Here is a 72,089-nt window from a genome sequence, read left to right on the forward strand (position 1 = left end):
CTGGACAAAGATAATTACCACCCAATGCCTCAGAGGCCAAAGTGTAACAAACTCTGATACTATTAGAGCACAGAGTAGCACAGAGGGTTGAAGGTTCAGGAGATGCCAGTTTTCTTCTCTCCCTTTTTCCACAGTGAGTGACAGACCTTCACAGACTTCAGCATGTGCACACTGAGGTGGGTTTGAGGCTTGTTAAAGCCATCATGGCTGAGCTCCAGTAATTCCTGCTTCCTCTTGGTGTTGAGGACAGTGAATTGATGGCTTCAGCTCCTTCAGCTTTCTTGGAATTGATTTCTCTAGTACTCTTGATCTGGTATTCTATGAATCCTAGGTCTGCTGGGCCTGCAGAGTGTGGCTTTCTGAGCTTTGCCCTCCGTTTGCTGGGCCATGTTATTAATATCCCCTTCTCTGGCCACAGCACTGACCCCAGCCTCTCTTCCTCTACCATGTCCTGATATTGGATTCTGACCAGAGATGGTATGTGAAGAGGATTAGAGCCTTTTTCTTCCATCCTCAACTGGTTTAAGGATGTGCTGAAGACACTGTACCTTTACTGGGCTTGATGGCTCCTGACGACTATGGAGCCTTTGCATTGGGTGGCTGTGGGAACCTGGAATTGGTTTAGTTCAGAGAAGGAGTTGATCATTTGGGGAAGTGAACTTCTGCCACCAGTGTAGTCATGTCTGCAAAGTCCATGCTGGAGGCCAACACATTGTGCATGTCCCAGGCTCATCCTGACCAAGACTGCTGCCTCCAATGTGGCATTATCAGAAGCAAGCTTCTGCCCTAGGCTCTCAGCATCAGTGAAGTGCAAGGGATGATTTTCCATCCTCTGTGGGCACTCCACACATGTGTTCCACATGAATTCAGATGGACGACACACAGACAAACACACATGCAAAATAAATTAAAGTATTAAATGGATGAAATCAAAGATGGAAACAACTTGAGATAAACATAGTATTGAAATGAAACTCTTCTCAGGAAGATGGTCAGCCTTGTATATTTTCTCTTTAAGGTGGGTGCTTGATAGTGTATACATGGAATCCTGTATTTCATTTCATGAAATTTCAGAAGGAGATCTGTCCCAGACCAGTAACGATTAAAGGACAGGGGTAAATGGTTTTAAATGGGAGGAAGTGTGGTGAGAACAGGAGTGTGTTTACTATAACAGTATACACTATAGGAAACATACCAAGTTCAAAGAATTTATTTTATTTGAAAATAAAAGTCAAAGAGAATAATTACTTTTGCCTTAAATAAACATTACCAGTAATTTATAGTATATGATATATTTATGTAACACATATTTCTAGTTTGGCAACATGAATAGTAGCAAAGGTATGAAGAAACCATCAAAGCCTTCTATATATACTTACTCATGGATGATATAACTGACTTTAGTTTCTTCAGTCACTTTTAGTGTCTTCAAACATTTACAAGTATAGAAACTATGTCTGACATTTATATATATATATAAATTCTTGCATCTACCAATTAATCTCCTTAACTCCATATGTACCTACTTATCTAACATTCACCCAGATCTTTAAATCCAATGTATAAATGTATATCTGTGTCTAGATCTCCTTTTATCTATGTTGAATAGTACTGTGTTCCAAAGTCTAGGCCACAACTTACATGAAATAGCCAAAATAGTAGAAGTTTCCGTATCCTTCTGACTCTGAAGGAAAGGCTGTGGTTTTCCCAGAGAGCATTCTCTCTCTCCTGTTGAGCCTGCCTCTTCATGGCCTCCCTCTCTGGTCTCTGCTCTTCTGGGATGGGCTGTGTCATGACTGGCCCTGGAATGTCAACTTTCCTCCATGGAATTGGTTGGTGGGTGAAGTCTTGCAGCAGATATTGGATTTGAGGTTTGGGAGGTGATGGGGCCTTGTTCTTGTCAGCATAGGCAAGCTCCCTCTGTAGTGAAGTGTGAGATGATGCCCTGTAGGATTCTGGCCTACAGAGAGCTGGCTGAGGCCCAGGTCAAGGCTGGATGGGTTTGTTATGTTACCTCGTGTGGCACTGGTCACAATAGGCAGAACTGTCTTGTCAGAGGCCATCAAAGAAGTGCTGGCAGGAGCTGGTTTAGATGGCTTGAGTGTGGTAGGCTGAGCCGAGTGGGAATGAGGCCTCACAGGGTATACTGCAGGGGGCCTGCATGAAGCCAGGGAGAGAGGCTTTCTAGAAATCAGTCTGGCTTGAGGCTTGTCCGGGGCTGGGAAAGGCAGAGGTACTAACTTGACCTTCCCAGGTGGGGGCAGCTCATAGTGGGATGGAGAGAGCTACTTGCAAACACTGCTCTCTGGTCTTTGAGCATTGCCCAACGTTTTAACAGGGCCTCGGCCATCACATGGCACATCCTGTAGTGATGTGGTGCCTGGCTCTGTTCTGGGATCTTTGTTGCACTTGAAATTTAGCAGAGCCTGGGTAGATGAGTTGCCATTTTTTTCTCACTCTTCTTTTCCAGTGTGTGAAGGACCTGCATGGAGCATGTGCTTTCCGAGGTGAGTTCGAGGCTTTTTAAAGCTGTCCTATATTTTCTTCCTCTTGGTCTTGGGAATGGTGGGCTTCTCTTATGTCTTGACTCTGTTACTTGATGGCTTCAGCTGCTGTATTTTGCTGAAATTGTTTTCCCTAGTCCTCTTAGTCCCGTCTTGCCCCTGCACCCTAGTTACCCTGGGCTGGCTGGGTGTGGCTTCCTGAGCTTTGCCTTCCAAATGTTTGTTGTTCATGTTGTCAATAACCCCTTCACTAGCTGCAGCATTGGCCCCAGCCTCTCTACCCTCCACCAGGTCCTGGTGCTGGATTTGGGCCTGAAGAGCTCCATGAAGCAGATAAGATAATTTCTTTCTTGCTCCCCTATTCAGAGAGTCCTATGATCCTGGAGCATTCCTGAACCTGATCCCTCCTGATGACTGTGGAGTCTTTGGAATGAATTGCTGTGGGATTTTCCCAGTAGTCTAGGTCAGTGAGGGAGTTTAAGAGTTGAGGAAGGTGAATATCTGACAGCACTGTAGTCATGTCTTCCAAGTCAATGCTTGAGACCATGACACTCTACAAAGACCCAGGCTCTCCTAGACCAAGGCTATTTCTTCCCAAGATGGCATTATCAGAAGCTGGGTAATGTCTTAGTCTCCCATCATCAATGTAGTTCAGGGGCTGCTGCATGTCAGGGTGTGCTAAAGGGAGGAGGGATGAGCCTTGGTTTTCTGTACTGCCCTCATAGGCATTCAGCAGCTTTGATTGCTCAGCAGTCATCTCTTCCACATTGCTATTCTCTGTTTGTTCCAGGCTTGGAGCTGGAGGCAAAGAAGGAATTCTGAAGGACTGTGAATGAGGGCAGTTAATGACCTGTCCCCATCAACAGGTGGTATCTTCATCTGGGTATCCTGGGTGCAGACACTGCAGCAGTCAGGACTCTGTAGCAGACAGAGTGTCAGGCCTGAAGGTGTCAATCTTCAGGCTGTCTCCATTTCCACCACTGGAAAAGAGTCAAGGAAGGAGTCAGTGCCTGGTAAGTGAGATGATCCCCTTCTTTCAGTGCACCTCAGCACTCAGGTTCCTTCAGTAGTGGGCCAGGCATTCCTATGAGCTATGCTTGAGTAACAATGGTACCACCTCGGTTTACAGACACTTACTAACTACTCAGTTGTTCCTGGTGAACATTCCCTGTCCTGTTTTTGGAGGAGTGTTAATCTGAGTATTTCATTGTTGTAATAGATCACAGCCCCCAAAATTCATAGCTATATTAGCCACATATGGTTTTAATTTACCTCTCTGTCCTTCTGGACATATACATTCAAGCGATCTTGTGCTTTGTTTCACTTGAGATAATGTTCCAATCTCTAACAGCTGAGTATATACCTCCTGAAGCAGCCAATTTGGATGCCAAAATTCTGGTGCAATTATTGTCACACGTGTCTACCAAACCATCCAAAAATGTCATTTATTCGTATTTTTAATATTGGTCTTTGTTCACTTATAAAATTTTGCCAAAAAATTTGCTTCATGGTTTCTCCTGAATTTTCTATTCTCTGCCTCAACTCTTCTATCACCCCAAGCAGCCTGGTTTATTCCAGTAGGCATCTGGTTATTTAATTGCTCTGAGAAGGGGTTTCTTCTATGATGGGAGGAAAGGTCAGAAGTGAATTTTCTGTGGGGGCCTGCATGAGGCCCCTCTGGGAGTTTCCCGAGGACTGAGGCAAAGGATTAGCTTGTCTGTCCCTTGTTGATCTGCATTCATTGGTCCAATGTTTACCCTTACCACACATTCTGCATAATCCTGAAGGGAGGAGTATTCTGTTGCCATTGTTCCTTGAATAAACCTTCTTTCAAGGAATGCCTTGTTTACATTCCCTTTTCAAATGACCTTCTTTTCCACACCCAAAACATATGACATGTTTCCTCAAAACTTTTGTAATTGCTTCTCCTATCCACATATGATCATGGTCATGAGACTCAACATGGCCACACGTTGGGTGCCAAATGTAGACAAATTTCTAAACAGTTTTATTAAATAAGAAACACAGTGCCAAATACAGGGGTAAAATCCATAGAGATCAGAGTGATAGCCACCAACTAACCTTAGCTCACCACGTCGCCATAGCTTCCCAAGAGATCCTTTTCCTGTGTAACCTCTACCTTTATTGCCTTGTTGTTTTGCCTTTTCATTGGCTCTTAACCCAGCCACCTCACTTCCTCATCATTGCCTCTAATACAGACCTCCAGGTCTCTATGGTTGGTAGTGGGATTAAAGGCATGTGCCACCAAGCTTGGCTGTGTCCTTGAACGCATAGAGACTGTCTGCTTGTGATCAGATTAAGGTCATGTGCCACCACTGCCTGACTTCTGTTTATGGCTGTCTATGACCTCTGATCTCCAGGCAAACTTCATTTATTAACATACAAATAAAATATCACATTTCAGCACAAATACAATATCACCACACAGCTCCCCTCCTGTCAGTGCTTCCCATGGGATCCCACTGGAGAACTCCTGGATAGGAGAGTGCCAATGTAGGCTTCTGTCCCTGGTCAGTCAATGCAGTCACCATGGTCATGCCAGCTGGTAGGTAGGGGCATGCACTGTCCATGAGCTGCGGGCAACAAGTGCTGGAGTCTGATGGCAGGAGCCATGCTGAACTCAGAGCTGGGGTGGAGACCCTGGAGAAGTTGCACACACTTCCTGCTAAGGGCGTGGCATTCCTCAGCACAGGCACAGAGGGCTGCAGAGCACATTCTGTCCCAAAGAAAGGTGCACTTTGGAAATTTTCTGTAGGAAGCAAGAGGACAATGGGAAGATGGCAGCTTTGTAGTTTCCTGTGGGGAGCCATGTAAGGAAATGGGACCAAATAAAGAAACTCACTCTAACCTGGAAATCAGAGTTAGTGAGAAACACACCCTGGCTCTGGGACACATGCCAGTGAAAGTAACACTTTAGCCCTCAACACAGAACCTAAGAAACATACCCTGACCCTGATACCAGAGCAAAAGAAACACACTTTGTCCCTCAATTCAAATCCAGTGAAAGAATATGCCCTGGCCCTAAAATTAGATCCAAAATGCTAAAAAGAATTAATGAGAATTCCCACAACCCTCTGAGACTCCAACTGTTTCCTGAGACAGAGCCTGCCAGAACCCAATTGGACTAAAAGGTTAGTCTTTATCCTCATACCTGAACACCCCAGCCTCTAGGTTTTGGGCCCTGGGGGCACAAACCTACACCCCCACACCACCACCCATTGCAGTCCTAGTCACAGTTCAGTGGGCAGATAGACCTCCTGCAGGGAGGTCAGACTACCACCATCCCCCATCAGGCCCTGTAACCCACAAGCCCCACCTCACTCAAATCCCACTCACCCTCCGAGACTGCAAGTGTTCCCTGAGACAGAACCTGCCGGTGCCAGATTGGGCTAAGAGCTACTCCCTGACATAGAGCCCACAAGCACCAATTGGACTAAGAGCTGCTCCTTGAGACAAAGAGTCCACTGGCCCCAATTAGACCAAGAGCTCCCACTGTACCAAGAGAGGCTCCCTCAGACACAGACACCACTTTCTCCAAGTGGAGAAAAAGATGGGTAGATGCCAGTGCAAAAATTCAGTCAACAACATAAAAAACAATATGGCACCGTCAGAACCTACTTCAGCACATCTGTACACAGAAAAAAGAGAAGGAATTGACCTTAAAATGACCTTAAGAAGATGATAGAGATCTTTAAAGAGAAAATGAAAAATTCCCTTAAAGAATTCGAGGAAAAGTCAAACAAAAAATGGGAAGAAATCATAAATCCCTTGAAAGCCAAGAGAAAGCAATTCAACAAGTGAGGGAAGCAGTTCAAGATATGAAAACTGAAATCGAGACAATAGAGAACACACAAACTGAGAGAATGGTGGAAGTGGAAAATATGAGTAAATGAACAGGAACTACAGATGCAAGCATAACCAACAGAATGCAAGAGATGGAAGAGCAGATCTCTGGCGTTGAAGATAGTGGAAATAGAATAATCAGTCAAAAAACACTAAAGCCAACAAAGTCGTCACCCAAAATGTCCAGGAAATTTGGGACACCATGAAAAGACCAAACCTACGAATAATAGGGATAGAAGAAGGAGAAGAACACCAACTCAAAGGCACAGAAATTATATTCAACAAAATCATAGAAGAAAACTTTCCCAACTTAAAGAAGGAAATGCCTATAAAGATTACAGAACACCAAATAGACTGGATCCAAAAAAATGTCCCCTCACCACATAATAATCAAACCACTGAACATACAGAATAAAGAAAAATATTAAAGGCTGCAAAGGAAAAAGGCCAAATAACATATAGAAGCAGACCTATAAGAATAACACCTGACATCTCAATGGAGACCCTAAAAGCCAGAAGGTCCTGGACACACATTATGCAGAAACTAGAAAGCACTAGAAGGAAAAATCCAACCTAAGGAAGTTAGATACACCCATGAAAACACAGGCAATAGATAGTTCCACACCAACAAATATTAAAGAAGGGAAATATACAACACTACCTCCAAAAATAACAGGAATTAGCAATAACTCATCATTAATATCCATTAATATCAATGGTCTCAATTCACCTATAAAAAGACACAGGCTAACAGAATGGATACAAAAACAAGATCCATCCATTTGCTGCCTACAAGAAACACACCTCAACTTCAATGACAAACACTACCTCAGAATAAAAGGCTGGGAAGACTTTCCAATCAAATGGATTTAAGAAGCAAGCTGGTGTAGCTATCCTAATATCTAATAAAATAGACTTCAAACTAAAATCAATCGAAAGAGATGGGGAAGGACATTTCATATTTATCACAGGGAAAATCCAACAAGATGAAATCTCAATTCTGAATATTTATGCCCCAAATAAAAGGGCACCTACATTTGTAAAAGAAACATTACTAAAGCTTAAATCACACATCAAACCCCATACACTAGTAGTGGGAGACTTCAACACCCCACTGTCACCAATGGACAGGTCTGCCAGACAGAAACTTAACAGAGAAATAAGGGAACTAACAGACATTATGGCTCAAATGGACTTAATAGATATCTATAGAATATTCCACCCTAACTTCTTCTCAGTACCCCATGGAACCTTCTCCAAAATCAAGCACATTCTTGGTCACAAAGCAAATCTCAACAGATACAAAAACATGAAATAACCTCCTGTATCTTAATTGACCACCATGGCCTAAAGTTAGATTTCAACAACAACAAAAATTACAAAAAGCCTACAATCTCATGGAAACTGAATAATGCCCAATTGAATCACCAATGGGTCAAGGAAGAAATAAAGAAAGAAATTAAAGACTTCCCAAGATTCAAAGAAAGTGAATGTACAACATACCCAAACTTATGGGACACTATGAAATCAGTACTAAGAGGAAAATTCATAGCACTAAATGCCCACATAAAGAAGTTGGAGAAATCTCACACTAGTGAGTAGTTAATAGTACATCCAAAGCTCTAGAACAAAAAGAAGCAAACTCACCCAGGAGAAACAGATGCCAGGAAATAATCAAATTGAGGGCTGAAATCAATAAAATAGAAACAAACAGAACAATACAAAGAATAAATGAAACAAAGAGTTGGTTCTTTGAGAAAATCAACAAGATAGATAAACCCTTATTCAAATTAATGAAAAACCAGAGAGAGAGCATCAGACATGAAAAGAGAGATATAACAACAGACAACAAGGAAATCCAGAGAATCATCAGGTCATGCTTCAAAAACCTGTACTCCACAAAATTGGAAAATCTGAAAGAAATGGATGATTTTCTGGATAGGTACCACATACCAAAGTTAGTCAAGACCAGATAAACTATTTAAATAGACCAATAACCCCTAAGGAAATAGAAATGATCATTAAAAGTCTCCCAACCAAAAAAAGCCCAGACCAGATGGTTTTAGCTCAGAATTCTACCAAATTTTCAAAGAAGATCTAATACCAATACTCTTCAAATTTTTCCACACAATACAGATAGAAGGAACATTACCAAACTCTTTTTATGAGGCTACAGTTACCCTCACACCCAAACCACACAAAGATGCAACAAAGAAAGAGAATTACAGAACAGTCTCTCTCATTAACATTGATGCAAAAATACTCAATAAAATACTGACTAACCGAATCCAGGAACACATAAAAAAATTATCCACCATGACCAAGTAGGCTTCATCCCAGGGAATGCAGGATGGTTCAACATATGAAAATCTGTCAATGTAATACACCACATTAAAAAAAAAAACTGAAATAAAAAAATACATGATCATCTCATTAGATGCTGAAAAAGACTGACATAATCCAACACCCCTCATGATAAAGGTTCTAGAGAGATCAGGAATACAAGGAACATGCCTAAACATAATAAAGGCAATTTACAGGAAGACAATAGCCAACATCAAATTAAATGGAGAGAAACACAAAGCAATTCCACTAAAATCAGGAACAAGACAAGGCTACCAATCTCTCCATAATTATTCAACATAGTACTTGAAGTTCTAGCTAGAGCAATTAGACAACAAAAGGAGATCAAGGGGATACAAGTTGGAAAGAAAGAAGTCAAACTTTCACTATTTGCAGATAGTATGATAGTATACATAAGTGACCCCAAAAATTCTACCAGGGAACTCCTACAGCTGATAAACTTCTTCAGTAATGTGGCAGGATACAAGATTAACTCAGTAAAATCAGTAGCCCTCCTATATACAAATGATAAATGGGCTGAGAAAGCAATCAGAGAAACATCACTCTTTAAAATAATAGCCACAAATGATATAAAATACCTTGGGGTAACTCTGACTAAGCAAGTGAAAGACCTGTATGATAAGCACTTTCAGTCTCTGAAAAAGAAATTGAAGAAGATATCAGAAAATGGAAAGATCTCCCATGCTCATGGATAGGTAGAATTAACATAGTAAAAATGGCAATCTTACCAAAAGCAATCTATAGATTCAATTCAATCCCCATCAAAATCCCAAAACAATTCTTCACAGACTTGGAAAGAAAAATACTTAACTTTATATGGAAAACCAAAAAACCTAGGATAGCTAAAAGAATCTTGTAAAATAAAGCAACCTCTGGAGGCATCATGATCCCTGACCTCAAGCTCTATAGAGCTACAATAAAAAAAAACAGCTTGGTACTGGCATAAAACAAACACATGGAGCAATGGAATCAAATTGAAGACCCTGACATTAATCCATATACCTATGAACATACGAACAAAGAAGCAAAAAAAGTAGTACTATGGAAAAAAGAAAACATCTTCAACAAATGGTGCTGGCATAACTGGATATCAATGTGTAGAAGGCTGTAAATAGATCCATATCTGTCACCATGTACAAAACTTAAGTCCAGGTGGATCAAAGACCTCAACATAAATCTGGTTACACTGAACTTGATAGAAGAGAAAGTAGGAAGTAGTCTTGAATGCATCAGCACAGGAGATGACTTCCTAAATATAACACCAGTAGCACAGACTCTGAGAGCAACAATAAATAAATGGGACCTCTTCAAACTGAGAAGCTTTTGTAGAGCAAAGGACATGGTCAATAAGACAAAATGACAGCCTACAGAATGGGAAAAGATCTTCACCAACCCCACATCTGACAAAGGGCTGATCTCCAAAATATATAAAGAACTCAAAAAGCTAGACATCAAAATACTGAACAATCCAATTAAAAAATGGGCTACAGAGCTTAACAGATAATTCTCAACAGAAGAATCTCAAATGGCTGAAAGGCATTTAAAGAATTGCTCAACATCCTTAGTAATCAGGGAAGTGCAAATCAAAACAACTCTGAGATACCATTTCACACCTGTCAGAATGGCTAAGATAAAAAACACTGAAGACAGCTTATGTTGGAGAGAATGTGGAGCAAGGGGAATACTCCTCCACTGTTGGTGGGAATGCAAACTGGTACAGCCGCTCTGGAAATCAGTATGGTGGTTTCTCAGAAATTTGGGAATAAGTCTTCCTCAAGGCCCAGTTATACTACTCTTGGGCATATACCCAAGGAATGCCCAATCTTACCACAAGGACACATGCCCAACTATGTTCATATCAGTATTATTTGTAATAGCAAGAACCTGGAAACAACCTAGATGCCCCTCAACTGAAGAATGGATAAAGAAAATATGGCACGTATACACAATGGAGTACTATTCAGAAGTTAAAAAAAATGATATCTTGAAATTCGCAGGCAAATGGATGGATCTGGAAAATATCATCTTGAGTGAGGTAACCCAGACTCAGAAGGACAAACATAGTATGTACTCACTCATTAGTGGATACTAGATGTGAGGGAAGGGATGGCCAGACTCCAACCCATAGCTCCAGAGAGGCTAGCTAACAGGGAAAGACTCTAGCAGGGACACATGGATGGCCCAGTGAAGGAGAAGTGGATGAGATCTACATGAGCAGACTGGGAGTGGGGGTGGTGGCAGAGGACGAGGAGTGCAGCACGGGAACATAGGGAAATGGGAGGGTCGAGCTGGAACAGGGACAGAGTGGGAGGGCAGGGAGAGAGAGATCATGACAGATGAGGACATCATAGGAATAGGAAGAGGTAGGGTGCCAGGGAGGCTTTCAGGAATCCACTAGGATGACCCCACCTTGGAATGCTGGCAGTGGTCTAGAGGGTGCCTGGACTGGTCTACTCTGGTGACAAGTCTAGTGAATACCCTAACTGTCATCACAGAGCCTTTGTCCAGTGACTGATGAAGGCAGATGCAGAGATCAACAGCCAGGCACCAGATTGAGCTCTGGGAATCCAATCAATGAGAGAGAGAGAGGAGGGATTCTGCAGGTGAGGGACATCGAGATCATGATGAGAGGACATGCAGAGATGACTGGCCACACTAGTGGAAGCCCATGAACTGTGGACTAGTGGCTGTGGTGCCCCCATGGGACTGGACTAGGCCCTCTGGATATGGAAGACGGTTGTTTGGCTCGAACTGTTTGGGGGGCACCCAGGCAGGGGGATCGGGATCTGTCCAGGTACATGGGGAGGCTTTTGGGAGCCTGGTGACTGGTGTGATGCCTTGCACAACCTTGGTGCAGTGGGGAGGGGCTTGGACCTGCCTAGGCTCAGTGTGCCGGGCTCTGCTGACTCCCCGTGGGCAACCTTGATTTGGGGGGTGTGGCGATATGGGGTGGCTTGGGAGGGAGGGCTGGAGGGTGGGAGGAGGGAGGAGCTGGGAATCTGAGAGTGGTATGTAGAATGAGTAGAAAATTTCATAATAAAGAAAAATGAAAAAAACAAGTAATGAACAAAACACAGTTTGGCCCTGAAACCAGAGCCAGCTCTGCCAGTGAAAGAAATATGCCCTGGCCCTGAAATGAAAGCCAACTCTGTTCCTGACCAATGAAACCAACTAATCCTTGAGCAGGAAAACAAATCCATCTTTGAACAGAAAATATCTTTGGAAAAATTCTTCCCCTAAAAAGCTCTTCTGCCTGTTTAGTTGTGAGTTGTTCTTTCCCACCTTGGCAGAGGCAGCCATTCTCCTGGAAAAACCTCATTCCAAAATAAATCACTTTCTTAAAAGAGTCTTGGGTAAAGATCTTCATTAGCCTGCACAGAACAGAAGAACCTTGCCAAGACATTCCTTAGGGGGACTGAGCCAAAAAAATCCTTGCTGAGACATTCCCTTAGGTGGGTTGAGCAACACTGAGCAGAAAAAAGTAACAATTTTTCATGGGAGCCAGAGGAGATTGCTACATTTCTACAGGGGTTTCCCCTTTAGCAGAGTGAAGCAGAAGAAGCAACATCTTGGGCCAGAGAGAAGAAGCAGAGCTCTTAAGTGAAGGCAGAGCAAGGCTCATCTGTGAAGGCTCTCACTGGGAGAGGAGCAGGATTGCTATATCCTGCAGGGAGACCATGTCCCATCCCACCCCCATCTTCAGTTATCTCCTGACTTACTGACAAGTCATGATACCTCTCCCACCAGAGCTGTCCTATAGCAGCTCTAGGTATAGCTTGGCTTCCTGACAAATCAGGATACCTTTCCCTCCAGAGCTGAGCTGTCCTATTGTGGCTCCAGCCTTCAGAGCTTTCCTATTACAGATTCACCCTCCAGAACTGTCCTATTGCAGCTCCAGGTATAGCCTGATTTCTGGACAAGTCAGGGTACTTTCCCCTCCAGAGCTGTAACACTCACAAGCAGTCTTATCTACAATTTATAGTGTCTGGGAGAGTCTAAAGCCTATGTTCCCTCACATATTCCAAACAATATGGTTCAGAATGATTCTTGGTATGGGATAGGATGGCTCTCATTGGATGAACTGCCTGTTATTCCTGTGTGGGCATGCACTTCCTAGTTGATCCATGTTGATGCTTGCTCTGACCTAGACAACACCCTTCTTTGCCCTACATTGTCTTGTTCTTGTACCTGCTGTGGCACTGCCTCACACATGTGTCCCAGAACAGAAGTGTTTAAAGTAGGAGAACCTTAGACAGCTTCTCATGCCTGTGCTTTGTTCTGTTCTGTGCATATCTTACTCTACTTATCCCTACTCAAGGAAGATATAGATTCTATCTAGATCAGTCTGGCCTTGAAATCACACAGGTAGGCCTGACTCTGCATCCAGAGTGCTGGATCATAGGTACTTGCCATGTCCACCAAGCTTATCTCTACTCTGAGCTTTCTTTTTTATTTTAATTTCATTTTACATACCAACCACAGTTAACCTCCATACCCTCTTCCTGCTACTTACTCCCCCACTCCCATCCACACTTCAGAGAGGTTAAACAACCTTGGTGCAGTGAGGAGGGGCTTGGACCTGCCTAGGCTCAGTGTGCTGGGCTCTGCTGACTTCAGAGAGGTTAAATAAAGCCTCCCTTGGGGAGTCAGCAAAATCTAGCATATCAAGTTGAGGCTTCCCTGTGTTTTGTGTGACATCTTGGGATTACTAATGTAGTACAGGGTTCATCTCTGAATAAGATTGTTTCTTAATTTAATAACTGGTTAAATTGATTCTTAAGTGAATACTTCCTCAGTAACTGTTAATTTCTTGTTACTGTTTAGTTGGAAATTATTGGGAGAATTTCCCTACACATTGGTGTGTCACTTCTTGTCCAGAGAACTACTCACTATGGAGTACCCAGCCTCAGCTGATAAGATCCAACACAACCAGTGCTCATAAGATGTAGGAAATGCTGTGGAAGATGGGCTGGACAGATTTTAAGAGCCAGGGATCAGAAGAGGATATGGTTTCCTATATTTGACAGGGAACCTTTACCTAGACTGATCTCAACAGTGTGGTGTCTAAAAATGGCTTGGGATATGATGTCTTGTACCTTTTTATTTAAAATCTGTGGTTCTCTGAAACATTAAGTTTCAAACTACCTCCAGAGTCATCGCTTCCACTTGTCTTCTTTTATTTCCATATTTTCTAACCGCTGCTAAGAAAAAAATCTAAATATAACAATCAACTGGAGATATCAACATCAATAGAATCCCCATTAAACAAAGATTTAAAAGCATAGTTAAAAATAAGGGAGAAGTGATCAAAAGAAGTGTGTTAAAGTTTCTTTCCTTACCTGCCATGGTTGGAGAGAGAGTATCAGCAATCCACAGTACAATGGAGCAAGAGAATTGGTTATTCTTGTCTGATCAGCTGACCTGAGTGGCAAGTGTGTCCGGTATCAGACAGCACTTACTGGTGACTGGGCACAGGTGACCTGTGATGATCCAAATTTGTTTACAGGCATCACCATGGAAATCCCAAGAAGTACCAGGTGGTGGTGGGGTTGGAGGGGAAATGATGTCATAAATGGGGTTGGAGGGGAAATGATGTCATAAATGGGGCAGCAGCCAATGGGAAGGTTGGATTCTGAGCTAAAAGTTGGAATTGGTTGGAGAGGATGCCAGGAGACCAACAGTAGTCATGGAAGCTGAGGTGTGGACTAGTGAATGGAGGCAATACTGGTATGAAAGTACCCCTTCCCATGAGGTCTGTCCAGGGTATTGGCATTGCTACTTATAATAAACTGTATCTAGTGATCCTATGAGGTGTCATCTTCCAGCTGAAAGTGTCCTATCAGCATTCACTGTATATAGAGTCAGTACCTTGGACAGGAAGGAGAGGAACACCTAGGTGGAGGAAACTTGGATGAGAAACCATTTCAGTTGGTCTTTTTTTATGAGCTGTCTGCATCTGTCCATGATCCAAGGAAGAGATCAAAGGGCTCCTTTGTGACTGTTTTGAAAGACAGGGCTGAGTGTCATGCGTTCACCTGGATGATGAACTCCAAGAATCTTTTCTTTTGGTGTCTTCTCCTAGAGTCCTTCCTTAGTCTGTGTTTCCCCAGGCAGGACTCATATCTCCCTTCCCTGCTTTTCATCCCTTTTTGGTAGGGTTTGATTCTTGGGCCAGCATGGCTCTGTATCCTTAAAGTGGTGGGCAGTATCATGATGAACTTGCAGAAGCAGTGGTCTTCTGTTCATCGCGAAGATGCTTGTAATTGGATGCTGCTGGTAGAAGCAAGCACTTGAGGGGCTGATGGTGAGCCTTGCTGCACATGTTACCTCTTTCAAACTTGTTGCTATTTGCTGCCCAGACTTGTCTACCTCTGGATGTTTTCTCTCCTTCTTGTCTTTTGTGTTCCTGAGATAGGCAAGTCTCTGTAGCCCGTTTTTCAGAAGCTCACGATGTATCTCACGCTGGCCTCAGACACATGGGCATTCTTTTTATCGTGCCTCCCTTCTTATAGTAATGAGGTTGTTTTGAGGTATTTCCCCTTAGTTGCTAGACCTCTCTGGGTGGGGTCAGCTTATAGCTTTTCCTGGATCCAGGTGATGCCTGCCAGTTAACTCAGGCCTACTTCTTAGCTGGTTTTTATTAAGCTTGTCATGGCAACTGTCCCATAGCCCCCGCTTCACAAGTACCCATGACAGGACTCAATCATGAGTCCTATCTGTCCTGGGGCTCAAGTGTATTGGCAACTAAGAACTATTAGCTAACAGATTTTTCTAGGGCAGTGACATTTTCATCTATTACCATTCTTAATTCCCTGTAGTTCTAATCTTTGCATACAACCAGATTATAATCCTGAATGATTTATATAGAAATAATAATTTCTTAAGGCCATATAATACCTCTTTGTTTCTGCATAAAAAAAGTCTGTGGCTAACTGGGAATTGACTGGTCCCTTTCAGGTTGTCTTCTTTGGTGATGGTCTTGAAGACATGCCTTGTCTCCTGCAGAAGGATTCCTGTGACCCCCCCACAATAAGAGGGTCACTTGGATTTTATGACTGTAAAGGAGAAAAAAAATGAGGGTAAGGCCTGGGTAGTTCCGGCAGTCACAGCCTGGCCTTAGGGACTGGTAGCCTGGTCCTTCACAGCTGAGGAAGAGAGTCTCCAGAGGATAGTGCCTTTGTAGCCTGGCAATGATCAAGCCAGCAAGAGCCAAGGCACGCCAACTCCTTGCCCTGGGCTTTGCAATCTCCGGGCTGTTCTTAAGTGTCCTGTGGGCTTTAGCCAGGGTTCTGGAGCCAACAGGTCATACACAGAACCAACAAAGCCCAGTCTTGTTGCCTTGGTGGAGCAATTGCCATTGGTAGGACACCCATCATTCATTTTTGGGCCTCTTGAACTGTTCCTGGAATGTAGTTCTTTTATAGAGCTGCCCAGCACTAAGGGGTGAGCCCCCTCACAGACAGGCCCCTGCCCACTTCCATGTAGTAAACATTTGGAGCAAACTATGTGCCTAGTGTGCTAAGTGGGTGCTGAAGTAGGACACTGAATGATATGACCTCTATCCTGCTCCTGTGGAGCTGAAGTTCTCATGAAGGACAGTGCATAACAACACCTGGGCAATTCTTTTTCTTGATACTGATAATGGCTGTAAGGAAAATAGTAACAGAATAATTTGAGTGGAGGGGAAAACTTTAGGAGTGGTAGACTCTCAGGAAGTGACATCAGAAAGGTGACCTAAGTTACAGCAAGAATCAATACACAAACCTGCAGAGTACCCTTATTAAGAGAAGGACCTAAGCAAAGGCACCTGATGTGCAAGTCACACAGAGGCCAGCCACGGACACTGAAAATTTTTACTCTGACTGGATGGGAAGCTGCTAAAGAAGAGGCAAATGGCAGTTGGTAGTCTGATGTCTGATAACAGCCTTCATTTTGGGAATTTAATGTGGTGTGTATGTGGAAAAAAAAGCAGTATGTGAGCTGGGGGAGGGGGAGGGAAAGCTTCTATACCAACTTGAGGGAGCTGGAGGTAAGTTAGATTCAAAAACAAGGTGTTAATTGACTTGAGGTGGAGGATTAGGAAAGAGGTGATGTGTGTGATTCTAGGATTCTAGGCTGCAGAAATTGTATACAGAGAGGTGTCATTTTCGGAGATGAGGAATTCAGGTCAGAGAGAGCTGATCTAAATGGAGACCAAGGGTTCTGTGTTAGATAGGGAGTTTGAGGTACCTCCTGGATGTCCAGGTATCTGTTGGGTGCAATGAGGTAAATGAGTCTGACAATGACAGGAAAGATCTGCACTGGTGATGGCACCCTGGAAACCATGATGAGAGAGAATCTGCCCCCAAGAGTCTCAGATAGAGGCTAGGTTCCAACAGTGTGAGCCAATGACATGCAGAGAGCACTTAGTGTGTTTAACAAGGTTTCAGGATGGCTCAGGTCACAACCATCTTAGATCTTCACTGTTTGTAACTTCACTGTTTGTACCTCAGGGACACCAAGTGACAGATGACAAGCAGAATACTGCCACTGAGTAACAGTCCCCAGATGAACATGTGCTCTCATAGAAATCACCTGAGATAATAGCACCATGAAGATTTGCCTTTACGTGCTTGGCCTGAATCATCTGCAGCTGCCTAGGTGGTGAAAAGAGCCCTCAAAGACGTGTTGGTAACAAAGCAAACAGGATCACAAACACCCACAGCCAGATGGTTTCTCAGGCTGCATCTCTAGTGCTCTCAAGACTTGAGGGTCTAATCCCATGGCAGGCTTCAGAAATAAAACTCATGTGTCTGGCTTGAGCTCACTGCATAGATCACAGATGTACTGCTTCCAGAGTTCATGCAGAGGGAGGAAGAGACTGTATCTGTCATAAGTCAGGAACAGGTACAAAGTCAGAAACATGAGCTTGGGATTTCCAGTGTTCAGGAAGACAGCTGGGCTCAGGGCTGAGAATGAGCATGAGGGAGTACTTGAGACTTCATGTAAGCCCTAGGATCCCCAATGACAATGTGGCCAAAGCTGAGTGCATTCCCCTCCTTGAACCTCAATTTCTTCCCTGGCAGAACCTTCTCAAGGCTAAATTTCTGCTTTTGAGAAGGGAAGAGGGAGCCCTTTGCTTTGATTCTCTTCATGCTGGCCAGTTGTAGATGTGATGGTGGAACCCCTGGCTCAGACTAGGAATAGGATCTTAAGGTGGAGATATAACATCAGCCGTAACAATCCAGGTGCTGTTCACTCAATGTCCTTTGCCCAAGAGAAACTGTGGTATATTGGATGTGTGTTCATGGGGGGTCAAAGAAAGAAGGCACAGAGCACTCTAAGAATGATTTTAGACTTTATCACCTTCAGAGGGCGTCCGTCTCTATGGACTGAAACACTGTAGATAAGCAAAGGACCCTTTTATTGTTATGCAATTCACAACTTTAGCAAGTCAATTCCATATACCTCTTATCTAAGCCCCTCAATGAGACAATGCCAAATGCAAATTCTCAGTAAAGGAATACCACAGTTTTCTGGGTTGTCCCTAAACCAAGTTTTCATAGGCTTTGAACTCCTAGCGAACACTCAGATAAGACTTCAAACAGGAGATAATGGAGACAGGAGGTAGCAATCACAAAAGGCAGATCAAAGCTAGGTGCTAACACTCAGGAATCAAACCAGCTGCAGTTCTGCAGAAATTCTCCCAACATATGCCCCTTTTTACATGCAACAATTAATTATTTTGGAGGTTATGTAGCTTCACAGCAAATACAGCCTTTTCTCTATCTTTCTGTTTTACAATCTTATATAAGTAAATCAAAACACATCTTAAAGCCAATAAGGTTACTGTTGCTAGCAAAAGAGTAACACTTGCTCAAACAAGAAATCTATTAAAGTGATGTACAGGGTTGAATGAGGTTATAGTATCTGCAAGGCTTTCCATAACATCCATTCTTGTCATATCAGGTAACTTTAAAAAAATTCTTACTTTCTTGCTGTAAATCATAAATCATTTGAGAAGAGTTAGGGTGACCCATCAAATGCATCTTAATCTTTTCCCAACCACACTTGCTTTCATTAAACTTTAAAGGAGTAATACAATAACATTCCAATCACATTTTAACTTTATTTGCTCCTTTGATAGTTCTAACTGATCTCTCAACAATATACCAGCTTGTCTCAAATCAGCTAATTCATTACCTATCTCATTATCTATTTTATTTTGTTCAGTCCAAAGTTCTGTAGAATGCTTATGCCAGTTTCTAACAAACCCAGTAGTTGGAATTTCTTTATGAAGCACCACTCTGGCTGTTGCACCAGTAGCAGTCAATGCAATAATTTTCATAATAACTGCAAAAATCAATCCAACCATTGGATGTATTCTTCTTAATATTCTTTCAGCTAGCTTCTGTACCAGGTTGATCAAATGTGTGTGCCTTGACATGACATCGACAACTTCACTGGTATCCAGATTGTTGCCCTTGCTCTAAGAATATATAAACTTTGAAATAGTAAGTTTAAAGACATACTAGAATTAACACAGGTATGAAGGGTACAGCATTCACAAGTGATGCAATAATTATTACGGCACAATTGTACAGGCCCATTTAGTAGCTAGTAAGATAATGGTACACAAGCCATAAAAGGATGGCTTTCAATCAGTCTAAAAGACAAAGCATACTTACCATCCTTAATGTGTAACTTTTCTTCCCATACTTTAAGAGGATGGGAGGTGACCAGGCCTGTACGCCCACCCTGCACCAATTGGGAACAGGTGAGGCCCCAGTCTCCAGACTGCTCAGCCCAGTTCACTAGCCCCCTAGGCCCTGAAGGCACATTCAGTGCCACTCCTCGCACCAGTGCAGCTCCAGAGACTGGGCATCAGCCTCCTCCTACCCCCACCTCTGGCCAACCATCCTGTTAGGCACCAGTGACCACCTGACCCATATGCCTTATCCTGGACCAATTGAGAAGAAGAGCAACCACAGGACCCAGAGTGTCCACCTGCACCAATTGGAAGAAGAGTGATCTGGAGCTCCACCTGTTTATATTAAAGGAAGAAATGGGTAGACTGCAGTGTAAGAACACATTAAACAACATAGAGAGCATTGCAGTCCCATCAAAACCTAGTAATCCTACAACAGCCAAACCTGAACATCCCAAAGCAGATGTTCCAGAAGAAAATGACCTTAAAAACAACTTTATAAAGATGATAGAGGACATAAAAGAGGAAATGAAAAATTCCCTTAAAGAAATGGAGGAAAAGACAAACAAAAAGTTGGAGGAAATCAATAAATCTCTTAAAATCAATAGACCCAAGAAATAACAACCAAACAAGTGAAGGAAACAGTTCAAGACTTGAAAACTGAAATAGAGGCAATAAAGAAACTCAAACTTAGGGAATTCAGAAAAAGGAAAATCTGAATAAATGAACAGAAACTACAGAGGCAAGCATTACCAACAGAATAAAAGTAATGGAAGAGAGAATATCAGATTGAGGATACTATAGAGGAAATAGATTCATCGGTCAAAGAAAATGTTGAAATCCAGCAAATTTTTAACACAAAACAACCAGGAAATCTAGGACACCATGAAAAGACCAAATTTAAAAATAATAGGGATAGAAGAAGGAGAAGAATTCCAGCTCAAAGGTACAGAAAATATATTCAACAAAATTATAGAAAAAAAGCTTTCCCAACCTAAAGACAGACATGCCTATGAAGGTACAAGAAGCATATAGAACACCTAATAAACTGGACCACAAAAAAGTCCTCTCATCACATAATAGTCAAAACACTATACATACAGAATAAAAAAAGAATATTAAGAGCAACAAAGGAAAAAGGTCAAATAACATATAAAGGCAGACTTATCAGAATTATACCTGAGATCTCAATGGAAACTCTGGAAGCCAGAAGGTCCTGGACAGATGTTATGCAGATACTAAGAGAGCACAGATTTCAGCCCAGACTATTATACCCAGCAAAGCTTTCAATCACTGTAGATGGAGAAAACAAGATATTCCATGATAAAACCAGATTTAAACATTACATATCCACAAATCCAGCCCCACAGAAAGTACTAGAAGGAAAACTCCAACCCAGGGCAGTTACTGCAACTAACAAAACACTGGCAATAGATAAAGTTACATCAGCAAATCCCAAAGAAGGGAAACACACACACTACCACCACCAAAACAAACAACAAACAAAAAAACAGGAATTAACAGTCACTGGTCATTAATATCCCTTAATATCAATGGATTCAATTCACCTGTAAAAAGACAAAGGCTGACAGAATGGATACAAAAACAGGATCCATCTTCCTGCTGCATACAAGAAACATACCTCAACCTCAAAGACAGACACTACCTCAGAGTAAAAGAAGGCTAGGAAAAAATATCCAATCAAATGGACCTAAGGAACAAGTGGGTGTAGTTATCCTAATATCTAACACAACAGACTTCAAACGAAAATCAAACAAAACAGATGAAAAAGGGCATTTCATATTCATCACAGGAAAAATCCATTAAGATGAAGTCTCAATTTTGAACATTTATGCCCCTATTACAAGGGCACCTACATTTGTAAAAGAAACATTACTAAAGTGCAGCTGGAGTTATCTCCAGTCCCACCTGGACCCGGAGCCACTCAGACCCAAATAAACACACATAGACTTATATTACTTATAAACTGTGTATGGCCATGGCAGGTTTCTTGCTATCTAGTTCTTATATCTTATTAACCCATTTCTATTAATCTATACCTTGCCACATGGCTCATGACTTACCAGTATCTTTACATGTTGCTTCTTCTGCTAGCGGCTAGCAGTGTCTCCTGACTCAGCCTTCCACTTCTCACAACTCTCGTTGTCTGTTTATCCTGCCTATACTTCCTGCCTGGCTACTGGTCAATCAGCATTTTATTTATCAACCAATCAGAGCAACACATCCATAGCCTACAGAGCATCCCACAGCACTAAAGCTCAAATCACACATCAAACACCACACCCTAATAGTGGGAGACTTCAACACCCTACTCTCACCACTGGACAGGTCGGCCATACAGAAATTTAATAGAGAAATAAAAAAACTAATAGATGTTATGACACAAATGAACATAATGGACATCTATAGAACATTTCACCCAAACACAAAAGAATATACATTCTTTTAAGCACTCCATGGAACCTTCTCCAAAATTGACAACATACTTGGTAACAAAACAAATTTCAACAGATACAAAAACATTGGAGAAACCCCCTGTATCTTATCAGACCACCACGGCTTAAAGTTAGAAATCAACAACAATACAAAATGCAGAAAGCTACAAACTCATGGAAACTGAACAATGCTCAACTGAATCACCAATGGGTCAAGGAAGAAAGAAAGAAAGAAATTAAAGACTTCCATAAATTCAATGAAAATGAATGCACAACACACCCAAACTTATGGGACACTATGAAAGCAGTGCTAAGAGGAAAATTCGTAACACTAAATGCCCACATAAAGAAGCTGGAGAAATCTCACACTAGTGACTTAACAGCACACCTGAAAGCTCTAGAACAAAAAGAAACAAACTCACCCAGGAGGAGTAGATGACAAGAAATAATCAAACTGAGGGCTGAAATCAATACAATAGAAACAAAGAGAATAAGATAAAGAATCAATTAAACAAAAAGTTAGTTCTTTGAGAAAATCCACAAGATAGACAAACCCTTATCCAAACTAACCAAAAAGCAGAGAGAGAATATCCAAATTAACAAAATTAGAAATGAAAAGGGGGACATAATAAGAGATGCTGAAGAAATCAAGAGAATCATTAGATTATACTTTGAAAACCTGTACTCCAAAAATTGGAAAATGTAAAAGAAATGGACAATTTTTTGGACAGGTACCATATATCAAAATTAAAACAAGATCAGATAAACAATTTAAATAGACCTATAACCCCTAAGGAAATAGAAGCAGCCATCAAAATCTCCCAACCAAAAAAAGCCCAAGGCAAGATGGTTTCAGCACAGAACTCTACCAGAATTCAAAAAGAGCTGATATCAATACTCCTAAAACTGTTCCAAATGATAGAAACAGAAGGAATATTGCCAAACTCTTTTTACGAAGCTACAGTTACCCTCATACCCAAACCACACAACTAGGAAAGAGAATTACAGACCAATCTCCCTCATGAACATTGATGCAAAAATTCCCAATAAAATATTAGCAAACCAAATCCAAGAACACATCAAAAAATCATCCATCATGATCAAGTAGGCTTTATCCCCAAGATGCAGGGATGGTTCAACATATGAAAATCTGTCAATGTAATATACCATATAAACAAACTGAAAGGAAAAAAAACACATCATCATCTCATTAGATGCTAAAAAAAGTCTTTGACAAAATCCAACACCTCTTCATAATAAAGGTCTTGGAGAGATCAGAGATATAAGGAACATACCTAAACATAATAAAGGCAATATACAGCAAGTCAACAGCCAACATCAAACTAAATGGTGAGAAATTCAGAGCAATTCCACTAAAATCAGGAATAAGACAAGGATGTCCACTCTTCCCATATCTATTCAATATAGCACTTGAAGTTCTAGCTAGAACAATAAGACGCCAAAAGGAGATCAAGAGGATACAAATTGGAAAAGAAGTCAAACTTCCACTATCTGCAGATGATATAATAGTATGCAGCTGATAAACAGCCAGTAATGTGGCAGGATATAAGATTAACCCCAAAAAATCAGTAGCCCTCCTATATACAAATGTTAAATGGGCTGAGAAAGAAATCAGAGAAACATCACCCTTTACAATAGCCACAAATAACATAAAATATCTAAGCAAACAAATGAAAGACCTGTATGACAAGAACTTTAAGTCTTCGAAGAAAGAAACTGAAGAAGGTATCAGAAAATGGAAAGATCCCCCATGTTATGGCATATGTAGGATCAACATAGTAAAAGTGACAATCTTACCAAAAGCAATCTATAGATTCAGTGCAATCCCCATCAAAATCCCAATGCAATTCTTCACAGACCTTAAAACAACAATACTCAACATCACATGGAAAAGCAAAAAACCCAGGATAGCCAAAACAATCCTATACAATAAAGGAACTTCCAGAGGCATCACCATCTCTGACTTCAAGCTCTACTATATAGTTATAATAATAAAGACAGCTTGATATTTGCACAAAAACAGACACGTTGATCAATGGAATCAAATTGAAGACCCTGACATTAATCCACACACCTGTGAACACCTCAATTTTGTCAAAGAAGCCAAAATTATACAGTGCAAAAAAAAAGAAAGTGTCTTCAACAAATGCTGCTGGCATAACTGGGTATCTACATATAGAAGAATGCAAATAGATCCATATCTATTACCATGTACAAAACTCAAATCCAAGGGAATTAATAAATCCAGTTACACTGAACCTGATAGAAGAGAAAGTAGGAAATAGTCTTGAATGCATTGGCACAGGAGACCACTTCCTAAATATAACACCAGTAGCATAGACACTGAGTGCAAATATTAATAAATGGAACCTACTCAAACTGAGAAGTTTCTTTAATGTAAAGGACACTGTCAATAAGACAAAAGGCAGCATACAGAATGGAAAAAGATCTTTACCAACCCCACATCTGACAGAGAGCTGATTTCCAAAACATATAAAGAATTCAAGAAACTAGACAGCAAAATATCAAACAATCCAATAAAAAAAAAACTGGGCTACAGAGCTAACAGGGAATTCTCAAGAGAAGAATCTCAAATGGCCAAAAGACATTTAAGGAAATGTTCAACATGCTTAACCATCAGGGAAATGCAAATTAAAACAACTCTGAGATACCATCTTACACCTCTCACAATGGTTAAGATAAAAAACAATGATGACAGCTTGTGTTGGAGAGGATGTGGAGAAAGGGGAGCACTCCTCCAATGCTGGTGGGAATGCAAACTTGTACAGCCACTCTGGAAATCAGTATGGCAGTATCTCAGAAAATTGGGAATCAACCTACTTCAAGATCCAGCAATACCACTTCTGGGCATATACCCAGAAAGATGTTCAACCACACCACAAGGACATTTGTTCCACTATGTTCATAGCAGCATTATTTCTAATAGCTAGAACCCGGAAACAACCTAGATGCCCTTCAACTGAAGAATGGATAAAGAAAACATGGTACATTTACACAATGGAGTATTACACAGTGGCCAAAAAAAAAAGTCATCATGAAATTTGTAGGCAAATGGATTGAACATGAAAAAATAATCCTGAGTGAGGTAACCCAGACCCAGAAAGACCAACACAGTAATATCTCACTCATAAGTGAATATTAGATGCAAAGCAAAGGATAACCTGGCTACAATCCACAACCCTAGAGAAGCTATGTAAAGAGGAGGACACCAAGAGGGACACATGTGGATTGCCCCAGGAATGGGAAAGAGTCAAGATCTCCTGGGTAAACTGGGAGTGGGAAATAGAGGGAGGGGATGGAAGGTGGGAACATGAGTACTTGAGATGGCCGAGTTTGGGGAGAGATAGGGAGGGAGAGCAATGAAAGAGATATCTTGACAGAAAGTTCCATGAAGGGGCTGGGGAGAAATCTGCAGCTATGGAAAACCCCAGAAACTCACAAGATTGTCCCCAGCTAAGACTCGTAGCATTGGTGGAGAGGGTGCTTGAACTAGCTTTCCCCTGCACTGAGATTGGTGTCTACCCTAACTGTCATCATTGAACCTACATCTGAACCTACATCCAGTGACTGATGGAAGCAGATGCAGAGACCGATAGCCAAGCAATTGGCCATGGATTTCAGTTGACTAGAGGGAGGAAGGATTATAGAAACAAGGGGGTGGGGGGTCAGGATTATGATGGGAAAAATCTCAGAGATAGCTGACCCAAGCTAGTGGGAGCTCATGGACTCTGGACTGACAACCGGGGAGCCTGCATTGGACTACACTAAGCCCTCTGAATGGGGGTGAAAGTTGTGTGGCTTGATGTCTTTGTGTGTCCACTGGCAATGGGACCAGGACTTATCCTGGGTACATGAACTGGCTTTTAGAGCCCATTCCCTGTGGTGAGATATCTTACTCAGCCCTTATGCAGTGGGGAGGGGCTAGATCCAGCCCCAACTTGGTATGCCAGCCTGTGTTGATTACCCAAGGGAGGCCTTACCCTCTATGAGGAGATAGGGTGGGATGGGGGCGGGAAGGTGGGGAGAAGTAGGAGAAGGGGAGGAAGGGGAAACAGGTTGGCATGTAAAATGAAAGAAAAAAAAATTTAAGTGAAAAAATTTATTAAAAAAGAGAGTGGGAGGCACTTGATAACTTTCACAAGTTAGTACAAATTGAATTGTCAAATTGCAGGAGACAACTTGACATTCCAATTCCATGCCATTGGATAGGTTCATTAACATAAGAACTAATTTCTACAGTTCCACTCAAACTATACCACTTCAATTTTAATTCTAAGTGACAATATTTTCCTTGAGGGGAGCCATAAGGGCTCCAATCAGTGATGTCTCCACAGGACATATTAATTAGCACTCGAGGTTTCTCAATCTTGCGTTGTTGCCAATGTATCCAGTCAGATTCCTTGTTGGTAACCCTCATCTCACAGAATGGCAGATTTATGTATCTAGTAGCATTAATCACCTGTCCTTTAAAACCATTTGCATGAAATATATAAAACTTACTATGATAATCTTAGGTAGCACTGTGGATAGTCATACTTGAGAGGTTATATTTAGACACTGAATTCCATTTCCCATATGAATAGGAATTCCTTATGCTCCCACAGTATAATTTTAATCTCTTTATCCTCCTCCATTGGCTGAGTAGGGCCTCAGTAATCATAAGGACCAGATAGCCAAGAAGATTTATTAACCACCACAGGAATATCCATATTTCACCACCTTACTGCTAAATTAATGGAGGATTAGGAGTAAAGTCCAAGTAACTATGATCAGTCCCTTTTACCTGTAAAGTTACCATAGGCAGCATGAAAAGTAATAGATTTGTAGAATTCAGAGGTTTCTGAGTCATAGGAATTACCACCTCCCCTTTGTCATATAAATTCTTAAGCTGTCCCCGAGTAGGAGGATTAGCTGTCTGCTCCAAAGGCATTCCTGTGTTTTTTCCTTCCCAGATACATCTCAGTAACAGGAAGCATTCAGGAGACTTCTCTTGCTCATGTCTAAGCTTTATTAATTTTGATGGTATCCACAACTTCTAATCTCCTCCAGAAACATAAGCATAACCTCAACCCCATCATAACACCTTTCCCATTTTCCATACTGATGTAAAGGCAACCTTTAAGTACACAGCAGTTTTTGTATCGTCCAATGCCTGTCAGTAGCTGTTGTTACTGTTTCATTAGCAATTAAAAAATTTAAGGTAAGTAAAGCATTGTGCACTCTATCCCTAGTGGTCCTCATATCATCCTTCTGTTTGACAAGCATCTCCTTTAGAGTGTTATTAGGTCTTTCAACAATTGCTTGTACAGTAGGATTATATAGCATCTCTGTAATGTGTTTTATGTTGTAACCTGTAAAAAAAAAGTGTCATTTTGCAGGAGATATATGCTGAGGTGTTATCATTTTTATTTTGTATTACTATGTCCATTACAGCCTTTGTTTCTAATAAAAGTGTAATTATAGAATCAGCCTTTTCAGAACTTAATGCAGGTGCCAATTAAAATCCAGAGTATGTATCAAAGATATGATGAATGTGTTTTAATTTTCCAAATTCTGCTAAATGAAATACATCCATTTGCCAAATTTCATTTCTTTGTGTATGTACCTTTAAGATTAGTTCCTGCAGGTAAAGGAACTTGCTTATACAAAGAACAAGCAGGACAGTTTTTTTCTAATTTCCTTAGCTTGTTGCCAGTAATGAAAATTTTTTTCTTTGTGGTGATATTTTATTTGTGCTGAAATATGGTGATATTTTATTTGTGCTTTAATAAATAAAGCTTCCCTGGAGATCGGATGAAATAGCAAGCCATTTTAAGTAACAAAGAAGTCAGGCAATGCCTTTAATCCTATCATTTGGTAGGCAGGATCTTTGTGTGTTCAAGGCCATACTGGAAACAGAGCCAGGTGTAGTGGCACACGTCATAAATTCCAAAACTAGTTAACTGTGGAGGTCTGTACAGACAGAGAGGAAGTGACAGAGCTGGGTAGGATGAGAAAATGATGTAGCTTAATGGAGAGAGCAAATCAGATGGCAGAATAGCAAGGTGTGGGTAGACAGGAAGTAACTAGCATTTGGAAGCTGCCAAGTTGGTGAGTAAGGTTAGCTGTGACTTTCCCTATTTCCCTGATCTCTCCCGGGCTTTCACCCCTATATCTGGCTTTGTGTTTTATTTAATAAGACCATGTAGAAATTCATCTACATTTCTTTAAGCTCTGACGGTTAACATGATGTTTCTTGTGAAATTCTGAGGCTTCCAATACATTTCCTACCAGTAATTGATCAATTTCTTCATTTCCTTTTGCTAATGGTCCAGGCAACCCAGTATGAATGGGTAATATAAAGTGGGCAAGTCCTTTCTTGGATTGCCTATTGTGGTTGTACAAATAATAAAGTTAATTCTAAATTATCAGGAATAAGTTTAGCAGACTTGCAAAGCAGGTCCTCGTGTAAAGTAGTGGGAATGTCCGGAAAGTGAAGGGAGAGTACCAAAAGATTTTCCCTGGGACTATTACCATTTGTCTTGGTGCCCGTTCACACAAAGCCAAGGTCAGAGAGTCAAGAACATCAGGCTCAAACCTGAAACAAGAACTTCCTGCAAGAACCCCAGGGAGACAGTCTCAGAGTAAAGTGACACTCTCATGCCTTCTGGGACGTGGAAGGCTATGTGGCAATGGAGTGTTATACAAAGCCTATAAATAGTGGCTGTACACACAGACTCAGAACTGCCTTAAGGGAGACATCCTCCCATAAGAAAGTGATATATTCCTTTCAGAAACTTCAGACAAGTATAGGCAGTACCTCTCCTTGGCAGTAACCTTTGAGTGGGTGATTCTGTCTAGTGATATTAAAAGCTATAGGAAAGTCCATATAAAGGACTTAATAAGAAAGCCAAGACAGTCTGTGGCTATGGGTAACAGACTCACTTATTACTGAGCCCAGGAGAGACACTAAATGATGAAAGTTCTCTGGCTCACCAATGCCTGACTTTTAGAAGCCAAGCCAAGACATAAAGAAATTGGTAGGGGGAGGCTGCCTCCTGTGACGGAAGGCAGAGAAGCCCCTGAGACTAAGGAGGCAGAGCTGCCTAGTGAGCCCCTGGAATCTCCAGTCCACACCCTGACCAGAAAGACTAGGCAATGATGAGTGGCAAGGCCTTTAGGAAAGATGGGCGTACCTCTGTTGCTCTGGGTTAATGTCAAAGAGCCTCATGTCTCTCCTCTGTTTGGCAGTGAGGACTTTGGATTTCTTCTTCTGCTGCTTTGGCTTCTGACAAGTATTCCAAGACCACAGCCTTATGTTGCAGATGGCTCTCAAAAGTCTTGCTGGCTCCAGTGAAGTATGCTCTGCTTCAGGAAGGCCCTCACAAAGGCCTCAGCCCGCTGGCTTCCCAGCTCCTGCTCGGAAACATGGTGGTGTGGTTTACTGTTCTGTTCTCAGACTCCGGGGTCCTCATGTCCAGTTCCCGAGAGCCACCATTTTTGCTGATCTAGGCTACAAATCCCTTGTCTTCCAAGTGTTTGCTACAGACAACTACCAAGATGTAAAAGTAACACTCACATGCTAACTGTGACACTGTCCTACACTGTAGCCAGGTCAAACACTGACTTCCTGTCCTGTTTCTCTGAGGTAACTCTATTGAGCATTCAAAATCCTTTGTAACACAAGACTTCTCTAATCCTTGTGGGGAAGGAAGCTTGAGAAATGGATGATACAGGTTATTTAATAAGTCATGACCACAAGACTAGCTTGAAGTGGAAGGGAGCTGGGGGTGTTAGGGAAATAGCCATTCCAGAACTAGGGGAAATTGCCTGGGGGTTCCAGGCAGGTCAAGGAGGAGGAAATCTGATACTGAGCACCACAGTCCCCTTTCCTTGCTTTTCAGCCTTGTGGCCTCCATGTGGCTGCTGTTGGAGAGGTCTGCTCCAGTCCCCCTTGAGGCAGAAAGCGTGAAGTGCATCTCGGGCACTACTCACTCTCATCCACAGGACTGTAATACCCTAGGGAAGAGCAGGTGAAACCACTTCACTGTTGCACCCAGTCCTGAGAAACTGTAGTGTCACCACCTCTCAAGTTGGGGCAGCAACAGTCTATTCTTCACTGGGCAGCAGGCATCTCACTTGGCCTTCATCTGCTGCAACCCGGACAGTGCTCTTTCCTGAGGACCTACCTCTTGGCTGGACCATTTGCTGGGCTCTTTTTGCACTAACCAGACAGTAAAAACAAGTCTGAGGCTAACTGCTAGCTTTATTTAGGTTAATATATCAACAGTAACCCGATATCCTCTCTCTGCTAAAGCAGGGGGTAAAAAGACAGAACACACCATCTTTGAGGCAGTTCAAAGTCGGGATGGCTAAACAATCTATCATCAATATCAGAACAATTTGGTTCTTTTAAACTCATATGTAGTCTCTCTTTCATGGGGAAATAAAATCAAGGCCTTTTAAAATCTTGATTTCAAGGATATTCTCTCTCTTTTGCTTTTTGAGACAGGGTTTCTCTGTATATCCCTAGTTGTCTTTAAACCCAGAGAACTGCCTGCCTCTGCCTCCCAAGAACTGGGATTAAAGGCATGCGCCACACAGCCTGGTAGGGCATGTGTTCTTTATGAGACACAGGTGACATGTCCACCCATCTGACAAAGCATGCTGAAGCATCCAGACAGAATTTTTAACATTCACTTATGAAATGGCCTGAACACTGAACACAGAAGCAAGAGCAAGTCAGGTTTCAGGTAGGCTCTGGCTGTCATTCCCCTGGAGTGGAAGATGACATGAAATCTAGGAGTCCAAGTCCCTCAGAGCTGACTCTGGTACCCTAAGAAAGTAGTCTGGCACAAGAAGACATCAGCACAAAAGACCTCGATGGGGCCTAATATGCTGACTGTAAAGGTGAAGAGTAATCCATGGGAAAGGACAGCTAGACCAGTCTTAGAAGACACTGAACCATTTTTGCTATCAAGTCTACTGCTCCCAGCCCACCTTTGAAAGACTGTACCTGTACATCGTGCTCCTTGGCTTCTTTATGAGAAAAGGCATGGTAAATCACAGCTGGGGATGAAAGACAAAAATAGAAGATTACTTCCTGTTAGGAATGAGTGTAATATCCAAGGCTCTTCTAAGTATGACCAAAACTACACTTATTTAGAGACGGAATACTTGGTTAGTGAAAGGACCAAGCAGATGCCATAACAGGCTGCTCAGTCTTCTCTCAGAGATCAGGCCTCAATTTCAGTTTCCTGAGACTTGAGCAAACAGTTTCTGGGAGGGCCATGAACAAAAGACATAGTCCTTGCAGTAGCTCCCTTTCTGCACGTACTCAGACTGCTCAAAGTTCAGCCAGATGTTTACTCTCTGGGGCCCGTCACCAACTTAGAGTTATGTGCAGTACGTGCTTGGCCAGCCAGCCCCCATGGTGGCTCAAGGACAAAGCCTGGGACTTGTGCTGGACTGCCCCCAAAGTGATAAATTGTAACCAACAACCAGTAAATTCAAAGGTTACATACCCTCACCCAATTGAAAGAGAACAGAGATAAAAATAAACCAATCTGAGTTGCACCCGTGCAAAACTCCCCCAACCCCACTGAAGAGCTTGTGGATTTTGCCTTTAAAAAGCTAGCCACACAAAGAAAAAGCATGTTCCTCCTGGCCTCACGGTTACTATGAGTGCTTTGGATCGAGCTTCCCTGCCCGCGGCCTGTAAACAGAAATAAACCTTGCTTTTGCATTCTGTACCTAAGGTCTTTGGTGGTATCTTTGGGGTCACGATCTGGGCCTAACAGTTAGTATGAAAAGGCAAAGCTTTCTTGGATGGTACTTCTGTTTTACTCTGCAGTCCTGGGGGATTAAACTCAGTGGAGTTTAATGCATGCCAGGCAAATGCTTCACCACGGATCCATGTCCCTGGTCCTACTGAATGCTCCTTATTTAAATATTTATTTAAAGACACAGTCTCACTTTGCATCCTAGGCTGACTTAGAATTTGCTATGTAGCTCACAATGGCCTTAAACCTCCAATATTTCTGTCTCAGGCTCCTAAGTGCTAGTTCCTGGGATTACAGACATGTACCACCACAACTATCTTAGATACTTCTTAACTCTTCCCTCTGGCCAGATTTGTCCTAGAAATATTTAGGATGAGGTTTAAAAGAGCACCTCTCAAAGCTTAATGTGTTTAAGAACCTCTGGGATCTTATTAAAACATGGGATTTTAGTTCCTACTCCAGACTCTGCATGTCCAGAAAAACTCCTCATTGGATCACATTTAGAGTAGTTCTGATTTAAAATACAAGTTATAATTATGCTGGGGCAGTTGCTCACTAAGGAATGAAGACACTAAAACTGAGGTGATGTTAACGATTAGGGGGTGGTTGGTAGAAACACTGTATTTTGCTGACTACAAGAAATTTAAAGCATATTTTTCGCTGTTTAGAATCTATAAAATTGGAATGTATCCTGACAGACAAAATACAACAGTCTTTCTGCAAATTCTAAATATGGCCAGCATGATGCCAAAATCTCTCTAAACCTCCATGCTTCTGTTTCTTATTTGTTTGGAGGAAACCATCACGGTGGCATTGGGGGACAGAGTACAGTTGTAAATGTGGTAGGAAAGGGCAAATGACCAGAAAATGTAGCTCACACTACACTCTATACATTTAGTCTCTGAGCTGAGTGTGGTAGCGCACACAGTTGATCCCATCACTTCAGAGGGAGAGGCCAGCCTCCTTTACAGTCTGTTTCCAGCTCAGTCAGAACTATATAGCAGACCTTATCCCAACAGCAACAATAATAACAAACAAAGAAACAAAAACCCACCTCTGTTCTCTGTGCTTCCCTGAGTACATGTTTGACCAAGCAAACAAACCAAGGTAGTTACCAGTTTTACATACAGAATCTAGTTCTCCGTTGAACTGCAGATTGAGACTCCAGTTTGTTTATTGAGATTAATGTGCAGGGCCTGGAACCCTAGGAATAACTTTGTTTTACCTACCCCAGATGCCTAGCAACAGAGTTGGAAGTCTTTCTGCAGCAGTACACATGTAATAGCTCTGGTACACTCACTGCTTGTCAAGTAGTTGATTTAAAACAACACATATATACACTGGTAGGTGCGTGTATACATTTATTTTAATCTCATTAATCTTTCTAAGCAATTTTAAACATCATTATTCCTAGTTATGTACAAAATAATATTGAAGTTGAGATATGTCAAGGCACTTGATCTCTGATAAAAGGACATGGCAGGAGTGTAAATCAACAGATCAGAGGCTTAATCTTTACAGTATCCTCTCTCCCTCTAATACTGCTCCAGTGCTTGCTTCCTTTCCTGGAACATCTCTTTTCTGCTCAAATACCAATGCCTTAAGTTTGTAATACTGCACCTAAGAAGGTTTTTACATGACAAAGGGTGAAAAGCCAGGTGGTAGAGGGGAGCAGGTCCTGTCAGCAGTTATCTGGGCAGGTAGTGGCTAAGTTCTGCCAAGGTCTTGGATCCACCTCTTCTAGTTCCCCTGAGCAGCCCTAGCTCCCCTGGGGAGAACACACACACTCCATCTTGACATCTATTCCTAGCTTAGAGACTGTGTCCGGCCACTTCACACTCTGCGCATTGATTTCTTTTGTGTACTATGAGTCAGTTCCCTGGAAACTGTCTTGGGACTCTGTTGCGACAGGTATCCCTGATTCAGCTTCTTGTTCCAGACCCTCTATTCTGTCATTCCGGCCCAATTTCGTGTCTCTCATCCCGCTTACCCTTCATTGTGGGACACTTCCGGAGTGCTTTGATGACGTTTCCTTCAGGTCTCACTCACTCTTCCCCCTTTCTTCACTTTGTTCAGCAGCTTTCAGCCACCAGGACTCTTTCTTATTTACCTTTCCGCTGGAAAAATCCCTTGTGCCCAAGAAACAACGTGCGCACAGTACACAAACAGACTTGCTCCAGGTGTCATCAATGGATGAGACCATATCTCGGATAATGCGCTTTGTGTGACGCCATGGAAGCGCGACTGGCTCTGGCGGTGCATGCGCCTTGGGTTTAGCTCTGCTGCCGAGGGAGGGGCTAGCTAAGCGCCGGTTCTGTGGCGGGTGGGGTCTGTTATTTGTGGCCTCTTCAGTTTATGGCTCTCCTGGCCGAACAGACCGGTTGCAGGTCAGGATTAATGAAGTATAGCTTGGCAAGCTGTCATGGAGAGGATGCGAGGGAGATTGGGACTGCGGAGGGCAGAAATGGGCCTGAAGTAGTGGATGTAATGGCTGTATTGAGGTCTTAGGATTTTTTTTTCTTTTTAGTTTTTCGAGACAAGGTTTCTCTTTGTAAGAGCTGGCTATCCTGGAACTCACTCTTGTAGACCAGGTGGCCTCAAACTCAGAGACTTGCCTGCCTCTGCCCTCTATGTTATGGGATTAAAGGCATGAGCCACCATCGTCTGGATTTTCTTTTCGCCCCCCAGGGGACTCATGTGTCTCTGGCTGGCCTAGAATTTACTCACAGGATTACTAGTGAATGAGATCCATTTATCTAAGGACTTCTGGTGACAGTGGGAATTACTTTCTGTAGCCCACTTCACTTTTGGATTAAGGAGAAACATTTCTACTGGAGTTTTTGTCACTGCTTAAAAACTTAGTGATTAGAAAGAAATTACCTCCAAGCATGCAATTAGAACCAGAGGCCTTATTAATCATGAGAGCTGGAAACTGTTTCATTACTCTTTTATTTCATTTGTTGTATGAAATATGTATACACACATGCATACATGTGCCTCAGCCTGCCCAGTGACAGGACTTTGGAGATCACCATCAGGCCCAGTTCCAGTTCTTTTCAATGGTTATTTGTTTGTGAGAGAGACAGGCCTTTTTGGGTTTTCACACAAGAAAGCCCTGTGTGAAATACTATGAGAACATCAGAGGGTGAGTATTTCTCATCTTATCCAAAATGTTTGGGACCAGCAGTGTCTCATACTTTGGAGTTTTCTGGACTGTGGGAATGTTGGCATGGATTTGCTGATTGAAACTTAAAGCTGTAAATTGATCTGAAATCTCAAGGTTTTTCAGGACACTTTGGGTTCTGGGTCATTGCATTTCTTGAATTGTGGGTTCTCCTGTGCTTGCTTCATAGGCTGGCTTGGACTACTCTGCAAGACAGCACTGCTTAACATTAGATACTCAGCTTTATCCATGCCCTCAAAAATACAAGGCACAGATTATGAACTCCCTGACCCTGTTTTGCACTTGATCCAAACTCTGGTGTCAGTACAGAGGACTGGCAAGCAGAACTACAGGTGTTGGATAGAGGAGAACATGGACCCAATGGCACCAGCATTCTTCAGGTTGGTTGGTTATTTATTGTGTTTGTGTGTGTGTGTGTGTGTGTGTGTGTGTGTGTGTGTGTGTGTGTATGTGTTCACCATGCTATTTATGTGTAGCTCAGAAGACAACTTAAAATAGTTGCTTCTTTCCTTCTCTGATGCAAGTTTAGGATACTGAACTCAGGTTGTCAGGCTTGGCAGCCAGCTTCCTTACTCACTGCCTCATTTTGCTGGCTCTGTTCTTCTACTTTAATAATATCATCAGAGGCCACTGGAGAATAAAGAGACTGCCGTTAGACTTTACTTCCCTTACTTTGTTTTGTGATGCTCCAAAATGTTGTGGATGGAAGCCAGGTTTCCCACTTGCTAGGCAACAGATCTACTTGTTGAGCTCTACCCCATCTCAGCATTGGGCATTTCTGCTAGGCAAATCATTTCCTGCATTGAATAATTTGACACATTGGCAATAGAAATCACAGGCCTGATCACATGCATTCCCCTAGTCAACAGATGGCACCATATTTTAAAATTTGGTTTAAATTTAGTATCAACAGTAGAGACTATGACACATACCATGTATAGCCCAACATCAGTTTTTCAAATGCAATTCCCTAATCTCTCAACCTGTGAAAGTCACTTTTTAGGCTTTCTTGACTCCATGTTGTGTACTATAGGGCTTCATCTATTTTCTTGTCTGAGGCAGTGTCTCACTATGTAGCTCTGGCTGTCCTGGAACTCACTATGTGTAGATCAGGCTGGTCTTGAACTCAAGAGATCCACCTGCCTCTACCTCCTGAGTGCTGGGATTTGTAGATGTAACCAACCATCTTATTAAATAAGAAACACAGAGCCAATGTAAAGATAAAAGCCCAAGAGGTCAGAGCTAAGAGCCTTACCCTTCCTGCTTCAGCGATCCTCTTCAGCCAAGAGAGAGACTTACTTCCTGAGTGTTTGTCTTTATATAGACTTTCTGTTCTGCCTTCTCATTGGTTGTAAACCCAACCACATGACTGCCTCGTCACTGCCTGTTTGTACAGACCTCCAGATCTTCTATGATTAGTATTGAGATTAAAGGCGTGTGTCTTCAATGCTGGCTGTATCCTTGACCACACAGAGATCTACCTAGCTCTGCCTACCAAGTGCTGGGATTAAAGGCGCGCGCCAAGAATGCTCAGCTCTGCTATGGCTTGCTATTAGCTCTGACCCTCAGGCAACTTTATTTATTAACATAGAAATAAAATCACATTTTAGTACAAATAAAATATCACCATAGGGATTAAAGGTGTGAACCACTATACCAGGTTTTCAGTAGATTAAGTTGCTGTGAGCTGATTCCATCGAGTACAACTCGGTTTGGTTTATATGAGGGGCTCACATGAATTTGAGGCTTTGGATTTGGGAGTTATTCCTGAGACCCTGGAGGAGTTTCAAGGACCCTCACTGTAGGCTGCAAGGGCATGCACTCAGTTCATACTTGTACTCTCCTTTCTGACATGTTCAGTCTCAGAGAAGTAGACGCTGGCTGCAGGCCTCATTTTCCCCTGTGCATGCCTCCACAGTGGTTCCTAATATTGGGAAGTGAGTGAGAGAAAGGAGTGCAAGCAAATACTGAAGTTTGGCTGTGTTGCTTGTGTCCTAACACCTAGCTGGAAGGAAGAGACCTACCTCTGCTTCAGGCCACAGCAGACCTGGAGCGAGGTTAGCCTAGTTCTGTGAAGAAGAGAGCCCCTCAGCACAGCTGCTTACAACAGTTTAAAAGGCACATGCTTTGTGAAAGGCAGAAATACCTTTAGCTTCTAATGTCTCTTCTGTTCTTTAATGTGCAACATGTAGCTTAAACTATAAAAAGCAGTATAGAAGAATATGCAAAAGCAATGTACAAGAAAAATATGCAGATGCAGCAAACTGCAGTTTAGACCAAGAGTGGATATTGCTATCAGAAGCAGGAAACTGCAGGTAGACCAGGAGAGGACAGAGCTGTGGACGTCCTAGCTGCCTGAACTGGAAGAAAAGACCCATAAGATACTATGACAGACACATCAAACAGTTTAGAGGAAAGGACTCAGTAAGTGACCAAATGATCGCAATAAGAGCTATAAAGACCATGCTCATGGTTCTCACTGGCAGCCTCATGTATAAAGTAAGCACACGGATAATTACTGAACATCAATCCACCTCAAGGTCACAGACACACTTCCTACTTAGTTGTCTAGTAAAAAATTACATATGAGATGACCTTAGCAGCTGATGTGTACTAGGCAAGTGTTCTGCCACTGAGCCCAATCCCTACCCTTCTTTTTGCATTTTATTTTGAGCCCATGGTAGGGTGCCCAGGCTAGCCTTGAAATTGAGATCTCCCTGCCTCAGCCTCTCAAGTAGGTGGGATAACAAGTTTGCACCACTAGGCCTAGCAACACTCATCTTCTGCCAGCTCTGAGATCTTTCCCTGAAGGCGGGGTTGGAGAAGAACTGATCATCAAAGCTGCAGGGGGTCTTCAGAATGATACGTTAGTTTCCCACTAGATGTCAGTGTAGGATCAGAAATGAAAGAGGCTGGTGCCTTCTTCCTGAGTAAGGGAGTGATTTCCATCCATGCCTGTTAAAAGTCAGGATTACCCACTACTTCTGGGGATCACAGCTGGTTCTTGTAAGAAGGAGCTGGGGACATTCAGGATCAGAGTTATTTCTCTGTAAACACTGTTGCTGGATTTTGATTTAATATCTCAACAGAGTCAGGGGGCTTCCATGAGAGAGAGGTTAAAGGGAGAGAGAAAGAAGAGGTGTGGTTGCAGATGGCATTCCTGAATTGGTGGCTGCTGAAGAGGGTGGAAAGGCAGGAGGCCGGCCATCCCAGAGGACAGGATGCACAGGTAGATTTTAGTGAGTCCAGTACAGGGCTGCTCTGATGAATGCAAGGGGTTTGACTTGTCACTCAGACTTTATGTCTATTATTTATTTATTTTTGAAGGTACTCTTTTCGCTTTTTCCATAAAAGGATTTTCTGCCCAGTGACCTTGTTATGGCTTTGGAAGGACGTTCGTATCTGCAGAGTGTCTGTGCATTGAACAGCATTTATGTGTCCACCCTTGTGCATTATATATGATCACGAGCTCACAAATTTAAGGTGCCAGTGTCATTTTCTTGTATCAGGTAGAAATCAGACAGGGAGCTGAAGTCACTTAGGGAAATTGTTACTAATTGCGATTATTGATCTGTTTTGGCTCTTAGTGTGTGTATGATGACATTTATTGGTGCTATCTCATTGGGATTTCAATTTTCCCTCTTCATCAACACGGGAGAAAAGTTCTTGTGAGAGGGGCTTAAAGCAGGTGGGATGGCAGGGTCCCACAGTGCTGAGGTGTGTATGTGGGGTACAGACAGCATTTGTCAAGGAGTGCAGCAATGACTGAGCAGCTGGTCCATGCTTCCTAAGTGGTGTGATTCCAGGAAACACCGTAACTTGCCATATCCCCTGTCACTGTCAGTGGATGTGGAGTAACAAGCAAGCTCTTGTCCCAGGGAATTGCAGGGCCCCAGATCCCAACAACAGAGAGGAGAGTCCTTCCATCAGCAGAGGTTACCAGCTTTCTGAAGGGTCATATTCTGGAATGCAAATGCCCCTGGAGAGGGTACTAAGTAAACACTGCCATCTCCAAAGGTACATCTGTAGCCTGTGTCTCTGAAAGAGTCATGATTTGAAGGGGAGCAAGGGAGCAGGTAGAGGTCAAAATTGGAGGTGGGCTGGTTTGAGCATCAGACTACATACACTGGTTCCATTTTCCTTCCTAACGACAATAAGATTCCATCTGACTAGGACAGAGCCTCTGGGATCTTACTTATCTCTGGTGGATGTAACTAGGGACAAGTAGCTTGTTTCCTTTCATTATCCCCTGGACGCCACCCACCAAGGATCCCTATAAAGGATTGCAGGAAGGCCGTACTTGAGGGGACACAGTGTGAGGAGCTCACCTCTGTTTGTCACTTCCCTGAACTGACCTCTTTGCTTTGCCTGGCTGAAGCAGGCCTGCTAAGTTCTTTCTGTTCTAAGCTGAGTTCTGTCTGTCCCAAGCACTGTACTTGTTGAAGTGTTCCCCCTTTCTCTGGAGATGTCCTATCTCTGGAGCCACAGAGCATACAGGCATTTCTCACTGTTCTTGCAAAGTAATCCCAGTTAATGCTGAATCCTCAGCAGAGAGCCATCACCAAGGGATCTGAGATCTGCACATAAATTCACTCTGATGGCCAGAGAAGTCCTTCCTTCTCTTTAATTAGGAAATTGCTCAGTGACATTGATGAAACATTATGCCTGTTGACCATATTCCTGGATGGTAATCAATGATGTTAATTTTCAGTACATGAGTTCTGGACTAGACATTAGTTAGAAGGGATAAAGCTGTGTGATGGATCACAGTATGAGATCTAGGACAGACAGACACTCAAAGGGTGCCCAGGAGATTTTCTTTTACCCATTAGTTAACAGATAATGAAGTGGGAAATCATCCCTGGTAGTTGAGCCCTGAAGATAAATGTTTAAAAGCTGCCCTGCAATGTCACATGTATGACCATTTATGCTCTCTGGGTTCCAGTGACAAGAAAATGACAGCGCAGAGCTTTCAGGAGACTCTGCTCCTTCTGATCCAGATGGGAGCCACCTCCTCTTTCCACCCAGTGTAACCTTTCTTTCCCAATCCATATATTTTGTCATCATTGAGAGGAAACTTTAAGTTGAAAGGTGACAATTGAGGTGTCAAGTCTAGCAAGTCAGAAATAGCAGAAATAGTTCAACATCAAAGGCAGCATCAGGGTTTTAGTCAGAGTGCTGTCCAACCATGGGTGTGCGTGTGTGTGTGTGTGTGTGTGTGTGTGCGCATGTGTGTGTGTGTGTGTGTGTGTGTGTGTGTGTATGCGTGTATGTGTGTGTGTGTGTGTGTGTGTGTGTGTGTGTGTGTGTGTGCACGTGTGTGGTCTGAGAGAGGGTTTCATAACTGTCACCTTCATGATGAACACTTATGGCCTGAAGGCAGATGTGGGATGTTTTGACCACTGGTCAGGAAGTAGATGGGGAAGGCCTATTACTCAGGTGCAATGGTCTGGATCTTGAATGTCCCTCTAAGGTCCATGTCTTAAAGGCTTGTTCCTTGTGGGGAGGGCTCTAGGGGGAAGCAATGGAACCATTAGGATGTGGGGATGTGGGAGAAGTTAGGTTATAAAGAGGAGTGTAAGACCCTGGCCCTTCCTGACTTTCCTTGCTTTGTGACTTATGAGATGAGCAGTGCTTTCTGTCTCTGCCACTCAGCACACCTGCCATAAACCCAAAGCAGTGGGGCCATGTGACCTGGAATGAGAGCCTTCAGAACCCTGAGCTGCAGTGTCCTCTGCTTTGGACTCTGTGTCCCAGGGCTGGCAGGGCTCTGGCTATGTGTAGTCTTTGGACTCCCTCCTCCTGATTGGCAACTGCTTTTTCTTTTTTCCTCTTCTGGGACTCATTAGCTTACCAACTCTTGTGGCTCTTGTTTGTGTCCTGTAGCCTTCCTATGGCTGTCATTTTGACTATAGCAAAAAGTTTTCGCTGATACCAACCATTGCTTGAAGAATAATGGTGTACTGTTCACACACAGGATCTCGTGGCATGCAGGGTCCAGCTTCTGGTCTGCCACTCCACGTTTGGAATGGCTGCAGCATCTGCACACACATCTTCATGTGATATGCTTATTGTCCACCAGGAAGTAAAGTGGCAACATTGAAATGCTCTCTCACCAATTTGTTTTCATCACCTTGGCTTTCCAGAAGCTTGGTGTAGATGGAGTCCAGCAGTATTGGGCATGTGCTAAGGGCACCACTTGGTTGACAACAGTCCTGGCTGCCTGCCAGTGAACCTGAAGGGTCTCCTGCTGGCAGGCTACAATCAGCTTTTCCCTCTCGATGCTGTGTGGCAGGTGCAGCTTCCCTTGTACAGCTTCCTGTAGCAAGCTTTCTTGTGGGACTATCTTTGGATCGCCAGCCCTTAAACAATGACAGGAAGATTTCTTATTAATTATGAAAGCTTGGCCTTTAGCTTAGGCTTGTCAAACTAGCTCTTTAATATGAATTTAAAAATCTATTTTTATTAAGGAATTTTTATTCATTTTATATACCAATATCCCTCCTCCCACCCCTCCTGCCTTCTGCCCCCCAACCCACTCCCCATTCCCTCCTCCAACAAGGTATGGCCTCCCATGGGGAGTCAGCAGAACCTGGTATATTCAGTAGTGGCAGGTCCAAGTCCCCCCCCCCATCAAGACTGTACCAGGCAGTGGTTCCCCCTCTATCAAGGCTATACCATAGGTAGTGGGCTCCAAAAAGCCAGCTCATGCACCAGGGATGAATCCTGATCCTACTGCTAAGGGGCCCCTTAAGTAGATCGAGCTACACAACTGTATGGCTTATGCACAGGCCTAGTCCAGTCCACGGAGGCTCCACAGCTATTGGTCCTCATTCATGAGTTCCCACTAGTTTGGTTTGGTTGTCTCTGTAGGTTTCCCCAGCATGATCTTCATGTACTTGCTCATAAACTCCCTCTTATTTCTCTTTCACTGGAATCCTAGAGTTCAGCGTGGTGCTTTGCTGTGGATCTTTGCATCTGTTTCCATCAGTTACTGGATGAAGGCTTTATAATGAGAGTTAAAGTATTCACCAATCTGATTACTTGGGTAGGCTAGTTCAGGCACCCTCTCCGCTATTGCTAGCAGTCTAAGCTGGGGTCATCTTTGTGGATTCCTGGGAACTTCCCTTGTACCTGGTTTCTCTCTATCCCTATGATGTCTCTCCCTCTTTATTATGGTATCTCTTTCATTGCTCTCCCACTCCATCCCTGTTCCAGATCAACCATCCCATTCCCTTATGTTCTCATCCCCCGTCTACTACCCTCCATTGCCCCCCTCATCCCCAATTACTCATGGAGATCTCATCTATTTCCCCTTCTCAGGGCGATCAATGCATTTCTCTTAGGGTCCTCCTTGTTACCTAGCTTCTCTGGAGCTGTGGGTTGTTGCCTGGTCATTCTTTGCTTTACATCTAGTATCCTCCTATGAGTGAGTACATACCGTGTTTGTCCTTCTGAGTCTGGGTTACCTCACTCAGGATGATATTTTCTAGTTCCATCTATTTGCCTGCAAATTTCATGATGTCCTTATTTTTCTCTGCTGAGTAGTACTCCATTGTGTATATGTACCACATTTTTTTTTTTATCCATTCTTCAGTTGAGGGGAATCTAGGTTTTTTCCAGGTTCTGGTTATTATGAATAATGCTGCTATGAACATAGTTGAGCATGTGTCTTTGTGGTATGATTGAGCATTCCTTGGGTATATGCCCAAGAGTGCTATAGCTGGATCTTGAGGAAGATTGATTCCCAAATTTCTAAGAAACCACCATGCTGGTTTCAAAAGTTGCTGTATAGGTTTGCACTCCCACCAACAGGGGAGGAGTGTTCCCCTTGCACCACATCTTCTCCATCATGAGCTTTCCTCACTGTTTTTGATCTTAACCATTCTGACAGGCATAAGATGGTATCTCAGAGTCGTTTTGATTTGTATTTCCCTGATGACTAAGGATGTTGAGCAATTCCTTAAATGTTCAGCCATTTGAGATTCTTCTGTTGAGATTTCTCTGTTTAGCTCTGTAGCCCATTTTTTAATTGCATTGTTCAATATTTTGATGTTTAGTTTCTTGAATTCTTTATATATTTTGAAGATCAGCCCTCTATCAGATGTGGGGTTGGTGAAAATCTTTTCCCATTCTGTAGGCTGTTGTTTTGTCCTATTTACTGTGTCTTTTGCCTTGCAGAAGCTTCTCAGTTTTAGAAGGTCCCATTTATTAATGGTTGCTCTCAGTGTCTGTGCTACTGGTGTTATATTTAGGAAGTGGTCTCCTGTGCCAATGCATTCAAGGTTACTTTCTACTTTCTCTTCTATTAGGTTCAGTGTAGCTGGATTTATGTTGAAGTCTTTGATCCACTTGGACTTGAGTTTTGTGCATGGCGACAGATACGGATCTATTTGCAATCTTCTACATGTTGCACCCAATTATGCCAGCACCATTTTTTGAAGATGCTTTCTTTTTCTCATTGTATAGTTTTGGCTTCTTTGTCAAAAATCAGGTGCTCATAAGTGTGTGGATTAATGTCAGGGTCTTCAATTTGATTTCATTGGTCCACATATCGGTTTTTTATGCCAATACTAAGATGTTTTTATTACTGTAGCTCTCTATAGTAGAGCTTGAAGTCAGGGATGGTGATGCCTTCAGAAGTTGCTTTATTTTACAGGATTCTTTTAGCTATCCTGGGGTTTTTGTTTTTCCATATGAAGTTGAGTATTGTTCTTTCTAGGTCTATCAAGAATTGTGTTGGGATTTTGATGGTGATTGCATTGAATCTGTAGATTGCTTTTGGTAAGATTGCCATTTTTACTGTGTTAATCCTACCTATCCATGAGCATGGGAGATCTTTCCATTTTCTGATATCTTCTTCAATTTCTTTCTTCAGAGACTTAAAGTTCTTATCATACAGGTCCTTCACTTGCTTAGTTAGAGTTACCCCAAGGTATTTTATATTATTTGTGGCTATTGTAAAGAGTGATGTTTCTCTGATTTCTTCCTCAGCCCATTTATCATTTGTATATAGGAGGGCTACTGATTTTTTTTGAGTTAATCTTGTATCCTGCCACATTGCTGAAGATGCTTATCAGTTGTAGGAGTTTCCTGGTAGAATTTTTGGGGTCACTTTCAAGCAGAGTTGAAAGAGATGTCTCCAGAGTCTTGAAAAGCACAGTTCTTTAGTTCTGAGCAAGCTCCCCCTTCGGGCTACCTTATATTTACTGTCATTTTATCTGCAGATAACAAACATTTGACTTCTTCCTTTCCAATCTGTACCCCTTGATCTCCTTTTGTTGTCTTATTGCCCTGGCTATAACTTCGAGTACTATATTGAATAGATATGGGGAGAGGGGACAGCCTTGTCTTGTTCCTGATTTTAGTGGAATTGCTTTGTGTTTCTCTCCATTTAATTTGATGTTGGCTGTTGGCTTGCTGTAAATTGCCTTTATTATGTTTAGGTATGTTCCTTATATCCCTGATCTCTCCAAGACCTTTATTATGAAGGGATATTGGATTGTGTCGAAGGCTTTTTCAACATCTAATGAGACGATCATGTGTTTTTTTCCCTTCAGTTTGTTTATATGGTGTATTACATTGACAGATTTTCGTATGTTGAACCATCCCTGCATCTCTGGGATGAAGTCTACTTGATCATGATGGATGATTTTTTGATGTCTTCTTGGATTCGGTTTGCCTGTATTTTATTGAGTATTTTTACATCAATGTTCATGAGGGAGATTGGTGTATAATTCTCTTTCTTTGTTGCATCTTTGTGTAGTTTGTGCTATCAGGGTGACTGTAGCCTGATTAAAAGAGTTTGGTGATGTTCCTTCTGTTTCTGTTGTGTGGAACAATCTGAAGAATATTGGAATTAGCTCTTCTTTGAAATTCTGGTAGAATTCTTTGCTGAAACCATCTGGCCCTTGCCTTTTTTTTTTTTTTTTTTTTTTTTGGTTGGGAGACTTTTAATAGCTGCTTCTGTTTTCTTATGGGTTATAGGTCTATTTAAATTATTTATCTGGTCTTGACTTAACTTGAATATATTTGAAATGGAATTGTCCATTTCTTTTAGATTTTTCAATTTTGTGGAGTACAGGTTTTTGAAGTATGCCCTGGTGATTCTCTGGATTTCCTCATTGTCTATTCTTTTCATTTATGATTTTGTTAATTTCAATATTCTCTCTCTGATTTTTGGTTAATTTGGATAACGGTTTGTCTGTCTTTTTGATTTTCTCAAAGAACCAACTATTTGTTACTTTGATTCTTTATATTGTTCTCTTTGTTTCTATTTTATTGATTTCAGCACTCAATTTGATTATTTCCTGGCATCTATTCCTCCTGGGTGAGTTTGCTTCTTTTATTCTAGAGCTTTCAGGTGTGCTGTTAAGTCACTAGTGTGACATTTCTCCAACTTCTTTATGTAGGCATTTAGTGCTATGAATTTTCCTCTTAGCACTGCTTTCATAGTGTCCTATAAGCCTGGGTATGTTGTAACTCTTTTTCATTGAATTCTAGGAAGTCTTTAATTTTTTTCTTTATTTCCTCCTTGACCCAGTGGTGATTAAGTTGAGCATTATTCAGTTTCCATGAGTTTATAGGCTTTCTGCAATTTGTGTTGTTGTTGAAATCTAATTTTAAGGCATGGTGATCTGATAAGATACAGGAAGTTATTCCAATTTTTTTGTATATATTGAGATTTGCTTCATGACTGAGTATGTGGTCAATTTTAGAGAAATTTCCATGGGGTGCTTTATTCTTAGATTGGTTTTTCGTGGTGTCCCAGATTTCCTGATTATTTTGTGTTATGACTTTGTTGGCTTTAATGTTTTCTTTGACTGACGAATCTACTTCCTCTATGTATCTTCAATGCCAGAGATTCTCTCTTCCATCTCTTGCGTTCTGTTGGTTATGCTTGCATTTGTAGTTCCTGTTTGTTTACTCGGATTTTCCATTTCCAGTTTTCCTTTGGTTTGTGTCTCCTTTATTGCCTCTATTTCAGCTTTTAAGTCTTGAACTGTTTTCTTCACGTGTTTGATTCCTTTTTCTTGGTTTTCTTGGCTTTTTTTTTTTAAAGGGATATTGATTTCTTCCAATTTTTTGTCTTTTCCTTGATTTCTTTTAGGGATTTTTTTCATTTCCTTTTTAAAGGCCTCTATAATCTTCTTAAAGTCATTTTTAAGGCCATTTTCTTGTGCTTCTTCTATGTTGGGATGTTCAGGTATTGCTGATTTAGAACTACTAGTTTCTGGTGGTGCCATACTGCCCTTTATGTTGTTGAATGTAATCTTGAACTGGTGTCTACCTATCTCTTTCTCCAATCAGTGCAAATGGTGTCTGTGTCTCAGGGAGCCACTCTTGGTCCAGCTGGCACTCTTGGTCCAATTTGAGCTCTTGGTCCAATCGGAGCTCTTATTCCAATGGGAGCTCTTAGCCCACTTGGGGCTCTTGGAGTCTATGTCTCAGGGAGCAGCTGTAGTCTTGGAGGATGGAGGGGGTGTTTGTGGGGTGGAGTGGGGTTTGTAGGTTACAGGGTCCAGGAGGCCTGTGCCCTGCCCTAGGGTCCCCACTCCCCCTAACCACTGCTGTCTCAATAAATCTGCTCTTTTGCTATCTGCGCCTGAGCTCCTGAGGACAGCTCTTGGTCACAGACCGTTGCCCAGAGGGAGACAGAAGCCAGAGACCAACATGCTGTCTCCCCAAATCAGTAGGGTAACATAAGATGAAGCAGGGACCACTCCTTTCTAAGGTTTAGACCATCAGTGAGGAAGCAGGCTGGACAGTAGTCCCCAAAGGTGGCCATGGATCCAGCAGCCTGTGACCACGGACCTTGACTTCCCAAGTGCAGGGGAGTTGGGCAGCAGATAGGTCTGGTTATAATCAGTCTCCCTCAGGAACAATGGACTTGGTGGGAGGCTGGATGAAGTCACAAGGTCCTTTGAAGCAGGAGGCCAGCCCAGGGGAGCCCATTTAGAATTTCTGACCCCCACAGGGACAGCCAGTGTGCGAGATCTGAAGCTGTGAGGAGGGCAGGAAACTGGCACAGCTGCTGCCATTTTCTCAGGTGTGCTGGGCCACCTGAGAAGGAGCAGTTGGGCTCAGCCCTGCAGGAGGTGAGGAACAGACTGAAGGGCTGTTGAAGGAATATTTTCCTAGGGCACCAGACTGGAGCAAAGAGAAGTGCCTCCATCAGTCGCCAGCCAGACATCCTCAAGAGGCTGTGAAACTGGAGGGGCCCCAGAATTGGAAGTTGCTGATGTACCCAGAGTGCTGTGGCCCTGCTGTTACCACCACAGTTATTTGGGGAGGTGTTGACAGACAGACCTATCTGGGACAGAGTGGAAGGAGGACTGGAGCCAGGAGGAGCCCTGAAGAAATAGTGGAGGTGATGGCATGAGCCCCAAGAGGGGAAGGAGGGGGCCAGGATCTGGCCCTGAGCCCTAGGGCCTGTAGGAAACAAGGGGAGAGATTGTCCTCAGCTGAAGGGACAGGCCTGGGCAACAGGGACCCAGGAGAGACTATGGGTGAGGAGGGGCCCAGATTGGGGTATGACACCCTGCCTTGGCCAGGATCTACACTGGTAGTGAATTCATCTGGAGTTGAAGGCCACATCCTGGCACCATGCTAGTAAAAGGCAGGGGCTCAAGCTGCTGCCATCTGGTTCTCAAGACTTCTGAGGTCAAAGGGCAAGTTGCAAAGTAAAAACCAAGGCAGCATGTGGAGGACACATACTGGATTGCCAGAGCACTCAGCCCTGGAGCCTGGGACCTTTGCTGCCTCCTGGCCTCTGTCTTTTCCTGCCTTCTAGCCCCTCCCTGGGTCTCTTTTGTCTGCCTGTCCTTCTCCATATGTGTCCAAGTTAACTCTTTTATTCCCCCACCTCTGTGCATGTGTGTGTGTGTGTGTGTGTGTGTGTGTGTGTGTGTGTGTGTGCGCCCTCTTCCCCTTTTTGAGACACAGTCTCACTGTATAACCCAAATTGGTCTCAAACTTGCCATGATCCTCCTGCCTCAGGTACCGGAATTACAGGTGTAAGCCACCACACCCCACTACCCCATCTCTTCCCATGGCTCTGAAGTCCCTCTGGGTCTCTGGGCTGCTTACCTTCTCTATGCCTCCATCTCCCTGCTTCCTGCCCACCCCTCCCCCACCTGTCGCCTGTCCAGTACCGGGTAGGGGACAGCTGCCAGGACTCCCTGAGTATTTCTATTCTTGGCCTGTGACATCCCAGGTGCACCCTCAGCTGTGACCAAATAAGGTTCTAAATGAGGAGCCTGTGGAGGGAAGGGTGCAGGCCTGCACCGATTCAATGCCTTCTGTTTGCCCTTAGTGCTGACTTGGTGCCCCACTGACACCTCACTTCTGAGGAGAGCACCTTGGCCCTAACATGCCTGACCAGGCCTGTCCTGAAGCTGGTGGGTCCCCTGACGCCCATGGGTGTGGGGCTCCGTGCTGACCCCTAGGGGCCTGAGGCACAGGCCATGGGGAGGTTGGTGGTGTGGCTGACTGTCAGCTGTTGCTGGCTGTGCTGACAGCTGAGGCTCAATTTAGCTGCAAGGCCAGGGTCTGGGCAGATAAGGTGTGGATAGAGACAGGACCCGCCCCTTGGTGCCCCTTAAATTGCAGGGCTTGAGCTGGGGTTGGGGACGCAGACACTAAGGCCAGGTGAGAGGTCCTGCTGCCATGGTGGCCCACAAGATGCCCAGTGTCTCTCCACCTGTCCGCTTGCCTCTCCTGACTGGGCCCCTTCTACCTTCCATGGCCTCCAGCCTCATCCTTCTGTACCTCTCTCTGCCTGTGTCTGCCCCCCTTCATCTCTCTGTCTCTGTCTATGCTTCCCTCTCCTCTCTTCTCTCTTCTCTCTCTCTCCTCTCTCTCTCCCCCCCTGCTCCCTCTCCCCCCTCCTGCTCCCTCTCCCTTCCTCCCTCTCTCCCTCCCTCCCTCCCTCCATCTCTGTGCCTGATTTTCCCTGTCTCCCTCCCTCCCTCTCTCTCTGCTTCTGTGTCTCTCTGTCTCTCTCTCTGATTTTCGATCTTCCTTCATCTCTGCCTCTCTCCATCTCTCAATCCAATACTCTGATGTTCCCGTATGTGTCTGTCTCTCTCTTGACCTGATTTTCCCTCTCTCTGTATTTCTCTTTCCATGTCTGTCTTTGTCTATCTCTGATGTTCTCGTATGTGTCTGTCTCTCTCTTGACCTGATTTTCCCTCTCTCTGTATTTCTCTTTCCATGTCTGTCTTTGTCTCTCTCATCTTTGCCTTTCTCTCTCTCTCTCTCTCTCTCTCTCTCTCTCTCTCTCTCTCTCTCTCTCTCTCTCTCTCTTTCTCTCTGCCTTTCTCTGATTCTCCCTCTCTATCTCTGCTTGCTTGTTCCCTACCACTTCCTTCCCATCTCCTATTTTCAGGTCTCTCTTTGCTGGGGCCCAGGCCTTGTGTTCTTTCCTGAATAAAGCTGTTTCTGTGCTGGCTCCCTCTTCCCTGCCTCCATTTTTCCTCCCCCTCTGTCCCCACCAATGCCCAGCCCAGATCCTGGCAGCAGGGTCATTCCCTCCTGCCCCACAACAGGACAGAGGGGTGGAGAGCAGGGACTCAAGACAAGAGAGGCAGGAAGAAAGGTCAGCCCAGATAGGGGACAGTGGGTCATGGGATGCAGAGGCCAGGCAGACCAGGCTCCCCTCCCCCTTGGACCAGGCTGTGCCAGAGCCAGGACAATGCACCCTTGTCTCCTGTCCTGACAGCTGGGGGCTCCTGCCTCCAGCTCCTTCAGAGAAGCCAGTGGCTTTCTGCTCCGCCCTAGGCAGGGGAGTGACCCTGAGGACCAGGCCTGGGGCATCTGCCACCTCCAGTCTCCTGTCTCTGCCTGAGCCCTAGGGTCCTTCTGGTCCCCCTGGTGTTTGTCCACCCTTTCTACCCTCTGCCTCTGCACTTTCTGCTCAGCTCTGCTGTCTGTCCACTATGTCTGCTCTCCCCACCCAGTAGGTCTGGCCCCTCCCCACTAGGAATCTTGTGAGCACCTGCTGTGTATGAGGTCCCAGACTCTGGGCTCCTTTCCCTCCTGCACCCCCACCCATTGTCATCTCTTATTCGTCTCCCCCCTTTCTGCCCTCCTGGGAGAAGAATGAACACACTTTGACCCCTATTGTATACCAGGCACTTCACTTACCCTCTCTTATCTCTTTACACCCTCCCCTCCCCCACCTCTCCTCTCTCCTCTCTCTGTTTACTCTCTTTCAAGACAAAGAATACATTTATTGAATACTGCTAGTATGCTTTCTCTCTCTTGCCCTCCAGTCCCCACTAACAATGGTCTCTGCCAGCCTCTGCTTCCTGCTTCTCTGCCTGGAGAATATGGGCATTTATTGGGCACCAGCAGTATGCTAAGCTTTTTATAAAACACTTCCTTCCCTTTCTCTTCCTCCCTTCTGTCCTTTGCTTCCTACTGGCTCCCTCCCACACACACCTCAGGAAAAGGAAGGGGCACTAATTGAGCACTGACTGTGGACCAAGCAATCCACACCTATGACTCTCTTGGCTCTCTGTCTCCTCTTCTGCAGGGGAAGCTACAACTATTCCAGAAAGAGGGATGGGGTGCCCTATGGGAATACAGCTAGGGTAAGAATGGACCAGCACTCATCTCCAGGAACAAATGTGGAAACTAAGGCTAATGGGAAGAGGGTGAACCCCCTACAGCTGGCCTGGGTCCCCTACTCCCCTCTATCTTCCTCCCAATGTGATTCCCACTCTGTGCCTCTCACACTGTCTGTCACATGCCATCTTTCTCTGACCTCTTCCCATCTCTGCCCACATGATATGGCTCCACAAAGCTCCTCACATACAATGCAGTACCTGATGCTTGGGCATTCCCATCATCACCCAACTCAGGCGCTGCAGCCTCCTCCCAGGCCAGCCATCTGTTTCCTTTTCCTCCTCTTCCTCCATTTCTTTGTCCTCTCCCCTCCCCTCCTCCTCCTCCTCCTCCTCCTCCTCCTCCTCCTCCTCCTCCTCCTCCTCCTCCTCCTCCTCCTTCTCCTCCTCCTTCTCCTCCTCCTCATACTCATCCTCTTCCTCCTCCAACTTCTTTCTCTTCTTCTCCAGCTTTCTCTTCTCCCTCTCCATTTCCTTCTCCCCCTGTACCTCCATCTCCTTTCCTTCCTCCTTCTCTTCCTCCTCCATCTCCTCTGTTACCTTTTCTCCTATTTCCTCCTCCTCCCCTAATTCTCTTCCTCCTGCCACCTTGTCCTCTTCTGCTCCTTTTCCTCCTCCATCTTCTCTTCCTGCATCTCCTCCATCTCTTCCTTGTCTTCCTCCATCTCATCTCTCTCCTTCTTTTTCTCATTCCCTCCCTCCATTTTCTCATGTCCCTTCCTTTTTCTTCCTCATGCTTCTCCTACTCCATCTCCTTCTACTCCCTTTTCCTTCTCTTCCTCTTTTATGTCTTCTTCCTCTGCCTCAAGCACCTTCTCCTTCATCTACTTTTCCTCCTATTCCTCTTCCTTCTCCATCTCTTCCTCTTCCATCTTCTGATGTTCCTCATCCCTCTTTCTCTTCCTCCACCTCCTTCTCCTCCTCCATGGCCTCCTTCTCTTCCCTTTCCTCCTCCTCTTTCTCAGTGTCATCCTGGTACTCCTCCATCTCTTTCACCTCCTCCTTTTCCACCTCTTCTTTCTCTGCCTCTTCCTCTTCTATCTTCTCCCCCTCTTCCTCCTTCCCTTTATCTCCTCCTTCATTTTCCCTGATTTCTTCTCCATTTCTTTCTACTTCTATTCATCCTAATCTCCCATATCCTCTTCTTCCATCTCCTCCACTATCTCTTCCTCCTTCTCAATCTCCTCCTCTTCCTAGTCTTCCTCCTGTGTCTCTTTTGATCCTCTTCTTCTCCTTTATCTCCTGCTGCTTCTTCATCTCCTCCCAGTCTTTATCCCCTTCCTCCTCCATCTCTTCTCTTACTGCTCCTTTACTTTCCCCCTCTCCTCTTTCTACAGCTACTCCTCATTTTCTTCTTTCTCCTACATATTTTCTTATCCATCTCATCCTTCTCCTTCATCTCTTCATCTTCATCAGCTCTCCTTCTCCTCATCCTCCATCTCCCCCTCCAATTACATCTCTTAATCCTCTGATTCCCAGTTTCCCACCCCGTCTTCCATAGTCTTCCCTTCCTCCATCATTTCTTCCTTCTCCATCTCCTCCCTCTCTTCCTTCTCCTCTTTTTCCAACACCTCCTCCTCGTCATGTCATATACATCCTCTTCCTTTCTTCCTCCTCCTTCTCCAACTCATCTTCTATAACTATTTCCCCTCTTCCCTCTACTTGCCCTTCATCTCCTTATCCTCCTCTATTTTCTTCTCTTCCTCCATCTCCATATCCTCTTCCTATTTCTCTACTTCCTCTTCTTCCTCTGTTTTCTTCCTTCTCCTTTCCTCCTCCATATTCCTTTCTTCTCTGCTTCTAATCCCCTTCATCATCTCTTCTTCTTTACCCTCTGTTATTTCCTTCTAATCCTTTCTTTCTCTTCTTCCCTCCTCTCCTCTCCTCTCCTCTCCTCTCCTCTTATTCTTCTTCCATCTTCTATCTTCCTCCATTTCCTTCTCTGCCTTCTCCTCCCTAGCCTTCTCTTCCATCCCTTCCCTTTCTTTTATATCCTGTGTTGTCTCCTTTACTCTTCTGTCATTTCCTCCTTCTACCTCCTCTTTCTTTTCCTCCTAATTCTTTACCTCCTTCTCTCATTTCCCTGACCCTCTTCCCTTTTACCTCTTCCTCTTCCTCCACATTCTTTCTTTCATCTTCCCCTTCTGTGGGAGCCCATAATTGACTTAGTTTTTTACTTTAAATCTGAGGTCTATTCTGAGTCAATAGAGTTCAAGCTTGTTTGCTCCAAGGCTGTGAGAAAGTTCTGATTAGCCCACAGAGTCTCCTTAAAGGGCTATGAGAAAGTTCTAATTAGCCCATAAGAGAAAACATACTATCTAGCTGGACAGAAACTACTGATGCCTTCCAAAGATACATTAAGATAAAAATTAAAACTGCCTTTTCCTTAATACAAGACAAGATAGATAATGGTTAAATGCCTATACTATACATTGTTCTACCTCTGTCCTTCAAAACTATATATAAGCTAACTATAAAATAAACTCGGGGCTGTTTGACAGTACTGTCCAACATTAACCGACAGACCTCTCAACTCTTTTCTGTCTTCTTCATTGTCTCTTCAATCCACACGCCTCTACCCAGCTACCCAGCTTACTGTCGACAGGCCTGACACCCTTCTCTTCCATATTTTTCTTCTCCTCCTCATCTTCCTTCCCCTTCTCATGTTCTCTTTTCCTCTCCTCCGTTTCCTAATCATTTGTTCTTCTCTTCCTTCCCCTTCCTTTTCTTCCATCTCTTCCTCCTCCTCTTCTTTCTCCCGTCTCCCTTTCTCTTTTCTCCTATCTCCTCCTCTTCCTCTTTCCCCTTCTCCTCCTGTTTCCATCTCCTCCTGTTCCATCTCCTCCTGTTCTTCCTTTTCCTATTCTTCCTCTCCTCCTCCTCTTCCTTTTCTCCTGCTCCATATCATTCTTTTTCTCCTTTTCTTTTCCTATATCCTCCAGCTTCTATTCTATCTCCCTTACCTTCCTCATTCTTCTCCATCTCATCTGTTTCCCCCCTACTTACCAATTTCTTCCTTCATCTTTTCGTCCTCCTCCTCTTTGTCCGTTTCCCTTTTTACTTCCCCCTTCTCCATCTTCTATTCCTCCAAGTTTCTCTACCTTTATCTACTTCTCTCCCCTTTATCTTCCTCTTCTATCTCCTCCATCTTTTCTTCCTCCCATATTTCACTACCTTTATCTACTCCTCTTCCTCTTTATCTTCTTCTGTCTCTTCTTCCATTTCTCTTCTACCACCATATCCTCCTTCATTTCCTCTTTTTGTCTTCCTCCATTTCTTCTATCTCCTTCTCTATCTTTCTTCTCTTCCCCTTTTCTTCTTTCTCTATCTTCCCCTCATCATTGTCCTATCTCTTCATCTCCTCTTCCCCTTTTATCTCCTCTTCTTCATCCATCTTTCACATTTATCTCTTGCTCTTCCTTCTCCTATATCTCTTCTTCCTGTCTACCTCTTCCTTATCAATCTCCTACTTATATTCCATCTCCTTCTTTTTCTTTATCTCCTATTTTTACATCCCTTATTTCTCCATCTACTCCTCTACTTTCTTCTCCACCTCTTCTTCCTTCTGACTGTTCCTTTTTTCCATCTCTTCCTCTTCATCTTCCTTCTCCTCCATTTCTTTCCTCGTCTTTTTCAATTTCCTCCTCCTACATCTCCTCCTATCTCTTCCTCCTCTTTCATTGCCTCCTCCTCTCAATTCTGTTGCTTCCTGCTCCATCTTCTCTTTCTCCAACTCCTCCTCTATCTTCTCTCCCATTTCCTTCTCCTCCTCCATTTCCACTTTCTCCATTCCCTTATCATCTCTTGTTTTTTCCCATCTCCATCTCCTCCTTCTTCACCTCTTCCTTTTCATCTCCTTCCTACTCTATCTTCTATCTTTCCTCTATTTCTTCCTCTTCTGTATCCTCTTTTAATTTCATCTCTCACCTGTTCCTTCATCTCTGTCTTCTATGTCTGCATCCCTCACCCCTTCCATCTTGTTTCTCTCATTCACCTTTCTCCTCTATCTCCTTTTCTTCATCCATCTCCTTCTCCTCCACCCCTTTCCTCTTCTCTAACTCCATGATCTCCTCACTCCTGTCCTCCTCCATCTCCCTTTCCATGTTCATCTCCATCTTTTTCAACATCCTCCTTCATGCCTTCCTTTCCCTGCCCCTCCTCATCATTCTACTTTTCAATATCCTGTCTTTTCCTTTTTCATCTCCTTCTTACCCTTTTCTCTTGCACCTACTCCTCCATCACATCTCCTTTTCCTCCATCACCTTCTTCATCTCCTCCATGATCTCCCATCTGCATCTCTTCATTATATATTCCTCTGCTTCATCTTATTCCCCAATTCTTCATCTTGTCTTTCTACTCTTCCTCCTTCATATTTTCCTTACCTTGCTTCTTCCATCTCCTCCTCCATTTCCTTCCTCTCCTCTGACTTCCTTTTCTGCTTCCTCTCTTCCATATCCCACTCCTCCACCTCATCCTTTGACTTTTCCTTCATCTTCACCTCACTCATTTCTTCTATCTTTCCTTTGCCTCATCTTCTCCTCCTCTATCTTCTCTTCCTCCTTCATCTATCTTTTTCCTACTCCTTCTGTCTCCTCCTGATGTTCCACCTTCTCCTTCTCCATCTTGTCTTTCCCCTCATCCTCAACTGTCTCTTACTATTCTATCCATCTCCTCTTCTTTCTGCGATCCCTTCATCTCTTCCTTTTCCATCTATTCCTCCTCCATTTCCTCTCCTTCATATCGTAACCCCCATATCTTCCTCTTGTATCTCTTCTTTGCTCATCTCCTCCATATCCTCTTCCTGTTCTCTATTCCCTTCTCCATCTTCTTCCTTTCTCCTACCTTCTCCCACTTCCTCTGTTCCGTTCCTCTCATTTTCTCTCCCATCTCACCTATTTTCTACTCTTTTTCCTCCTCATCTGTCTACATCCTCCACTCTCCCTTCTCCAACTCCTCCTTTTTCATCCATCTTTCATCTCCTTCACATCTGCCTCCACCTCCACTTTCCCTCCTTCATTTTCTCCCTGCTTTTCCATTTCACTTTCTCTCTTGCTCCTGCACTTCCTCCTCCTCTTCTTCATCTTGTCTTCTCTCTTTCTCTTCTTTGCTTCCTCTTTCCCCTTCTCTCCTTCTATCCTTTTTTTCATTTACTGTCCACCCTCCTCCCCTCCCTCTCCTTCAACTTCCTCTTTCTCCTTTTATGACTTCTCCTCCACTTCCTCATTGCTCATCCTCCCTTCTTCTTCCTCCATTGTCTCCCCATTTCAACCTTTTCCACTTTCTGTCCCACCACTTCCTCCTCCTCTTACTGCTCCCTTTCTTTTTTCCTCTTGCATCCTTTCTCTTCCTTCTCTTCATCCTCTTGTCTTTCCTTCACTTTCTCCTTTTCCTGCATTTTCCTTATTGTAGTCCTATGGCTCCTTCTCTTCTTTGCCTTCTGTCTTTCTCCTTTGTCTTCCTCCTCCCCATCCTCATTCCTTTCCTCACTCCTCTTCCTTTCTTTCCTCTACCTCTTCACTTCCCTTTTTCTTCCTCACCATCTTCTTGACATTTCTTAAAATCCTCCTCATCCTCCCTCCTCAGCTCTCTTCTTGTCTTCTTCCTCCTTCCTCAGCTTTCTTCCTGTCCTCTTCCTCCCTACTCAGCTTTCTTCCTGTCCTCTTCCTCCCTCCTCAGCTCTCTTCCTGTCCTCTTCCTCCCTCCTCAGCTCTCTTTCTGTCCTCTTCCTCCTTCCTCAGCTCTCTTCCTGTCCTCTTTCTCCTTCTTCAGCTCTCTTCTTGTTATCTTCCTCCCTCCTCAGCTCTCTTCCTCCTTCTTCAGCCCTCAACTTGTCTTCTTCTTCCTTCCTCAGCTCTCTTCCTGTCCTCTTTCTCCTTCTTCAGCTCTCTTCTTGTTATCTTCCTCCCTCCTCAGCTCTCTTCCTCCTTCAGCCTTCATCTTGTCTTCTTCTTCCTTCCTCAGCTCTCTTCTTGTCCTCTTCCTTCTTTGATCTATTTCACCTTCCTTCTCCTACTTTTTTTGTTTCTCCTCCCCTTCCACTTTCTCATCTCCCTATATCATTTTATATCTTACTATACCTCCTTTCTCTCCTGCTATTCTTTTGTCTTCTTTTAATCTTCCTCTCATTCCCTATTCTACTACTCTTTCTCATCCTAGTCACTCTCCTCCACTTCCAGATATTTCCTCTTCCCCTTTCCTCTAGCTCCCATCTCCTTTCTAGCTCATTCCCCTCTTCCTAATCTTTCCTTCTGTACAACCCCTTCCTCATCCTCTCTACTTCTATTTCTCTCTTCCTCCTTGCCCTCATCTGCAAGCTCCACTTCTTCCTTCCTATCCTGTGTCTCTCGTTCTTCCTTCTACATTCATTACTTTCTCATCCTTCTGCTAGTACTAGTCTCTACTTTTGTGCCTCCTCTTCCTTATTCCTCTCCTTCCACTCCCTCTTCCTCCATGTCCTCCTCTCCTTTTTATTTCCCTTGTGCTCTGGCCTCACTTCACCTCCCACTCCTTGACTTCTCTTTAACATTCTCCCTTCTATCTTCTCCTCTACTCCTGCACAACCTCATCCCTTAATATTTTCACTTCCTGCCTGCTGGCCTGCAACTGGGGCTGCAGTTGGTGGGGGTCTGGGGGCATGGGTTTTGCCCCTAGGCCTAAAGCCTAGAGGCTGGGGTGATCGTCTAGGAGAACAGACTCACCCCTTGGTCCGATCAGAGCTGGTACAGTTTGTGTCTCATGGAGCAGCTGTGGTCTTGTAGGATGGGTGTGTTTGGGGGATGGAGTGGGGCTTGTAGGTTACAGGGTCTGGTGGGGGGTGGTAGTCAGACTTGCCTGTAGAAGTCCTGCCTGCTGGCCTGCAATTGATGCTGCAATGGGTGGGGGTCTGGGGGCATGGATTGTGCCCCTGGGCCTAAAGCCTAGAGGCTAGGGTGATTGGCTAGGAGAATAAAGAATTACTTCTTGGTCCAAATGGAGCTGGCAGAGTCTGTGTTTCAGGGAGCCGCTGTGGTCTCAGAGGATGGGTGAGTTTGGAGGGTGGAGTAGGGCTTGTAGGTTACAGGGTCTGGTAGGGGATGGTGGTAGTCAAGTCTGCCTGTAGGAGTCCTGCCTGCTGGACTGCAACTGGGACTGCAATGGGTAGGGGTTGAAAGATTACAATTTTATATGTTGATTTTTATATCTTGCTTCTTTGCTGAAAATGCTTATTTGTTCGAAGACTTTCCTAGTATAGTTTATGAAACCTCTTACATATAGATCATGTTACCTGCAAGTAGGGGCAGACTCTTCCCTTTCTGTTTTTATCCCTTTTTTTCTTTCTCTCTTACTGTTCTAAGACTTCAAGTGCTATATTGAAAAAGGTGGAAAATGTAGGCACCCTTGTCAAAGTGCTGATTTTAGTGGAAATACTTCTTTTCTTTACTTAGTATAGTAGTGGCTATACTTTTGTAGCCTTTATTATGTTGAGGCATGTTCTTTTTATTTCAAGGATCTTCAGTGTTTTGTTTTGTTTTTTTCTTTTCTTTTCTTTTTTTTTGGTTTTTCGAGACAGGGTTTCTCTGTGTAGCTTTGCGCCTTTCCTGGAACTCACTTGGTAGCCCAGGCTGGCCTCGAACTCACAGAGATCCTCCTGGCTCTGCCTCCCGAGTGCTAGGATTAAAGGCGTGCGCCACCACCGCCCAGCCAGTGTTTTGCTTTTTTAAATCATAAATGGATGTTGGATTTTGTCCAAGGACCTTTCTGAATCTTTTGATATGGTCATGTGGTTTCTATCCTTGAGTTGATTTATGTGATATTTTACATTTATTGTTTTACATATGTTGAACCAACCTTGTATCTTTGAAATAAAGCCAACTTGATGATGGTGGATGATGTTTTTGATATGTCATTAAATTTGGTTTGCCAGTTTATTGAGAATTTTTGTTTCCATGTTCATTAGGAAGACTGGCCAATATTTTTTGTTTATTTTTTTAAGACATGGTTTCTCTATGTAGCCTTGGTTGTCATGGAACTCACTCTGTAGACTCTGTAGATCTCTCATAGAGATCTACCTGCCTCTTTCTTCTAAGTTCTGGGTTTAAAGGTGTGCACCACCACATCCTGGCTGAATGAATTTGCTTAGTGTTATTACTAGTTTTTTAATCAAGATGCAACTGGTTTTGTCAGACAGATTTGGTCCTCATGATTGTGCAGCAAGCATTCTTAATTACAGAGTCATTTCTCCAGCCCCTCAAGACACATAATTTTAAAAAGCCTTTCAGCCGGGCAGCAGTGGCACACACCTTTAATCCAGCACTCGGTACGCAGAGCCAGGTGGATCTCTGTGAGTTCGAGGCCAGCCTGGTCTACAGAGTGAGATCTAGGACAGGGACCAAAACTACATGGAGAAATCTTGTCTTGAAAAACCAAAAAAAAAAAAAGAGCCTCTCACTGAGTCAGAGGCTTGCCAGCTCTAGATGCTCAATGAACTATACTCTTGGGAAATTCAGAGCAATAATTCATGTGAGTATGTGTTTGAGATCAGGCAAACAGAATGTCTAGACTACAGGGAAGAAACTTTGCATCACAACCCTGCAATTCAGCAAGGTAGAAACCTGGGCAGAGACAGAGTCTTCAAGGAAACAGACTCAGGTTCTTAATGATGTGGGAAGGACTACCTAGAAGCAGGACTGACATTCACAAACAGTTTCCTGAAGGACCACCTGGTAATGACATTGTATCTGTGAACTCTCCCATGAAGGACTGTTCACCAATGGGACCAGTATTTATGACCTGACCTTAATCCCACAGAAACTACTCATAGGCAAGAAAGGCATTTGCAGTCTGTCTCCTGAAGGACCATCAAGTGACAGGACCTGCATGTGTGACTTGGCCTCATAAAGGGCTACCTAGTATCGGAGACTAAGGGGGTCCAGCCCCTTGATAGTCCCCTCCTAGTGTCCGGGAAGAATCTACAACCAGCTGATAATTAATCTTTGATGAAAAGAAATGAATCTATGTACACGAGACTCCTTAGTTCATACACTTCATTATTCTGTGATAGTTCTCTCTCTACACAGTTTCTATTCTACTCTCATGTCTAGCTCCTTTCTTGCCTGATTTCTCTATATTTATCTACTGTCCCCCCTAGGTTCTATCTTAATTCCTTCATCTAGTTCTGTTCCTTCTAGGTTCTCATCTGTCTAGTTCTTTCCCCTATCAGCTCCTCTCCCATCTCCTTCTCTCTCATCTGGCTCTTCCTCATCTTGTTCTTCCCCATCTGGCTCTTCCTCATCTTCCATCTCGTTCCTCTAGTCCTCTCTTCTAGCCCTTCAATCTAGTTCTTCCCCATCTCAGTTTGTTCCTCTCAAATTCTTACCCATCTAGTTCTTTCATTCTCTTTTCTCTTCTCCATCCCATGCCCTGGAAGTCCCGGTATATAAAGGGAGGGTCCGAGCTAAATTGTGTAAAGCTATTACTTAACGTCCACCTCTCCTAGGCGGTGTCTCCTTGTGGAATTTACCTTAAATCAGGAGACTTGCCTGTGGGCTGCTATCATTGTTAGTCCTCCGAAGTTGGGTGCCCACCTGGGCGGTGTCTCCTCATGGATTTTAAGTCAGGAGACTTGCACGTGGGCTGTTATCATTGTTATTCTCGGAAGTTGGCTGCCCTACTGGGTGATGTTTCCTGTAGTCCTTGAAAGTGGCTAAGGGAAATAATCTGATTCCAGAGAAAGCCTTTCCTGAGGCTGTTCTCCAAATTCCTGGAATGTGTATGTCCAGAGAGTGATCAGTCCACACTGTTAGCCCTTCTTAGGGAAAAGTCAATTGGGAAAACTATGAAGGCACACATGATTTTCATAACAGAAGACAGCTGATAGGTAACAAGCCAAGTCACACCAAAAACTCCTTGGAATTTGGCTTTCTCTGGAGGAATTTCCTGATCCCTCCAGGTAGTGACTTTGCCATAACCAGCTGAGTTCTTATGATATATTCCTGTGGCCTGCAGCAACCCAGGGCTGGAACAGGTATCTGGGAGCCTGAGAAGGACATCTAGGCTTCGAGAAACAATCAGCAACTGAGATTCTATACTCCCATTCAGCTCTCTCTCCTCCAAATTGATTCCTCCTTTATTTATGATCCAGTGTCAATTCAGTATGCTAGCTCTGTCCTTCTCGTCTCTCTGCTATAGTATGACTTAACAGGATTATCTCATTGCCATTTTACAGTTACTTTGTTCTGGTAGCCATGGCAACTAACTGAACAGAAAAGTATAGCAATAGCTAGGTCTAAGGTAATGGTAATGGAGTTATTAACACTCCATTGGCTGTCTTCCTCTATGTGGTATGAATGTTGTACCTTCTTGATGAGGTTCATTGACTAGAGCATGATTTGACTAAGACTAGCATGTATGGGACAATATTGCTGGAAAGCCATCTATGAGGTTGTATAGTGGCTGCTAATCAAAGCAAGACATGCAGCTGAAGCTGAGATGGCTGACCAGCAAGAATTTGCTGTGTAAGGAAGGAATTAAAGAAAGAGACTTGTGGCTAGTGTCTTCCATGTTATCTTCTCAAGAGACGAGTAATTGGATAAGAAAGAGGATAAGATAGAGGTGTTCACATGATGTTTCTTTCTTACTGCTGAAAGCAAGAAGGGAAAGAGAATCCAAACTAGATTCGTATTAAAGAGCCCATCCTGGGATCCCAGTACTTGGAATGTATGAGAAAAGAACAAGGTTAAGGTGAAGGAGGATACTCCTCCTGTCTGATGCTGAACACGGGGAAGGGAAAAATCCATGATTCATCATTCAGATGGAGGACTTTATTAATTGCCCAGTGAAGGCTGGAGAGATAGCCTAGTAGCTAGGAGCTCCTACTGCTTTTGCAGAGGACTCAAGTTTTGCTTCCAGCTTCCATACAGTAGCTCACAGTCATCTGTAACTCCAGTTTCAAGATTCTCGCCCCTTCTTCTGGCCTCAATGGGCATTGCACCCATGTTAAGTACATACAGACAAGCAGACAACACACTTGTGTATGTAAAATTAAAAACACCCAAACAGTGAGGCATGAAATGTTTTTGCAAATTTCCACAGGTAATTCTGAGTTCATGTTTATGTTTGTAAAAACCAAGCTTTTGAGGTAAAATCTATCTCAATCATTCCGTGTCTTTGCTGATAGAGTACTTCTGCATGATTGTGTTTTTTTTTTTTTTACTAGTTGTCACATTAACTTTACACAAGATAGAGTCATCTATTAGGAGGCAACCTTAATTGAGAAAATGCCTCCATAAAGTTGAGCTATAGGCAGGCAAATGAACAGGGCAAATTTGTAATTTTTGATTTATGGGAGAGGGCCAAACCCACTGCAGATGCAGGCATGTCTGGGCTGGTGGCTCTGGGTTTTATAAGAAAGCCTACTGAGCAAGCCAGTAAGCAGTTCTCTTCCACAGTCTCTGCATCAGCTTCTGCTTCCAGGTTCCTGCCTCAATTTCCTTCAGTGATGGAACATGATATGGAACTGTAAGTGTAACGTTCCTCCTAAATTGTTTTTGGTCCTAGTGTCTCATCCCAGCAATGGAAACCCTAAGTAAGACACGGATCTTCCACATTTCACCATAAAACACACACACACACACACACACACACACACACACACACACACACACCAAAATCCAAATGGCTAGGTGCGTGAAACCATGATAATCAGGGAGTATTTATCTGACTCTGAAATGATTGAGTTAGGATAGATTTTTGTTTTTGCTTTTTGTTGCTTCCCTCCAACCCCCCCCCTTTTTTTGTGGAAATTGCTGAGGCTAGCACATCCCAAGTTCAATGGATATGCTTTGTCATGGGAAGAACCCCTTCATCATGGTATCTCCCCTGCCAGCTAAGTATGAAGGGGAAAGGACTTAAAGCAGGAAATGAAATGCTCTCTTACATCCTGGCTGGTGAGGCTGTGAAACACAGGGACTAGACGGAATCAATTTGGATGTAATGACAACATGACATCTCCAAAATTACTGTTTCCACAATAATGCCCTCTACTGATAATAAAATAGATGAAATCTCAGACAAAGAATTCAAAAGAATGCTTACAAATATGTCTAAAGTACTCAAAGGACACAAATAACTTCTGAGTGTATTCCAAGGTACACAAAAGGAAGCTAATGGAGGATATGAAAATGTAATTCAATAAAGAGAAATACTGAATAATAACCAAACCAACCACAAAGCTCCTTGGAAAAGTTCAGCTGAAGAATGAGTCAGGGAGATCACTGTATCAGGGCCTGAGGATAGGGGAGGAAGTGAGACTTGCAGACCATGATGAAGATAAGTAGGTAGGATGATAAACAGAACACTTGGGTTCCATGGGATGGGAAAGCAGAAAGTTTGAGGTCTATAAGTTGGTACAAACAGGACATTTGAGGTCTGTGTGATGATATGACACCCACTGTCTTGGTTAGGCTTTTGTTAACTCTGCACAAGCGAGAGTTATTGAGGAAGAGAAACCTCAATTGAGATTCCCTTAGGCAAGTCTGTGGGGATATTTTCTTGATTAATGATTGATGTGGAAGGGACCAGCTCACTATGGGCATTGCCACCCCTTGGCTGGGAGTCCTGGATGCTGTAATAACACTCATTGGGTAAGCTAGTAAGCAGCATTCCTCCATGGTCTCTGCTTCAGTTCCTGCCTTCAGGTTCCTTCTTTGAGTTCCTTTGCCCTGGCTTCTTTCAATGATGGACTGTGAGCTGTAAGATGAAATAAATCCTTTTCTCCCCAAGTTGCTGTGACTTGCTTTTTGTTGCTTCCCTCCAAAAACTCTAGCTAGGGTAACTCTAGCTATGATGAAACATTGTGCCCAAAAGCAGGTTGTGGAGGGAAGGGTTTATTTGGCTTACACTTCCATATCATAGTCCATCATTAAAGGAAGTCAGGCCAGGAACATGGAAGATCCTCCTCTCAGATGACTTTAGCTTGAGTCAGGTTGAGATAAAATTAATCGACTCAATTGACCCCTTGTCTTGACACACAAACACATCAGTTTAAAGTTATAACTTTTTCTTTCTTATTCATCTCCAAGATCTCACATTAACATTAATGTCACAATATAAAATATTCCAAGTTTTAAGAATGCCTTGGCTCTTTAAAACTTCAAATAAAGTATCATTAAAATATCCCAATTTTCTTTTAGAATCCAAATTCTTTGTAAAACTCCAGGATCTCTTTAAAATTTTAGTCTCAACTGTGGGCTCCTGTAAAATAAAAAAAAATATTACTCTTTTACTTTAAGAGAGAAGAACTAGGGCACAGTCACAACCAGGCCAAAGCCAACCAAACTAACTATGTAAATACCACAATGTCCAATGTCTGGGATCTAATGATGGTCTTCGGGGGCTCTCTTAAAAGGCTTGTGTCACTTCTCTGGCTCTGCCATCTGCATCATCCATAGCTTCTAAGCTCAGGCTAGCTCTACTGAACCACTGCTGCTGTTTTTGGTGGTGGTATCATGGTACTGGTATCTAAAATACTGGCATCTTCTGCGGCAAGTGGGATGTGCTTTCTCCAATAGCTTCTCCTGGGCTCTCTTCACGGTACACGGCCTCAACTTTTCTCTATGACCCCTTCATGCCTAAAAAAACAGTACTTCCCAGGAGACTCTTACACTAACAAGTTTGGCTGCCAGCATGAGGTTCAAACTTGTTAGCCTCTGGAACACAGCTTCTGTGTGCTGACTCTGAGGAAACACTTACCCAGAGATTTCACCTCAATGGTGCAATAACTGATAATTTCTCATCTCCAGCATCAATTGTTCCAGTAAAGCAAAAGTTTTACATTAGTGGTTCTGGTCTCTTGCTAATCATAGCTGATTCTTCAGTTCCAGCTGACCAGACATCACAGATTCTAAATACAAATGAGCTGGAAAAGTCTTTATTTCCCTCTGAAACTTCACAAGCCAGGACTCCATTGTTTGTACTGCTCTCAACATTCTTATTTTCCAAGTTCCCATAGAACAGCCAACTGAGCCCTCAATATTTAAAGACTTTTCTAGCTTAGAGTTCCAGAGTCATTCTACATTCCTTCCCAAACCAACAAGGTCATATCTGTCACAGCAATACCCGCATGATCTTGGTACCCGTTTCTTTCTTAGTTACGGTTATGATTGTGATGCTGAACCATGACTAAAAGCAGGTCAGAGTGGAAAGGGATTATTTGGCTCACACTTCCACATCATAGTCCATCATTGAAGGAATCAAGGAAGGAACTTGGAAGCAGGAGCTGAAACGGAGGCTGCAGAGGAGTGCTACTTACTGGCTTGCTCCTCACATATTGCTCAGTCTGCTCTCTAGTAAATTGCAGGACCACCAGCCCAGGCATAGCCTTATCCACAGTGGACTGGGCACTCCTCCATCCATCACTAGTGAAGAAAATGCCCTACAGCTTGCCTACAGCCTGATCTTATGGAGGTGTTTTTTTTTTTTGCTTTCTTGGAATCAATATTTTAATTGATTTTTAATATTTTGAAGACATAAATGAATCCAGCACATTCATTAACAATATGCCAAAAGGAAGGATGTTTGAATAACTAAATGTGGAGGCATTTTCTTAATTGAGGTTCCCTCATCTCAGATGTCTTTAGCTTGTGTCAAGTTGACGTAAAACTAGCCAGTCATGGTCTTTGTCACACCAACAGAAACCAAACTAAGACCCCAACTCTATAAATCATGAGAATGGAAAAGAGGTAAGAATTCTGTTCTAAATGCATTTTCAATAAACTCATAACAAACTGTCTCAAATCTTGGGGAAGATATTCCAGTTTATGCACAGGAGGTGTTTATTACTATGACTATCAAAGAGATAAATGCAATGAAAGGTCTCCCCAGGTAACCATATATTCAAAATACTAACTATATGAAACAAATGTGATATTGAAAGATGCAAGAGAGAAATACCAAGTGGTATATAATGGGAAACCCATAAGAAGAACATAAAATTGAAAAGTCTGATGGGATAGGAATAATATATTTCATACTCTGAAAGACTGCTTGTGACCTATTGAACTGTAGCTAGCAAGACTCTGCCATAACTGAAGTAGAAAGAAAACCTTTTAATTATAGAAACTGGCAAAAGTCATTCATGGTCACTGAACTAACAACGTAGAAGATACTGGAAGGCTAAAAACTGTGCCATACTTATGATGGCAAGAATTAATATTGTGAAAATGGCTATCAAGTCAGTCTGTAAGTTGAATAGTAATCTCCACCAAAACCCAAATACCAGTCTTCCCAGGTGTAGGAAAAAACTCTGTACAGTCACGTATGGACCTGCAAAGTCCCCCAGATAACTTAATTAATACTGGGCAAAAACATTAATGCTGGTGATATCGCCAGTCCTGACATAAAGTGATATTACAGAGCAACAGTAACAAAATCAGCATAGCACTGGCACAAAAACAGACACATCCATTAATGGTATAGAGAGGACTGAGATATAAACCCACACAGCTACCGAGAACTGTTTTTTGACAAAAATACCAAGCATAGGCTTTGCAGAAAAAACAGAATCACAGTTTTTGCTAGGAAAAGTGTATGCTACTTGTAGGAGAAAAAAACTAGATTCCTATCTCTTACCCTGTATTACACTCAAGTCCAAATGCTCCTAAGAATTTAATGCAATGTTTGAAACTGTTAGAGGAAAAAGTGAACACTTTTAATACAGAACCAAGCAATGACTGATAATAACCTCTCCATCCAGGAGCTGATGCCTACTATTGACAAGTGGGAACTCATAAACTCAAAAAGCTTCTGCCAAGCAAGAGAAACAGTGAGGATGCAGCCCATAGAATGGAAGAAAGTCTTTAGGTCTCTACATCTGATAGAGGATTACTATCTAGAGTGCAAAGAACTAGAAAGTTAACAGAAAACATCCTAGTTAATAACTCATGAATTAAAAGATATTTCACAAAAGATGGAATTCACCTGTCCAACACACACACACACACACACACACACCACACACACACACACACACACACACACACACACAGACACACACACACAAATGTTCATTGTCAGAGAAGTCTAAATTAAGATTACTTTGAGATTAATTTCACTTGAGTTAGAATGACACTAATTAAGTCAAGAAATGACAAACAGTGTCAAGAACACAAACTGAAGAAAAACATATGTCACTGGTGAGGATATAAGCTATTACATCAGGTACAGGGGTTGTAACAGGCCCCCAGACCTCAGCACAATGGACACTACGTTGGAGGCATCATTCTGACCTCAGAACCCAGCATGTAGGCCCCAACACCTGCAGAAATGGGAACAAAGACCTTATACATGAAAGACAAAGTCAATACCTCCAGGATCCAGGAAAGCCCATAAATGTACTAGCCTTGTCTTTTTTTGGCTTCTGTAGTTCTGCTTCTTGCTAACTGTTCTTGCTCAGTAAAGCATGTCAACACAGGATATAGTTTTTGTGCTTAAAAGACCAGAGGCAGTGAGGCTCAGGGCTGCATGATTTGTGCAGGTTTCCCATGCAGCTGCTGGACAGAAATACAGACTTTCTATTCAGACATAAGAGTGTCCATGTGTGCTCTTTTCTAGAATCACCACACAACAGAATCACAATGGAGGTTCTTAAAAAAATAAAAATGAATCTTCCACATGACCCAGTTATACTATTTCTGGGTATTTACAAGAAGGATTTCAACTCATATATATATTAGTGACATATCTGCACATCAATATTGATTACAGCAGAATTATACTAGTCAGGGTTCTCTAGAGGAACAGAACTGATAGACTCATTCAATCTATCCATCTCTCTCTATAGAAAGGGGATTTATTAGAGTGGCTTACAGGCTATGGTCTACTTAATCCAACAATGCATATCTACCAACTGAAAGTCCAAAGGTGGAGTAGTGGTTCAGTCTATGAAGCTGGATATCTCAGCTGGTCTTCAGCATACTCTGGAATCCCAAAGAAGAAGTAAGATCTAATGCCAGTGAAGGAAGGACATGCTAGCAAGAGCAAGGGCAAGCAAGCAAAGAGCAAAGAGCTTCCTTCTTTCATGTCCTTCATATAGGCTGCCACTAGAAGGTGTGGCCCAAACTAAAGGCAGATCTTCCCATCTCAAAAGATCTGGATTAAAGTTGGATATTTCTATGTCAAATGATTTAATAATTTTTTTAATGAAAAAAAAAATCCCTCACAATTATACCCAGTCAACTAATTCCACATGTATTCAGGTTGACACCAAAAATAGCCTTTGCAACAGTCCACAGCAGCAACATTAGGGAAATAGCCTGAGTGTCAACAACAGAGAAAAGTATAAAGAAAATGTGATGTATTAACACGTTGGAAATTATTAATTCATAAAAAGAATGAAATTATGCTTTGTGAAGGAAAATATCTGTGGAGATTATCATATAAATTAACCAGGCTCAGTAAACTGTCCATGATTTCTTTCATATGTGGTTCCTAGATTATATTTATGTAAATGAAATCCTATGTATGTGTTTCATGAAATTAGAGGCATAGCTCTGTACAGAAAAATGATGTCTAAGTGCTGTGGGGAGAGGTGAGAAATGGTCAGACTGTGGTCAAAGAGGAAGTAAGCTCAATACTCAGTATGTGCTTCAAGACATACCATGTCCTGTGAATGAAAAACTCCAGGATAATAATGTTAATACAACTAGAGCATTTAATTGATTTAATACTTAAAAAGTATTTTGTGAGTTTTATTTCATATAGAATATGATATTGTACTTGGAAAATGTAAAAATTAAATTATCAAAGTTAAGATAAATACTGAAAGACAACTTACTCACAGATGAAATAACAGACTTAAGACTTTTTAGGGAGTTTTACTAAGTACTCAAATATATGTGAATATAGACATTTTGTATATCCATCTATATCTACATAGTCATCTGTATTACTACATTTGGACCTATGTATCTATACATTTCATTTAAGTTGTTAAACTCCTTGTATACATGTGTATTGGTATTTATATCTCTTCTTATCCACATTGAAAAGCACTTTGCTCTAAAAACCTGGCCTGCTCTTACATTGCATAGCCATAATATCGAGAAATTTCCATATCCTTCTCCCTCTGAAGGAAAAGCTGCAGTTTTCCCAGAGAGGTGTACTTGGCAGCATTCTCTCTCTCCCGTTGAGCCTGCCTCTTCATGGCCTCCCTCTCTGGCCTCTGCTCTTCTGTGATGGGCTGTGAGATGACTGGCCCTGGAATGTCAATTTTCCTCCATGGAATTGTTTGGCGGCTGAAGTCTTGCAGCAGATATTGGATTTGAGGTTTGGGAGGTGATGGGGCCTTGTTCTTGTCAGCAGAGGCAAGCTCCCTCTGGAGTGAAGTGTGAGATGATGCCCTGTAGGATACTGGCCTACAGAGAGCTGGATGAGGCCCAGTGCAAGACTGGATGGGGTTGGTTATGTTAGCTTGTGTGGCACTGGTAGCAATAGGCAGAACTGGCTTGTCAGAGGCCATCAAAGAAGTCCTGGCAGGAACTGGTTTGGATGGCTTGAGTGTGGTAGGCTGAGCCAAGTGGGAATGAGGCCTCACAGGGTATACTGCAGGGGGCCTGCGTGAAGCCAGGGAGAGAGGCTTTCTGGAAACCAGTCTGGCTTGTGCCTTGTCCGGGGCTGGAAAAGGCAGAGGTACCAACTTGACCTTCCCAGGTGGGGGCAACTCATACTGGGATGGAGATGGACACTCCCTGTGGACATTGTTCCCTGGTCTCTGAGCATTGCTCGGGCTTTTACCAGGGCCCCGGACATCACATGGCACATCCAGAAGGGATGAGGTGGCTGGGCCTGTCCTGCTATCTTTGTTGTTGCTGAAGTTTAACCGAGCCCTGGAGGAGAAGATGCCAGTTTTCTTCTTCCCCAGTGGGTAAAAGACTTGCACAGATTCTAGCATGTGCATGCCGAGGTGAGTTCGAGGCTTTTTAAAGCTGTCGTGGCTGAGCTCACGTGGATTCCTCTTCCTCTTGTTCTTTGGCTTGGTGGTATTTTCTTCTGCCTTGACTCTGTTCCTTGACTGCTTCAGCTCCTCTCTTTTCTTGGAGTTTTTTTCTCTGGTTCTCTTTGTCTTGTCTTGCCCCTGAGCCCTAGCTCTGCTGGGCATGTTAGGTGTGGCTTTCTGGGCATTGCCCTCCAAGTGCTTAGGCATGTTGTCAATAGCCCCTTCACTGGACCCAGCACTGCCCACAACCTCTTCTTCCTCCACCAGGTCCTGAGCTGGATTCTGGCCTGAGAAGACCCATCAAGCATCTCAGAGGCTTTCTGGCCATTCACTTGGTCCACAGGTACCCTGATGATGCTGGAGCTTTCCTGGGCCTGATCCCTCCTGATGTCTTTGGATTGGATTGCTGTGGGATCTTGGAATTGGTTCATTTCAGTGATTGAGTTGAAGAGTCGGGGAAGGTGAATATCTGCCACCAGTGTAGTCATGTCTGCAAAGTCCATGCTGGAGCCCATTGCATCTTGCAACACCCCAGGCTCATCCTGACCAAGGCTGTTGCTTCCCAAGGTGGCATTGTCAGGAGAAAGCTTCTGTTTTAGGCTCCCTGAATCAGTGTAGCTCAGGGCCTGCTGCATGTTGGCATGTGCTAAAGGGAGAAGTGATGGATCTTGGTTTTCTTTTATGCCCTCATAGGCATCCAGAGGAGTTGATAGATTGGCTGTCATCAAATCCAAGTCGTTATGCTCAGTTTGTTCCAAGCTTGGAGCAGGAGGCAAGTGCAGGAGTTCTGAAGGACTGTCGATGGGGGCAATTAATGACCAGTCCCCATGGACAGGTGGTGTCTTTATCTGGACATCTTGGGTGCAGGCATTGCAGAGGTCTGGACTTTGCAGCAGACAGAGTGTCTGGCCAGAAGTTGTCAGTTCCAGGGATGTCTCCATTTTCACCACTGAAAAAGAGTCAAGGAGGAAGTCAGTGCCTGGTAAGTGAGGTGCTCCCCACTTTTCAGTGCACCTCAGTACTCAGACCCCTACAACAGTGGGGAAGGCATTCCTATGAGCTCTGCTTGAGTGGCACAGTCGGCACAGCACCTCTGTTGGGAAACTTGTGACCACTGTCTTATTTCTGGTAACCATGTGATATCATGTTTTCTCAGATGTTTGTTTTGTCCTCGGTGTTTGTGTGTTGTGTGCATGCATAGTGATCATGGGGAGGTGACAGAATTCCCTTGGGGTGTGATCCTCCCTTTCCTTTCTCATGTCTCTGTAAGAGTGACCCTCATTTCCGTGGAAGTTTGCTATCAGCAGCTTGTCTGGTCCATAATTTTCAAGAACTTACCTGTATCTGCCAACTTCTTGCCATTACTCAAATGCCCCCAGTAGCCTGGCTTTTTAAGTGGTTTCAGGTATCCAAACCCAGTTACTCACTCCTGCAAAGCAATCCTTTCAACAACCCTGGATTTCGTCCAGCTCCACATTTCACAGCCTTGTTATTAATGACATGAAAATTGGTTTAAGAAGGTGAAATCTTTAGTCTTGGGTGTGACTGTGTAGTAGAGAACATATCCTAGTGATCATGCATAGCCTTGGCTCTCCTCTGAATAACCAACCATAACAAAGAAAAGGAGAGAGAGAGAGAGAGAGAGAGAGAGAGAGAGAGAGAGAGAGAGAGAGAGAGAGAAGCTTTGCCCAACTTAGCAGTTGTACACTTGTACACTGGGTATACCGGACTCTCAATGCACTTAAGCTTGGAAGAGAATGGCAGGGCCAGCACTTGGAATCTGCGAGGAATACTTCTTCTAGGACAGATTTGGAGTTGCACTGCACTAGAGTCAGAATTGAACCCAGAGAAAATAAAGTGTTCCCAAACAGAAAGGCCTTGGTGTCCTCTACAGCCCCAAGGAATAGATTAGGAAGGAGGTGATTGCTGTGTAACAATGCATGGGACTGATAAGCTAGGTAATTGATGTGTGTGTCTGTGGTGGTGTCCTTGGACATGTCTTAATGGAGGATGGGTGCCACTCATTGCCCTGCATTGTCAGTCATTATAGAGACTGAAGATGGAGATGGTGAGCCAGGCCAAGGCTGAGCTCTCAGGACTCCCATCCTTTCTCCCTGAGGACATCCACTGCTGAGAAGTCGAGCTGTGTCTGCTTTGAGTGATGATCTCACTCCTCCCTTCTGGCTTTACTCACCTTGAAGACTGATGTCTGCCATGTCTTGAGCAGGTGTGGGATAGTAGATGGCAGAGGTGGAGAAAGGCGTTTGGACATTTGTTGGCTGAATCTCCTTTAGCATCATCACCATCTCTGGTTGCAGGGCAGAGCCCTGACCCCGAGAGTAGGACACAGAGCCACAGGCCTGCAGGCACTGCCCAAGTTCTCCAGCCATCAGAGGGCCCGGGATATTGAGTTCATAGTAGTGCACCTGGCTGCCCTCCTGGTAGGAAGGTGCCAGGCTGTATCCTGGATTTTGCAACTGTGGTGGTGTGTCCTGCACAAGGCTGGCAGACAGTGTTGGATAGGAAAGGACTAAGGCATTGGGATCTAAAATATTGTCACCCTGGGCTGTCATAGACAAGGAGGAGAATGTGGTATTCTGGTCAATGACAGTTACAGTGAAGTCCTGG

The 72,089-nt window shown here is 43.3% G+C and overlaps 1 long non-coding RNA gene and 4 pseudogenes across 2 annotated transcripts; 1 reads left to right on the forward strand and 4 right to left on the reverse strand.

Annotated features, from left to right (window-relative positions):
• Positions 1-1,276: 1,276 nt before the first annotated feature.
• Positions 1,277-2,735, reverse strand: LOC131922442 (uncharacterized protein C2orf78 homolog; annotated as a pseudogene).
• On the reverse strand, positions 1,277-3,949 carry LOC131924870 (uncharacterized protein C2orf78 homolog; annotated as a pseudogene).
• Positions 3,950-12,884: 8,935 nt separating this feature from the next.
• On the forward strand, positions 12,885-31,648 carry LOC131922840 (uncharacterized). Of its 2 annotated transcripts, none has more exons than XR_009382418.1 (2): positions 12,885-14,484; positions 29,148-31,648. It is a non-coding gene; the product is annotated as an uncharacterized LOC131922840 (long non-coding RNA). The 2 variants fall into 2 exon arrangements; XR_009382417.1 differs by having other exon boundaries at positions 12,885-14,459.
• Positions 16,885-33,922, reverse strand: LOC131922611 (ribonuclease P protein subunit p29-like; annotated as a pseudogene).
• Positions 33,923-68,324: 34,402 nt separating this feature from the next.
• Positions 68,325-72,089, reverse strand: part of LOC131922305 (uncharacterized protein C2orf78 homolog) — a 6,377-nt pseudogene continuing 2,612 nt past the window's right edge.

Source organism: Peromyscus eremicus, chromosome 1 (assembly GCF_949786415.1).
Source record: "Peromyscus eremicus chromosome 1, PerEre_H2_v1, whole genome shotgun sequence".
In the NCBI taxonomy this organism is placed as follows: domain Eukaryota; kingdom Metazoa; phylum Chordata; class Mammalia; order Rodentia; family Cricetidae; genus Peromyscus; species Peromyscus eremicus.